Source organism: Salvelinus fontinalis, chromosome 3 (genome assembly GCF_029448725.1).
Source record: "Salvelinus fontinalis isolate EN_2023a chromosome 3, ASM2944872v1, whole genome shotgun sequence".
NCBI lineage: Eukaryota > Metazoa > Chordata > Actinopteri > Salmoniformes > Salmonidae > Salvelinus > Salvelinus fontinalis.
In genome coordinates this window covers 67,972,167-68,044,255 of record NC_074667.1, presented here as the reverse complement: position 1 = coordinate 68,044,255, position 72,089 = coordinate 67,972,167, and the positions used below count along the sequence as shown (strand labels likewise).

The following is a 72,089-nucleotide window of genomic DNA, read 5'->3' as shown; positions in this document are numbered from 1 at the left end:
CTTTCCAGAACAATTACCTTGCCCGTTGAATGTTTGCCTGGCAAACAACATTAGCCTACATCATAACATGAGTATCTGGCAGGCTTGAGTCATGGAAATGCCATTGAAATAGAAAAACCAACCACAGGTGACAGGCCCAGGCCGATAGTGGTCAAGTTCCTGAGGTTCAAGGGGAAAGGTAACTGTTCTGGAAAGAGACAAGAACTTGAGAGGAACATACATCTTCCTCAACGAGGACTATCCTGAAGCTGTGCACCAGAAGAAAAAAGAACTGATCCCAGCCATGAAAGTTACCAGCGCGTGTGGGGACATTGCTTACATCCGCTATGACAGGCTCATTGTCCACCCTCCCTCCCAGAAGCCTGGAAGGGATGAGAGAGCCAAGCCTATTGGTTCATAGCCTCAACCCCGCAGCACACACACCAACTGATTAATGGACTGCTGAATGTTATTTTTAAAATCCTGCAGCGCACGCAAGGTCTCCCTGCTCAAGCCAGCGCATGTCCAGGCCCGTCTGAAGTTTGCCAATGACCATCTGGATGATCCAGAGGAGGAATGGGAGTAGGTCATGTGGTCTGATGAGACAAAAATAGAGCTTTTTGGTCTAAACTCCACTCGCCGTGTTTGGAGGAAGAAGAAGGATGAGTACAACCCCAAGAACACCATCCCAACCGTGAAGCATGGAGGTGGAAACATCATTCTTTTGGGATGCTTTTCTGCATATGGACAGGATGACTGCACCGTATTGAGGGGAGGATGGATGGGGCCATGTATCGCAAGATCTTGGCCAACAACCTCCTTCCCTCAGTAAGAGAATTGAAGATGGGTCGTGGCTGGGTCTTCCAGCATGACAATGACCCGAAACACACAGCCAGGGCATTTAAGGAGTGGCTCCGTAAGAAGCATCTCAAGGTCCTGGAGTGGCCTAGCTAGTCTCCAGACCTGAACCCAATAGAAAATCTTTGGAGGGAGCTGAAAGTCCGTATTGCCCAGCGACAGCCCCGAAACCTGAAGGATCTGGAGAAGGTCTGTATGGAGGAGTGGGCCAAAATCCCTGCTGCAGTGTGTGCAAACCTGGTCAAGAACTACAGGAAACATATGATCTCTGTAATTGCAAACAAAGGTTTCTGTACCAAATATTAAGTTCTGCTTTTCTGATGTATCAAATACTTATGTCATGCAATAAAATGCAAATTAATTACTTATAAATCATACAATGTGATTTTCTGGATTTTTGTTTTAGATTCCGTATCTCACAGTTGAAGTGTATGATAAAAATTACAGACCTCTACATGCTTTGTAAGTAGGAAAACCTGCAAAATCAGCAGTGTATCAAATACTTCTTCTCCCCACTATAGCCTTACGTTCATTTTTGTATTTTGTTGTTTTCGGTGTCATTTTTAATAAAGAAAAATGAATGCTGCACCTTGGTCTCATTCCAACAACTGCCGTAACAGAAGATCCCACCACCAAAGGACCAAGCAGAGTGGCCAGGAGGAGCAGGGATCCTGGGCCCGGGAGAAAAGTGAGTGGAGGACATCAAGGACATGGGAGGAGGTTATGGGACAAGACCCTGCCATGGAAGCAGGCGGAGGCAGCGAGAGAGGAATGGCGACGAAACCAGGAATCAAGGAAACGACGGAAGCCCGAGAGGCAGTCTCAACAACAACAAAAATTGGCGGGGGCACACGGGGTGGCGCGCGGAGCAAAGGTGGGAACAAGAACCAACTCCCTGTAATTACGATGAGGAGTTGATCACGGTTCAGATACCATGTTTTCTGGTTCTGCGCACCGTGCCTCCAGTGCGAACCCTTAGCCCGGTGCGTTCTTTGCCTGCTTTCCGCACGTGTCGGGCTAAAGTGAGCATCCAGACAGGACAGGTTGTGCCGGCTCAGCGCTCCTGGTCTCCAGTACGCCTCCTCGGTCCAGGATATCCTGCGCCGGCTCTACGCACTGTGTCGCCAGTGCGCCTTCACAGCCCAGTGCGTCCTGTGCCAGCACCCCACACTTGCCGGGCTAAAGTGAGCATCCAGCCAGGACGGGTTGTGCCAGCTCTACACTCCAGACCTCCAGTGCGCCTCCACGGTCCAGTATATTTAACATTTAAGACATTTAAGTCATTTAGCAGACGCTCTTATCCAGAGCGACTTACAAATTGGTGCATTCACCTAATGACATCCAGTGGAGCAGCCACTTTACAATAGTGCATCTAAATCTTTTAAGGGGGGGGGGGGGGGGCAGAAGGATTGCTTTATCCTATCCTAGGTATTCCAATATATCCTGTGCCAGCTCCATGCACTAGGCCTCCAGTGCGTGTCTCCAGCATAGTATGTCCTGTGCCTGCTCCACGCACAAAGCTTCCAGTGATAATCCATGGTACGAAGCCTCCAGTGGTGATCCATGGCCCGAAGCCTCCAGTGATGATCCATAGCACAAAGCCTCCAGTGATGATCCATGTCACGAAGCCTCCAGTGATGATTCATGGCACGAAGCCTCCAGTGACGATCCATGGCCCGAAGTCTCCAGTGATGATCCATGGCCTGGATCCTGCAGTGATGATCCATGGCATGAAGCCTGCAGTGATGATCCATGGCACGAAGCCTCCAGGGATGATCCGCAGTCAAGAGTCTCCAGCGACGGTCTGCAGTCCAGAGTCTCCAGCGACGGTCTGCAGTCCAGAGTCTCCAGCGACGGACCGATGGCGCCCAGGCCGGAGCCTCCAGCGAGGGAGCGGAGCTTCCGGCGATGATCGGTGGTTCGGTTCCTCCAGCAGTGTTCTACGGTCCGGAGTCCGCGACAACGATCTACGGTCCAGAGTCCCCGGCGACGATCCCCGCACCAGAGGCGCTACCGAAGTGGGGGAAGGCTCAAGCGGAGCGGGGTCTGCGTCCCGCACCGGAGCCTCCACCGAGATGAAACGCCCACCCGGACCCTCCCCTGTAGGTTCAGGTTTGCGGCCGGAGTTGGGGGGGGTGGGGGGGGTACTGTCACGCCCTGACCTTAGAGAGCCTTTTTTATTCCCTATTTGGTTAGGTCAGGGTGTGACTTGGGTGGGCAAATCTATGTTTCTATTTCTTTGTTGGCCTAGTGTGGTTCCCAATCAGAGGCAGCTGTTTATCGTTGTCTCTGATTGGGGATCATACTTAGGCAGCCCTTTTTCCCACCTTCAGTTGTGGGATCTTGTTTGTGTGTAGTTGCTTTCTGCACTGCATATAGCTTTACGTTCATTTTTGTATTTTGTTGTTTTTCGGTGTCATTTTTAATAAAGAGAAATGTACGCCTACCACGCTGCACCTTGGTCTCATTCCAACAACGTCCGTAACATGTATGCTGATGATTCAACCATATACAGTACATGTCACCAACCACAGCTAATGAAGTCACTAAAACCCTTAACAAAGAGTTGCAGTCTGATTTGGAATGGGTGGCCAGTCATAAACAGGTCCTGAACATCTCTAAAACTAAGAGCATTGTATTTGGTACAAATCATTCCCTAAGTGCTAGACCTCAGCTGAATCTGGTAATGAATGGTGTGGCTGTTGAACAAGTTGAGGAGAATAAATGACTTGGGTGTTAACTTAGATTGTAAACTGTCATGGTTAAAACATACAGTGCCTTGCAAAAGTATTTACCCCCTTGGAATTGTTCCTATTTTGTTGCATTACAACCTGTAATTTAAATGGAATAAAATTGTCCAAATTGGTGAAGTGAAATGAAAAAAATGTATGTTTCTAAAAAAAAAAAATAATGTAAAAACAGAAAAGTGGTGCGTGTATATGTTTCCACCCCCTTTGCTATGAAGCCCCTAAATAAGATCCACCAATTGCAACCAATTACCTTCAGAAGTCACATAATTAGGTAAATAATTCCACCAGTGTGCTATCTAAGTGACACATGATCTGGCACATGATCTCAGTATATATACACCTGTTCTGAAAGGCCCCAGAGTCTGCAACACCACAAAGCAAGGGGCACCACCAAGCAAGTGGCACTATGAAGACCAAGGAGCTCTCCAAACAGGTCAGGGACAAAGTTGTGGAGAAGTACAGATCAGGGTTGGGTTACAAAACAATATCAGAAACTTTGAACATCCCATGGCTCTAAATACAGGGAAATTCTTAAGGGAAACCTAGATATTTGAGACTGGGACGGAGGTTCACCTTCCAGCAGGACAATGACCCTAAGCATACTGCTAAAGCAACACTCGAGTGGTTTAAGGGGAAACATTTAAATGTCTTGGAATGGCCTAGTCAAATCCCAGACCTCAATCCAATTGAGAATCTGTGGTAGGACTTAAAGATTGCTGTACACCAGCGGAACCCATCCAACTTGAAGGACCTGGAGCAGTTTTGCCTTGAAGAATGGGCAAAAATCCCAGTGGCAAGATGTGCCAAGCTTATAGAGACATACTCCAAGAGACTTGCAGCTCTTGGAGTATGTGTCAGCTGTCTGTAATTGCATTCAGCTGTCTGTAATTGCTGCAAAAGGTCGCTCTACAAAGTATTGACTTTGGGGCGGTGAATAGTTTTGCACGCTCAAGTTATTTTTTTGTTGTTGTCTTATTTCTTGTTTGTTTCACAAGTAAAATCTTTTGGATCTTCGAAGTGGTAGGCTTGTTGTGTAAATAAAATGATACAAATCCCCCCAAAAATCTATTTTAATTCCAGGTTGTAAGACAACAAAATAGGAAAAATGCCAAGGGGGGTGAATACTTTCGCAAGCCACTGTATAGATTCAATGGTTGTAAAGATGGGAAGAGATCTGTCTGTAATAAAGAGGCACCACACTCCAAAAGCAAGTCCTGCAGGCTCTAGTTTGGGCTTATCTTGATTATTGTCCAGTCATGTGGTCCAGTGCTGCAAAGAAAGACCTAGTTAAGCTGCAGCTGGTCCAGAACAGAGCACGTCTTGCTCTTCATTGTAATCAAAGGGTTGATATAAATACTATGCATGCCAGTCTCTCTTGGCTGAGAGTTGAGGAGAGAATGACTGCACCACTTCTTCTATTCATAAGAAACAATGTGACAATTCCAAAATGTTTGCATAGTCAACTTACACACAGCTCTGACACAGACACACTTATCCCACCACACATGCCACCAGGGGTCTTTTCACAGTCCCCAAATCCAGAACAAATTCAAGAAAACGTACAGTATTATATAGAGCCATTATTGCATGGGACTTCTTCCATCTCCATCTTCCATTGCTCAAATGAACAGAAAACCTGGTTTCAAAAAACACATAAAGCAACACCTCACCCCTATTTGACCAAGATATGTTGTGTGTATGTTGTAATATGTAGGCTATGTAGTTCTGTCCTTTAGCTGTTTCTGTCTATTAAAGTTCTGTATGATGTCATAAGAGCGTCTGCTAAATGACTTAAATGTAAATGTAAATGTTTTGTGTGGACCCCAGGAAGAGTAACTGCTGCTTTCGCAAACAACTAATGGGGATCCTAATAAAATACCAATAACCAACTTTTACATTTTATTAGTGGTATGTATGGGATACGCAGGGTGTACACCGTCCAACGAAATGCTTACTTGCAGGTTCCTTCTGGACAATGCAACAACAATAATAAATAATCAAATATAACAATACAGACATAAAGTAAATGGCTCAGTAGAAGAGAAAAATACATTTTATCATAAGTATAATTCAGGAATAATAATAATAATAATAACAATAATAATAATTGGCATATGGGTGGACTGGACAGTGCTCTCTCTCTCTCTCACAGGAAAAACAGACATTCGTTGGGAGGGAGAGTACAGGATGCTATATTGTCATCCACCAACAATCCTACTCTGTCTGGCTTCTAAAGATCACGTTAGATTTGAAAGGTCTAGGCTAGGGAGTAGACCAGGAAAACTTTTTAATCAAACAATATTTATTTCCAAGAACTGGAATGCCGGGAGTGTCGAGCTGAGCATCATAAGGTGCATTATATTAACCAATAAACCATATACTATAGTCATATTATTAGCAGCTAATGTCCATGTGGGTGGGCCTACCGTGTGATCTCTACGTAGTATTATTCACATGCATTGTATTACCATTGACTTGCTGTGTAAACACTCCTAGTGGAAACGTATTTGTCCTCACATGACCCAGGCTTAATACACCCTGAGGGAATAAGGAGTGACGCCTAGATCTAGATAGATGAACATTATACACACACACACACACACACACACACACACACACATGGATCCACCTTTGTAATCCGTCAATGCATCATCCTGCACAGTGATTCGATAAACATTTTTTATTATTATTTAACTAGGCACGTCAGTTAAGAACAAATTCTTATTTACAATGACGGCCTACACCGGCGGAACCCGGACGACGTGATACAGCCTGGATTCGAACCAGGGCGTCTGTAGTGACGCCTCTAGCACTGAGATGCAGAGCATTAGAACGCTGTGCCACTCGGGAGCTCCACACTACGGTGTAAAAACCAAAAGGAAAAAGTTGCAAGAAAAACAATGTTGTCCTTACTACCGTGTAATAACTTGTGTACAATATACAATAGTTTACATATTACACTGTACTTACATGGTAATAACTATGGTATTACAAAGGTATTACAACATGGTGCTACTTAATGAACCTGTAGGGCCCAGACACCATCGACACAACATGGTGCCAGTCTGGAACCTGTAGGGCCCAGACACCATCAACATGGTGCCAGTCTGGAACCTGTAGGGCCCAGACACCATCAACATGGTGCTACTTAATGAACCTGTAGGGCCCAGACACCATCAACATGGTGCCAGTCTGGAACCTGTAGGGCCCAGACACCATCAACATGGTGCCACTCAGGAACCTGTAGGGCCCAGACACCATCAACATGGTGCCAGTCTGGAACCTGTAGGGCCCAGACACCATCAACATGGTGCCACTCAGGAACCTGTAGGGCCCAGACACCATCAACATGGTGCCACTCAGGAACCTGTGATCAAGTGGTGGCTTTGTCTTTGTGCACCAGAATGCCCTTTTCATTCCATTGGCCATGTGCACTACACAGCACCACCTTTTCCCTATGTAGTTGCACTACTTTTGAACAGAAGTCTATGGGTCCTGTTTAAAAGGTGTATAAAGAATAGGGTGTCATTTGGGATACAGCCCATGTGTAGTACAGAAGTATTCCTATGTGGGCTTTTCCCATTACTTCCAATTGTTAGTTTGAATGTACCAGCGTACAGGGCTAAATATACTACAGGCTGGCCATCGGTGTCACTGAACACAATACAGTCACCAGTCTATATAAATACCAATGAGAAGCAGTTTCCCCTGCACTGTTATGAGATCGGAGTTTAAGATTATAGGTGATATATATGCCACTTAGCAGAGGCCTTTATCCAAAACAATTTACAGTATGAACCAAGTATAAAAATGTATTCACTCACTACTGTAAATGACTCACTACTGTAAGTCTCTCTGGATAAGAGAGTCTGCTAAATGACTCACTACTGTAAGTCTCTCTGGATCAGAGAGTCTGCTAAATGACTCACTACTGTAGTGGCTCTGGATAAGAGAGTCTGCTAAATGACTCACTACTGTAAGTCTCTCTGGATAAGAGAGTCTGCTAAATGACTCACTACTGTAAGTCTCTCTGCATAAGAGAGTCTGCTAAATGACTCACTACTGTTGTGGCTCTGGATAAGAGAGTCTGCTAAATGACTCACTACTGTAAGTATCTCTGGATAAGAGAGTCAGCTAAATGACTCACTACTGTAAGTGGCTCTGGATAAGAGAGTCTGCTAAATGACTCTCTTCTGTAAGTGGCTCTGGATCAGAGAGTCTGCTAAATGACTCACTACTGTAAGTCTCTCTGGATAAGAGAGTCTACTAAATGACTCACTACTGTAGTGGCTCTGGATAAGAGAGTCTGCTAAATGACTCACTACTGTAAGTCTCTCTGGATAAGAGAGTCTGCTAAATGACTCACTGCTGTAAGTGTCTCCAGATAAGAGAGTATGCTAAATGACTCACTACTGTAAGTATCTCTGGATGAGAGGGTCTGCTAAACGACTCACTACTGTAAGTCTCTCTGGATGAGAGTCTGCTAAATGACTCACTACTGTAAGTCTCTCCAGATAAGAGAGTCTGCTAAATGACTCACTACTGTAAGTCTCTCTGGATAAGAGAGTCTGCTAAATGACTCTCTACTGTAAGTGGCTCTGGATAAGAGAGTCTGCTAAATGACTCACTACTGTAGTGGCTCTGGATAAGAGAGTCTACTAAATGACTCACTACTGTAAGTCTCTCTGGATAAGAGAGTCTGCTAAATGACTCTCTTCTGTAAGTGGCTCTGGATCAGAGAGTCTGCTAAATGACTCACTACTGTAGTGGCTCTGGATAAGAGAGTCTACTAAATGACTCACTACTGAAAGTCTCTCCAGATAAGAGTGTCTGCTAAGTAACTCACTAGTGTAAGTCTCTCTGGATAAGAGAGTCTGCTAAATGACTCACTACTGTAAGTGTCTCTGGATAAGAGAGTCTGCTAAATGACTCACTACTGTAAGTGTCTCCAGATAAGAGAGTCTGCTAAATGACTCACTACTGTAAGTGTCTCCAGATAATAGAGTCTGCTAAATGACTCACTACTGTAAGTCTCTCTGGATCAGAGAGTCTGCTAAATGACTCACTACTGTAGTGTCTCCAGATAAGAGAGTCTGCTAAATGACTCACTACTGTAAGTGTCTCCAGATAATAGAGTCTGCTAAATGACTCACTACTGTAGTAATGTCAATGTAAAATGTACAGTAAGGGCGAAATGGTCATAGGTATTTAGTGTGTGTACGTGTGATCCCTGTGGGAATTGAACCCATGACCTTGGCGTTGCTAACGCCATGCGTTAGGCCTAGATGAACACACTGATAATGGATGGCGGCAGGACAAGCGTGGAAAGTAAAGCTTGATTAGCTTGATTAGCATTCAAACAATGTACCGAGAATACTACTGTACCTACTGTATACAAGGAAAAAGCTGGACCCATACTGCAGCATAAAACCATGCATACTGTATACAAGGAAAAAGCAAAACTAGCTATAACCCACAATTGTATTTATTATTTTAAACCTTTATTTAACTAGGCAAGTCAGTTAACGAACAAATTCTAATAAGTAGCAATCTACTAAAACTACTCAAATCAAATCGAATTTTATTGGTCACATACACATGGTTAGCAGATGTTAATGTGTGAGTGTAGCTAAATGCTTGTGCTTCTAGTTACGACCGTGCAGTAATATCTAACAAATAATCTAACCTAACGATTTCACAACAACTACCTTATACGCACAAGTGTAAAGGAATGAATAAGAATATGTACATAAAGATATATGAATGAGTGATGGTACAGAACGGCATAGGCAAGATGCAGTAGATGGTATAGAGTACAGTCTATACATATGAGATGAGTAATGTATGGTATGTAATCCTTATATAAAGTGGCATTGTTTAAAGTGGCTAGTGATACATTACATCAAGATGGCAAGATGCAGTAGATGGTATAGAGTACAGTATATACATATGTGATGAGTAATGTATGGTATGTAATCATTATATAAAATGGCATTGTTTAATCATTAGGCCTACTAGTGATACATTCCTTTGCCCAGCTCTCATGGCACAGCACTGCTCAATGCTTCTCAATAACAATGGCACAGTACGCAAATAGACTCTACGCTAGTCCTGGAAAGAAAAGAAAGTTTGATTACTGTACCTACAGTGGAGGAACAGCCCCATAGTAGGTGAACAAAATACCAAGTTTATAATAGAACATGGTGAGGTGTGGCATATCCTTTCACTCAAACAAATGGACAAATAAAAAAATAAAAAAACAGAATTGTAAAATGAGTTGATTGATGAGGCTGGATTGAGCAACTAATCTAAAAGCGATACTGTCTGTAGATAAAAGTTAATAAGAGTAACTGTTACGATAAAACAAAAAAATGGTCTGCCTGGAAAAGCAAACACAAAGCACCACGCACCTGTTGATAAGCAAGGCTATACGAGGAGAAGCCCTTGGAGACGTCATTGAAATTCAATTTGGAAACATAATAGCCTACCACTTACTATGCACACAGGCACACATACCTTACTATGCACACAAGCAAACATACCTTACTATGCACACAGGCAAACATACCTTACAATGCACACAGTGTCACGCCCTGGCCGTAGTGTTCTTTGTTTTCTTTATGTTTTTTAGTTAGGTCAAGGTGTGACATGGGGAATGTATGTGTTTTTGTAGTGTCTATGTCTATGTTGCATGTTTGCACTTAGTCTTTGATAGCTTCACGTTTGTTGTTTTGTTTCGTTGTTCTTCTTCTAATAAAGAGAAGATGTATTTTTTCACACGCTGCGCCTTGGTCCTCTCTCTCTCCCATAGAAGTTTGTGACAGAATTACCCACCAGAATCGGACCAAGCGGCGTGTGAAACAGCAACAGGACCCACCTACACAGGATTTCTGGACATGGGAGGACGAATTGGATGGTAAGGGACCTTGGGCTCAACCAGGAGAATATTACCGCCACAAAGCTGAACTGGAGGCAGCGAAAGCAGAGAGGCGGCGATATGAGGAGGCAGCACGGAAGCAAGGCTGGAAGCCCTTGCTAAAAGGGAGTGTGGCGAAGTCAGGTAGGAGACCTGCGCCAACTCCCTGTACTTACCGTGGAGAGCGAGAGTACGGGCAGACACCGTGTTACGCAGTAGAGCGCATGGTGTCTCCTGTACGCGTGCATGTCTTCCAAGACGGCGTAGCAGTGTAGACGTCTTTGTCCTGTCGTGTCCCGTGTCCCTTGTATATATCTTTTTACATCTTTTTCTTCGCATATCTTTTAAAAATACTTTCTTAAACCTCAACTTCTAAATACTCTCCTGCAACCCGCCTCACCCAATGTGGCGTGAATCTGCTTTTTTCTAAAGTATTTCTATTTACTTCTGATCTGGAATCCATCTACTGAAGATAGCCAGCTAACTGCCTACCAGCTATCAGTTAGCAAACCATTGCTAGCGGTCATCAGCTAACCTTTAGCTCGGAAAGCTCTCGCTAGTTCGAACAACGTGACTAAAACCAGAGCATAACGGACCTATTTCTCTCCATATCCCCGGATTCCTACCGCAAACTCTGAACATTTTCATCTGGATCTTCGCAACTAGCTAACCACAATCCCGGGTGACCACTCCTGGCTAGCGTTTCCATCCCGGAGCAGGCACCAATTAGCCTGAAGCTAATTGGCTAGGGCTCCTGTGCTACCACTGAAGCCCACTCCTGGGCTACAAGACCCGGACCCATTTACTGCCGGTACGGAGCACGGAACCCCGCCTATCCTCTACGACTGGAATACCGACATAATCTGCCCGGGGACTCCAACAGGCCCCTCAGGCGTGACGCCCGCTGAAGGCCCATTCTGCTAACCTACTAGGCCTGTTAGCTACCTAGAGCTACCTGGAACCCTACTAATTCCACGACTGGTCTATCGACGTCACCGCACGAAGAGGCAAAAACAGACTTCCCCCCCATCGCGACGTCCCCCAAAGGCTAACTTGCCTGCCCCGGTCTGCTAACTGCTAGCTTATCTTGCAGCTAGCGCAGCCAGGAAGCTAGCACCAGTTAGCAAACACAATTCTACAATTCACAACCTCTCTTTCGCCATCGCTATCCGGCTTGGATTCTCTGTCGACACGACCACGTCTGGTTTGCAGACGTGCCCTCAACCGGCCTCCGTCTGAGCAGACCCCCTCCGTCTGAGCAGACCACCCCCCCGGGCTACTAACTTTAAACGCGTGCTAGCTTAGTGGAGGCCTCACTACTCCATCTACGGCTGCCTCCTGGACACTATGATCACTTGGCTACATAGCTGATGCCTGCTTGACTGTCCATTAATTCACGGTACTCCATTCTGTTTATTTGTGTTTTATCTGTCGGCTCTGTGCCTTAACTCAGGATCTGTGTGTAGTTAATCCGACCCTCTCTGCCCAGTCGTCGCCATTTTTACCTTCTGTTGCTGTGTTAGCTGACTAGCTGCTGTTATCTCACCTGCTGTTTTAGCTAGCTCTCCCAATCATGACCTGCAATCCCTTTATGCCTTATTGTATGTCTCTCTCAAATATCAATATGCCTTGCATACTGTTGTTCAGGCTAGTTATCATTGTTTTGGTTTGAAATGGACCCCGTAGTTCCACTCTCCGTACCTCTGATACCTCCTTTGTCCCACCCCCCACACATGCGGTGACCTCACCCATTGAGACCAGCATGTCTAGAGATACAACCTCTCTTATCATCACCCAGTGCCTGGGCTTGCCTCCGCTGTACCCGTGCCCCACCATACCCTGGTCTGCACATTATGCCCAGAATCTATTCTACCACGCCCATAAATCTGCTCCTTTTATTCCTTGTCCCCAACACTCTAGGCGACCAGTTTTGATAGCCTTTAGCCGCACCCTCATCCTACTACTCCTCTGTTCCTCGGGTGATGTGGAGGTAAACCCAGGCCCTGCATGTCCCCAGTCACCCTCATTTGTTGACTTCTGTGATCGAAAAAGCCTTGGCCTCATGCATGTCAACATCAGAAGCCTCTTCCCTAAGTTTGCCTTACTCACCGCTTTAGCACACTCTGCCAACCCTGATGTCCTTGCCGTGTCTGAATCCTGGCTTAGGAAGGCCACCAAAAACTCTGAGATTTCCATACCCAACTATAACACTTTCCGTCAAGATAGAACTGCCAAAGGGGGAGGAGTTGCAATCTACTGCAGAGATAGCCTGCAAAGTTCTGTCATACTTTCCAAGTCTATGCCCAAACAGTTCGAACTTCTAATTTTAAAAATTAATCTCTCCAGAAATAAGTCTCTCACTGTTGCCGCCTGCTACCGACCCCCCTCAGCTCCCAGCTGTGCCCTGGACACCATCTGTGAATTGATCGCTCCCCATCTAGCTTCAGAGTTTGTTCTGTTAGGTGACCTAAACTGGGATATGCTTAACACCCCGGCAGTCCTACAATCTAAGCTTGATGCCCTCAATCTCACACAAATCATCAAGGAACCCACCAGGTACAACCCTAAATCCGTAAACATGGGCACCCTAATAGACATTATCCTGACCAACTTGCCCTCCAAATACACCTCTGCTGTCTTCAATCAAGATCTCAGCGATCACTGCCTCATTGCCTGTATCCGCCACGGGTCCACGGTCAAACGACCACCTCTCATCACTGTCAAACGCTCCCTGAAACACTTCTGCGAGCAGGCCTTTCTAATCGACCTGGCCCGGGTACCCTGGAAGGATATTGACCTCATCCCGTCAGTTGAGGATGCCTGGTCATTCTTTAAAAGTTACTTCCTCACCATATTAGACAAGCATGCTCCGTTCAAAAAATGCAGAACCAAGAACAGATATAGCCCTTGGTTCACTCCAGACCTGACTGCCCTCGACCAGCACAAAAACATCCTGTGGCGAACTGCAATGGCATCGAAGAGCCCCCGTGATATGCAACTGTTCAGGGAAGTCAGGAACCAATACACGCAGTCAGTCAGGAAAGCAAAGGCCAGCTTTTTCAAGCAGAAATTTGCATCCTGTAGCTCTAACTCCAAAAGGTTCTGGGACACTGTAAAGTCCATGGAAAACAAGAGCACCTCCTCCCAGCTGCCTACTGCACTGAGGCTAGATAACACGGTCACCACTGATAAGTCCGTGATAATCGAAAACTTCAACAAACATTTCTCAATGGCTGGCCATGCCTTCCACCTGAAGACTCCAACCTTGGCCAACAGCCCCGCCCCCCCCCCCCCCCGCTGCTACTCGCCCAAGCCTCCCCAGCTTCTCCTTTACCCATATCCAGATAGCAGATGTTCTGAAAGAGCTGGAAAACCTGGACCCATACAAATTAGCTGGGCTTGACAATCTGGACCCCCTATTTCTGAAACTGTCCGCCGCCATTGTCGCACCCCCTATTACCAGCCTGTTCAACCTCTCCTTCGTATCATCTGAGATCCCCAAGGATTGGAAAGCTGCCGCTGTCATCCCCCTCTTCAAAGGGGGAGACACCCTGGACCCAAACTGTTACAGACCTATATCCATCCTGCCCTGCCTAGCTAAGGTCTTCGAAAGCCAAGTCAACAAACAGATCACTGACCATCTCGAATCCACCGTACCTTCTCCGCTGTGCAATCCGGTTTCCGAGCCGGTCACGGGTGCACCTCAGCCACGCTCAAGGTACTAAACGATATCATAACCGCCATCGATAAAAGACATTACTGTGCAGCCGTCTTCATCGACCTGGCCAAGGCTTTCGACTCTGTCAATCACCATATTCTTATCGGCAGACTCAATAGCCTCGGTTTTTCTAATGACTGCCTTGCCTGGTTCACCAACTACTTTGCAGACAGAGTTCAGTGTGTCAAATCGAAGGGCATGTTGTCCGGTCCTCTGGCAGTCTCTATAGGGGTACCACAGGGTTCAATTCTCGGGCCGACTCTTTTCTCTGTATACATCAATGATGTTGCTCTTGCTGCGGGCGATTCCCTGATCCACCTCTACGCAGACGACACCATTCTGTATACTTCCGGCCCTTCCCTGGACACTGTGCTATCTAACCTCCAAACGAGCTTCAATGCCATACAACACTCCTTCCGTGGCCTCCAACTGCTCTTAAACGCTAGTAAAACCAAATGCATGCTTTTCAACCATTCGCTGCCTGCACCCGCACGCCCGACCAGCATCACCACCCTGGACGGTTCCGACCTAGAATATGTGGACATCTATAAGTACCTAGGTGTCTGGCTAGACTGCAAACTCTCCTTCCAGACTCATATCAAACATCTCCAATCCAAAATCAAATCTAGAGTCGGCTTTCTATTCCGGAACAAAGCCTCCTTCACTCACGCCGCCAAACTTACCCTAGTAAAACTGACTATCCTACCGATCCTCGACTTCGGCGATGTCATCTACAAAATAGCTTCCAATACTCTACTCAGCAAACTGGATGCAGTTTATCACAGTGCCATCCGTTTTGTTACTAAAGCACCTTATACGACCCACCACTGCGACCTGTATGCCCTAGTCGGCGGTCCCTCGCTACATGTTCGTCGTCAGACCCACTGGCTCCAGGTCATCTACAAGGCTATGCTAGGTAAAGTGCCGCCTTATCTCAGTTCACTGGTCACGATGGCTACACCCACCCGTAGCACGCGCTCCAGCAGGTGTATCTCACTGATCATCCCTAAAGCCAAAACCTCATTTGGACGCCTTTCCTTCCAGTTCTCTGCTGCCTGCGACTGGAACGAATTGCAAAAATCTCTGAAGTTGGAGACTTTTATCTCCCTCAACAACTTTAAAAATCTGCTATCCGAGCAGCTAACCGATCGCTGCAGCTGTACATAGTCCATCTGTAAACTACCCACCCAATTTACCTACCTCACCCCCATACTGCTTTTATTTATTTACTTTTCTGCTCTTTTGCACACCAGTATCTCTTCTTGCACATGATCATCTGATGATTTATCACTCCAGTGTTAATCTGCTAAATTGTAATTATTCGATTTATTGCCTACCTCATGCCTTTTGCACACATTGTATATAGATTCTCTTTTTTCTACCATGTTATTGACTTGTCTATTGTTTACTCCATGTGTAACTCTGTGTTGTTGTCTGTTCACACTGCTATGCTTTATCTTGGCCAGGTCGCAGTTGCAAATGAGAACTTGTTCTCAACTAGCCTACCTGGTTAAATAAAGGTGAAATAAAAAAAAATAAAAATAAAAAAATAGCCCGGTTCGGTACATTCCAGCTCCACGTATCGGCCGGGCTAGATTGAGCGTTGAGCCGGATGTCATGAAGCCGGCCCAACGCATCTGGCCACCAGTGCGTCTCCTCGGGCCGGCTTACATGGCACCAGCCTTACGCATGGTGTCCCCGGTTCGCCTACATAGCCCGGTGCGGGTTATTCCACCTCCCCGCACTGGTCGGGCGACGGGGAGCATACAACCAGGTAAGGTTGGGCAGGCTCAGTGCTCAAGGGAGCCAGTATGCCTGCACGGTCCGGTATTTCCGGCGCCACCTCCCCGCTCCAGGCCAGTACCACCTGTGCCTACACCACGCACCAGGCTTCCAGTGCGTCTCCAGAGCCCTGTTCCTCCTCCACGCACTCTCCCTGTGGTGCGTGTCTCCAGCCCAGTGCCTCCAGTTCCGGCACCACGCATCAAGCCTCCTGTGCGTCTCCAGAGCCCTGTACGCACTGTTCCTTCTCCCCGTACTCGCCCTGATGTGCGTGCCCTCAGCCCGGTACCACCAGTGCCGGTACCACGCACCAGGCTTACAGTGCGTCTCAGCCGGCCAGAGTTTGCCGTCTGTCCAGCGGCGCCTGAACTGCCCGTCTGCCCAACGGCGCCTGAACTGCCCGTCTGCCCAACCCCGTCTGAACTGTCCGTCTGTACTGAGCCTTCAAAGCCGCCCGTCTGTACTGAGACTGCAAAGCCGCCCGTGAGCCTTCAGAGCCGTCCGCCAGACAGGAACCGCTAGAGCCGTCCGCCAGACAGGAGCCGCTAGAGCCTTCCGCCAGACAGGATCAGCCAGAGCCGTCCGCCAGCCAGGATCAGCCAAAGCCGTCCGCCAACCAGGACCCGCGAGAGCCAGCCAGCCAGGATCCGCCGGAGCCAGCCAGCCAGGATCCGCCGGAGCCAGCCAGCCAGGATCACCCGGAGCCAGCCAGCCAGGATCCGCCGGAGCCAGCCAGCCAGGATCCGCCGGAGCCAGCCAGCCAGGATCTGCCCCTCAGTCCGGAGCTGCCCCTCAGTCCGGAGCTGCCCCTCAGTCCGGTGTTGCCCCTCAGTCCGGTGCTGCCCCTTAGTCCGGTGCTGCCCCTTAGTCCGGTGCTGCCCCTTAGTCCGGTGCTGCCCCTTAGTCCGGTGCTGCCCCTTAGTCCGGTGCTGCCCCTTAGTCCGGTGCTGCCCCTTAGTCCGGTGCTGCCCCTTAATCCAGTGGGGTTAATTTGGAGGGTGGCCATTTGGAGGAGGCTACCAAAGTGGGTATTGACAATGGTGGAGTGGGGGCCACGTTCCGCACCCGAGCCGCCGCCATGATGGGGCCCACCCCGGACCCTCCCCTTTCTATGTCAGGTTGTGCGGTCGGAGTCCGCACCTTTGGGGGGGGGGGGGATACTGTCACGCCCTGGCCTTAGTGTTCTTTGTTTTCTTTATGTTTTTTAGTTAGGTCAGGGTGTGACATGGGGAATGTATGTGTTTTTGTAGTGTCTATGTCTATGTTGCATGTTTGCACTTAGTCTTTGATAGCTTCACGTTTGTTGTTTTGTTTCGTTGTTCTTCTTCTAATAAAGAGAAGATGTATTTTTCACACGCTGCGCCTTGGTCCTCTCTCTCTCCCATAGAAGTTCGTGACACACAGGCAAACATGCCTTACTATGCACACAGGCAAACATACCTTACTATGCACACAGGCAACATACCTTACTATGCACACAGGCAAACATGCCTTACTATGCACACAGGCAAACATGCCTTACTATGCACACAGGCAAACATACCTTACTATGTACACAGGCAAACATGCCTTACTATGCACACAGGCAAACATACCTTACTATGCACACAGGCAACATACCTTCCTATGCACACAGGCAAACATGCCTTGCTATGCACACAGGCAAACATGCCTTACTATGCACACAGGCAAACATACCTTACTATGCACACAGGCAAACATACCTTACTATGCATTATTTAACTAGGCAAGTCAGTTAAGAACAAATTCTTATTTTCAATGACGGCCTAGGAACGGTGGGTTAACTGCCTTGTTCAGGGGCAGAACGACAGATTTTTACCTTGTCAGCTCGGAGATTCAATCTTGCAACCTTACGGTTAACTAGTCCAACGCTCTAACCACCTGCCTCACGAGGAGCCCGCCTGTTACGCGAATGCAGTAAGGAGCCAAGGTAAGTTACTAGCTAGCATTAAACTTATCTTATAAAAAACAATCAATCAATCCTAATCACTAGTTATAACTACACATGGTTGATGATATTACTAGTTTATCTAGCGTGTCCTGCGTTGCATATAATCGATGCAGTGCGTATTCGCGAGAAAGGACTGTCGTTGCTCCAACGTGTACCTAACCATAAACATCAACGCCTTTCTTAAAATCAATACACAGAAGTATATATTTTTAAACCTGCATATTTAGCTAAAAGAAATCCCGGTTAGCAGGCAATATTAACCAGGTGAAATTGTGTCACTTCTATAGCGTTCATTGCACGCAGAGTCAGGGTATATGCAACAGTTTGGGCCGCCTGGCTCATTGCGAACTAATTTGCCAGAATTTTACGTAATTATGACATAACATTGAAGGTTGTGCAATGTAACAGGAATATTTAGACTTAGGGATGCCACCCGTTAGATAAATTACGGAACACTTCCATATTTCACTGAAAGAATAAACGGAATAAAGTTTCCGGATTCGACCATATTAATGACCTAAGGCTCGCATTTCTGTGTGTTATTATGTTATAATTAAGTCTATGATTTGATAGAGCAGTCTGACTGAGCGATGGTAGGCACCAGCAGGCTCGTAAGCATTCATTCAAACAGCACTTTTGTGCATTTTGCCAGCAGCTCTTCGCAATGCTTCAAGCATTGCGCTGTTTATGACTTCAAGCCTATCAACTCCCGAGATTAGGCTGCTGTAACCGATGTGAAATGGCTAGCTAGTTAGCGGGGTGCGCGCTAATAGCGTTTCAAACGTCACTCGCTCTGAGACTTGGAGTAGTTGTTCCCCTTGCTCTGCATGGGTAACGCTGCTTCGAGGGTGGCTGTTGTCGATGTGTTCCTGGTTCGAGCCCAGGTAGCGGCGAGGAGAGGGAAGCTATACTGTTACACTGGCAATATTAAAGTGCCTATAAGAACATCCAATAGTCAAAGGTATATGACATACAAATCGTATAAATGTAACAGTTTTACCTTTACGTCGTCCCCTCGCCCCGACACGGGCGCGAACCAGGGACCTTCTGCACACATCAACAACTGACACCCACGAAGCAGTGTTACCCATGCAGAGCAAGGGGAACAACTACTCCAAGTCTCAGAGCGAGTGACGTTTGAAACGCTATTAGCGCGCACCCCGCTAACTAGCTAGCCATTTCACATCCGTTACACTCACCCCCCTTTCAACCTCCTCCTTTTCCGCAGCAACCAGTGATCCGGGTCAACAGCATCAATGTAACAGTTTTAACTTTACGTCGTCCCCTCGCCCCGACACGGGCGCGAACCAGGGACCTTCTGCACACATCAACAACTGACACCCACGAAGCAGCGTTACCCATCGCTCCACAAAGGCCCTTGCAGAGCAAGGGGCAACACTACTTAAGTCTCAGAGCAAGTGACGTAACTGATTGAAATGCTACTAGCGCGTACCCGCTAACTAGCTAGCCATTTTCACATCCGTTACATAGAGAGAAATAGTCCTATAATAACTACAACCTAAAACGTCTTACCTGGGAATATTGAAGACTCATGTGGCGGCAGGGTAGGGTACAAAAGGTACAAATCTGTCGTTCTGCCCCTGAACAAGGCAGTTAACCCACTGTTCCTAGGCCGTCATTGAAAATAAGAGTTTGTTCTTAACTGACTTGCCTAGTTCAATAAAAAGATTAAATGTAAGTCGCTCTGGATAAGAGAGTCTGCTAAATGACTTAAATGTAAATGTTAAAAGGAACCACCAGCTTTCATATGTTCTCATGTTCTGAGCAAGGAACTTAAACGTTAGCTTTCTTACATGGCACATATTGCACTTTTACTTTCTTCTCCAACACTTTGTTTTTGCATTATTTAAACCAAATTGAACATGTTCCATTATTTATTTGAGGCTAAATTGATTTTATTGATGTATTATATTAAGTTAAAATAAGTGTTCATTCAGTATTCTTGTAATTATCATTATTACAAATACATTTTAAAAAGCGGCAGATTAATCGGGATCGGCTTTTTTGGGTCCTCCAATAATCTTTAACGGTATCGGCTTTGAAAAATCATAATCGGTCGACCTCTACTCATAGGCACCCTTGACTTTTTAATGTAATTTAAGGGGGGGGGGGGGGGGGGGATTCGCATTAGATCCCAATTTGTCGAGTTTATTCTGGAACGTTCAGCGACACATTATCCGCTTCCATCAGGCATGTTGTGAAATATTCTATCCCACATGTACTTGACTTACATAAATAGGTTGGATTTGAAACTCGGGTGGTACCCACCTTTCCATTCACTGTTTTTATGCGAGTAAAGTCATACCGAATATAAAAACAAAGCAGGACAGCTGTAATGGAAACAAATATTTTCGTTACAATTGTAGAAATTCCGACATAATTTGTTAGTTCGAAATAGTGGGCGCTTTTTTATGTCGGTAAAATTCATTATGCGCAAAATGGCGGTGGATAGAGTACATACAGAGTACATTGTATACATCTGAGATGAGTCATGTAGGATATGTAAACATTATATACATTGGCATTGTTCCGTTTTCTGTTTGGTCGACATTGGAACGTTCAGCGACACAATATCCGTTTCCACCAGGCATGCTGTGAAATGTTTCGAGAGAGTACAAGTTGTGACAAGTTGCGCAAATATTGATATAATAACAATTTTATCGAAGTAAATTTGGAGTCACGCGGTGATATGGTATGTGGTCCTCCCACTACAACTTGGCAAACCATGAAGTCTAATAGGATACATATTAAATAAATGATGATGAATTGCACATGGTCGTGAAAGTATAGGGTGATGAGTTTGACGCTGCTTTCGGATAAATATAGAGGATCAACGCTTGACTGCCGTTTGACAAATTCTAATATTCTCGCTCTTATCCATAATAATCATCGCATCACGTGGACTAGCGCATAATACATTTTTACCGACACAAAAATAACGCGCCATGTCGAACGAACAAATGATCTGTTTATAAAATTGTACCGTAACGTCCTGTTTCCATCAGGGAAGTCATGATTTTTCTTTACAGGGTATGAATTTATCGCATAAAAACTTTGTATGAAAACGCGGTGTTATGAATGATTTGTAGGTTTCACTGCAAATTGACCGCAAGAATCCCAAACAGATACCGAAAAACAGAATATTTTCAAACCTTGATTACATTGGGATACGATCACATATGCCTCTCTGTTGATTGATTTATCGATTTTATTTGTCCGTTGAAAAAAATACATAGGCCTACACACAGTATAAATATGTATTTATGCATGTAAATACTGAATTAAAATACATTTGATATGATTTTCCTGGTGATTTTAAATACTTTTAATTTGGGGGCGTCAGAAAACTTGGGGGGCCAAATAAGGGTTGCCTATTGGGGAACCATGCCCTGGGACCTTGGTTCCCAACCTTTTCCGGATACTGTACCACCAACTGACCCAGAAGTACCCCCTCGTGTACATTTTAACATTAGGCCTATGGTCTCACGAGTCATCTCAAGCTCCCCCAGTTCATATGCCAAGTACCCCCAGAGGTCCTAGTACCACTGGTTGGGAACCACTGCACTGGGAGATGGCCAAATGTCCACTTTAACTTTATTGTCGTAAATTACAAAGAAAACGAAACTCACCAAGCTGTTCGTCATCCTTCTCGTCCATACCCTGGTTTGTTTATTTCAAACTATCTAAACACACTTAGGCAGGCTATACTACATGAGCAGCACGACGGACTTTCTCTAACAGTGACCCTATTCCAGCCAGTGCACTGTTTAAATGAATCCTCGGTCACATGACATATAAGAAGGAATGCTGAATACAAACCACGCCCGGGAAAAAAATAGATTTTGTTTTTACAAAACTGGCATATAATTACTTTGCTCTAACATTCGACGGAGTTCATATAAAAAAAAAACATTTGCTATCTTCCATAGAGTACATTTTCTGAGTTGAAGAGTTTTTAGTTTCTCTATTCTAGCCTCTTCGCAGTGTGCTCTCACGCACGCCGGACGAGCATGTACAGTGTGGTGGTGGGACTGTACTCTACTCCACAGGACTGTACTCTAGATAAGACCGAGGAGAGGCTATATCCTCCACAGCCACAGGAGGTCGACACGACACATTGAGCCTCCGGGCCGTAATCCGAACAGTGATTCAGTTTCACACAACGTCAACGGGTAATAAATACTTAATGGAATCTTTAACCATAGTTTACACTAGATTATAAACTGGGTGGTTTAAGCCCTGAATGCAGTTGTCTGTGTGGTTTGTCCTTCAGCTGCTCGAAATTAGACAAAATCTCCACAGGGAAATGTTGTTTAGGTCTACAGGCTTTTTAAAGCGCTAATAGGTATATGATCCGGTATACCGAGGTAAAATGTGTTTTATATCGTATATTTGGTTCTCTCGTCAATAACTATTGAACCAGGAATGTCATGTCAATAAAACATATATGTATTCTGAATTAGCGGTGAATGGAGAACAATCAACACCCTTTTTTGTGTGCATAAAAAAAAATATTTCAATCTTTTTTTTTTTTTAACAAACTTTAAAGAAAATAAATGTTGATTGTTCTCCAACTTTCCCTGATTCAGAATATAGAATGTTCTAGTAGGCAGGCAGTCAGAAGGCAAAGGATAAGCCTTAGGTGCAGAAACGGGGATTTTATTCACAAAAACAATTGTAGTGATAGACTAGAGGCGAATAATGATGGTGGCAAAAACAATTAAAAACAATTAATTAAAAATAAAAATAAAAACCTTTCACAGAAATTAACAGGTTCTGAAACTAAAGTCTAACCAATCTGAACAGAAGCTACTGAACCTACCTTTACGCTTGTTTACACTGAGCTGCACTGGGGTCAGAACGCAATTATGGTTACATTAAGACACCGCGGCGCCAGAGCGAGATATGGGTCAGAAAACGTACCTCAATACATGGATGGGGTATGCCACTGTACTCAAAATGTGTGTGTGTGTGTGTGTGTGTGTGTGTGTGTGTGTGCGGGGGGGAGGGGGGAGGGGGTTGTGGTCATATAAATGGCCAGTTGTTTTCACTGTTCAACTAAGTAAAAGAAAAATCATAGAACACTCATAGACCACTTTACTGTTTCACAGTAAATCAGCTAAGAACTGAGAACAAAAGTTTTGTCATGCCCTGACCTTATGTAACGGATGTGAAATGGCTAGCTAGTTAGCGGGTGCGCGCTAGTAGCATTTCAATCAGTTACGTCACTTGCTCTGAGACTTAAGTAGTGTTGCCCCTTGCTCTGCAAGGGCCGTGGCCTTTGTGGAGCGATGGGTAACGACCGTGCATCGTGGGCAACCGTTGTTGATGTGTGCAGAGGGTCCCTGGTTCGCGCCCGTGTCGGGGCGAGGGGACGGTTTAAAGTTATACTGTTACATTGATGCTGTTGACCCGGATCACTGGTTGCTGCGGAAAAGGAGGAGGTTGAAAGGGGGGTGAGTGTAACGGATGTGAAATGGCTAGCTAGTTAGCGGGTGCGCGCTAGTAGCATTTCAATCAAGGCGAGGGGACGGTTTAAAGTCATACTGTTACACTTAGAGATCCTTTTTATGTCTCTATTTTGGTTTTGGTCAGGGCGTGAGTTGGGGTGGGTATTCTATGTTCTATGTTGTGTATTTCTTTGTGTTTGGCCGGGTGTGGTTCTCAATCAGGGACATCTGTCTATCGTTGTCTCGGATTGAGAACCATACTTAGGTAGCCCTTTTTCCCACCTGTCTTTGTGGGAAGTTGACTTTGTTTATGGCACATAGCCTTTAGCTTCACGGTTTGTTTTTGTAGTGTTTATTGTTTTGTTCGGCGTCATTTTGATTAAAATAAAGAAAATGTACGCTCACCACGCTGCACCTTGGTCCTCTCCTTTTAACAGCCGTGACAAGTTTACTGTAAGGATATCATTCTGTATCTTCAAATCAGAGGCGGGCCTGTATAATCCTAAAATTACCAGATTGGCCAATAAACACATCTTTACCAAGGAGGCTTGTTTGGACAGTACGGTCAAGGTGAGGCTCTGTTCAATCTGTTAACACATAGGATTAGTGTTTATAGCCCGGTTGACTTTTAAAGTCAATTGATCATGTCTTTAAAAAAAAAAGTGAATGCAACCACAGGATGTTATACTGAACAAAAAATATAAATGTAACATGTAACAATTTCAATGATTTTACTGAGTTACAGTAACAATAAAATTCATTAGGCCTGAAATCTATGGATTTCAAATGACTGGACAGGGGTGCAGCATATGTAACAGTTTAACTTTAGTCCGTCCCCTCGCCCCTGGTGCGAACCAGGGACCCTCTGCACACATCAACAACTGACACCCACGAAGCGTCGTTAACCATCACTCTACAAAGGCCACGGCCCTTGCAGAGCAAGGGGAACCACTACTTCAAGGTCTCAGAGCGAGTGACGTAACCGATTGAAACGCTATTAGCGCGCACCACCGCTAACTAGCTAGCCATTTCACATCCGTTGCATGTTGTATCACGTTGTTGATACAGCTGCTCCGCCCATAACCGTAAGGCTCTCCAGAGGGTAGTGAGGTCTGCACAACGCATCACCCGGGGGCAAACTACCTGCCCTCCAGGACACCTACACCAACCGATGTCACAGGAAGGCCAAAAAGATCATCAAGGACAACAACCACCCGAGCCACTGCCTGTTCACCCCACTATCATCCAGAAGGCGAGGTCAGTACAGGTGCATCAAAGCTGGGACTGAGAAACTGAAAAACAGCTTCTATCTCAAGGCCATCAGACTGTTAAACAGCCACCACTAACATTGAGAGGCTGCTGCCAACATACTGACTCAACTCCAGCCACTATAATAATGAAAAAATGTATGTAATAAATGTATCACCAGCCACTTTAAACAATGCCACTAATGTTTACATACCCTACATTACTCATCTCATATGTATATGTATATACTGTACTCTATACCATCTACTGCATCTTGCCATCTTTATGTAATAAATGTATCACTAGCCACTTTAAACAATGCCACTTTATATAATGTTTACATACCCTACATTACTCATCTCATATGTATATACTGTACTCTATATCATCTACTGCATCTTGCCTATGCCGTTCGGCCATCACTTATTCATATATTTATATGTACATATTCTTATTCATTCCTTTACACTTGTGTGAATAAGGTAGTTGTTGTGAAATTGTTAGGTTAGATTACTTGTTAGATATTACTGCATGGTCGGAACTAGAAGCACAAGCATTTCGCTACACTCGCATTAACATCTGCTAACCATGTGTATGTGACAAATAACATTTTATTTGAGTATTGTCACAAGCCACACCACCGTCTCAGGCCCTAGAGCCTGAGAAGGGACATATGGAGAATTGAAAGAAGGAAGAAGTGGGAGTTTGGTTTTTATTTCGTCTATGTACAATTTTTATTTGGGTGTATTTAAGTTAGTTTTCCCTATCACGAATGGATTTTCGTTTTACCTTGTTTTTTCACCCCGTCCAGTTGGTGGCGGCAATACACGGGTTGTAGTCTGCCATTAAAAACTATAGAAGAAGAAGAAGTTTTGTCACAGATATAACAATGTGACAGATATTTCACTGGATGCATAAATGTGAAGCATCCGCTTGGCGTTTCCACCCACTACCAAATATGGTAGTGAGAGGAAACCATGTGGCCAGCAGTGGAAGATGATGGAAGATGGATTTCGGCTGACAATCTGCACATTTTCTAATCGATGAAACATTTGATCTCAATACAGTTTTTTTTCTCCAAAACCTAGTAATCTGTTATGAACAGAGTGGACTACGTTTTGAAGAATTTACCCTTTGCCAAAGTTATAAAAAATCGCGTTGTTTACAAGGAGTGCGAGGGCGAATTGAGTTATTGCACACGCGCACTTCACAGAGTAGGTGTTCCCTAACGGTAATATGCAAATGATGCTAGAACGAGCCAATAGGATCTCGCTAGCTCGTGTTTGGCTCTGCCCACTATGACTCTTTTGTTTCCATTGGAAACGACAGGCTGTGATCTATCTTGGTTTTGTTATTTTTTTTAAATGCTTAAACGCCACGGAAGAGGAAGAAGAACAGTCTCCACCCTCTTTCCTTCAACTGCCTCTAGGTAGGCATACAAGACCGAACGGTAAGTGAACATGGAAATCGGACAGCATCCTTATAATTGTATCACTCTAATCCATCAAAATCAACGGTATTCATTATATATTCAATCGAACTTGATGTATTTTGTCGTTATTGTAGATGTGTGGCTCTTATAAAGATAGGCACATTGGACACTGGAATGTCCGATCAAAAGATGGTTAAAAGTAGCCGCTAGCGTTATTTACCTCTACTAGCAGCGACGGTCTACTTTTGCAGATCCATATGTGCCCAAATTATATGCTAGTGTAGTCGGTCTATGGATTTGACTACACGTAACTAGGGGAAAAGTTGGGGAACTAGTCGGTTTCGGGGGCTGTTGCACTGTTACGTGTCAGGTGTATGTACTGGTCTTGACAAGAAGAAAAGCCTTGTCCTGTTTAGTTTTTTTTCTGCAGTGTTCAACCAATACAGACAATGTCCAAAAGCTGAATTCGTATCACAGCCTCTTTTCATTTCCCCTGAATACCGGAACATCCGGTCGTTGCAGACTCCCGAAGAGGAGTTATTGTGGGGGGGGGGGGGGGTTGGGGGGGGGGGGGGCAAATTACATCTAGAATTTGATACCAGCAACCCTCTGGTTGCCAGCTCACATCCAGCAAGATTGTTCCTTTCAGACCTGGGATTCAACCTGGCAACCCTCCGGTTACTGACTTGCCTCTTAACGCTAGGCTACCTGATGCCTCAATGAGTAGTAGCTTGTCTCAAACGAGACACTTGGCTAACCCCCCTGTGGGTAGCTAATAAAATCTATATTTTTCAATCCGATGGTGAAATGGACTGCTTCCTCCAGGTTACTGCTAACAGACTGTTTCTGTTCCTCCAGACAACATGGCAGCATTGAGGCCTCTGAAAAGGCCCAAGATCGTCAAGAAGAGGGTGAAGAAGTTCATCAGACATCAGTCAGACCGCTATGTCAAAGTCAAGGTACGGTTGATGTTGGCCGCTATATAATTAATTGTAGCAAACAGCGTTTGAATCTGTGCTACGTTAACGGGTTTGAACCAGGGTTGTATTTATTAGGGTAGGCGGTTTTACAACCTCTCCTCGAATCCCCAGCCGTTCCATGTATTTGAATTATTCCACAGCCGCCACACCTCATTTCAACTTGTCAGATAATCACCAAGCTCTTGATTTAGGTAAATCATTGATCTAGTTCAGGGCTACAACAAAGTCGTGTTTAAAACGTCTGGGGGGGTCCTCCCCGATGGAGAGGTTTGATAACCACTGCATTAGGACACATAGAAAACAAGTGTTTCTTATTGGACCAATTCAGGTAGTTTTTTCCTGTGTCTGTTTTTCTTCTGTTTGGTGTCTAATGAACATGAGCCAGATGTTGGCTATTGCTGAGGTCAGGAACATGACCCAGGTGACTCTGACCTATTGCTGAGGTCAGGAACATGACCCAGGTGACTGACCTATTGCTGAGGTCAGGAACATGACCCAGGTGACTCTGACCTATTGCTGAGGTCAGGAACATGACCCAGGTGACTCTGACCTATTGCTGAGGTCAGGAACATGACCCAGGTGACTCTGACCTATTGCTGAGGTCAGGAACATGACCCAGGTGACTCTGACCTATTGCTGAGGTCAGGAACATGACCCAGGTGACTCTGACCTATTGCTGAGGTCAGGAACATGAGCCAGATGTTGGCTATTGCTGAGGTCAGGAACATGCCTGGTCAAATGAAGAGCAATCTCAAAGTTTACACTTATTAGTGATGCTGCTTCCTTAACCCAATGTGTCCCCGACGACGCCGATGCTATTTGGATTTCTAGTCCCTTTTTAACGTTGTGTGATTTAGTCTTAACAGGGGCGGAAGTAGAGTCCGACTGGTTTGATGTATGGAAAGCTGAGACTCACATGTAACATGTTTTTCTTTATTTCTCTCAAAGCTACACAAGTCGTTAGGAAAGTAAAGGTTTTTTAATATTTATTTATTTATTTAACGAGGCAAGTCAGTTAAGAACAAATCCTTATTTTCAATGACGGCCTAGGAACAGTGGGTTAACTGTTCAGGGGCAGAACGACAGATTTTTTACCTTGTCAGCTCAGGGATTCGATCTAGCAACCTTTCAGCTACTGACCCAATGCTCTAACCACTAGGCTACCTGCCGCCCTACATAGAAGACCATAGGAAATCCCAGAACATGGTGTCTATAATACTGTAATAAGCTCAAATAGTTGCTGTCACAAACACACAACTTCACACAATTGTCACTGACTAGTTTGATATTAATTTCCCACTAAGCAAACAATTTCCGTACTTACCGTATTCATATAAATTCATTTTGATCCGTTTTTTTGATTACATCAAAACGCAGGAATATAACTGATTTGTCAAATCGTTTTGTGTCCTACTTGTTGTCCTGAACAGAACTATAATCACTTCATTGTGTGGTTAAATATAAGGTCTGGAGATGCAGATAAATGAGAAGACCATTTTCTGGGGTCTCGGGACTGATTCTGGGGGTATAATTTCAGCCAATAGTTTTGAAAGTGGCGCTCGAAAGCCAAAAGTAGCCCTTTAAAAAAAAATATATATATATAGTTTACATCCATTTCGTATGATGTTATATCCTACAATTTAGTATTTTACGAATCCAATTTGTGTTAAGATCCTCGAGTGCGTCTTTAAGGAATGGGGCAAGTGAACGGTCTGTCTTAACTGTCCTAAGCCCTTCCCTAACCAGTTTAGTCACCGCATTAGCTGGCTACTGTATTTGCAGGATATCGCTTTACTAATGTTTTATCTTTCGTAGCAAAACTGGCGTAAACCCCGTGGTATCGACAACAGGGTGCGCCGGCGCTTCAAGGGCCAGATGCTGATGCCCAACATCGGCTACGGCAGCAACAAGAAGACCAAACACATGCTGCCCTCCGGCTTCAGGAAGTTCCTGGTCCACAACATCAGAGAGCTGGAGGTCCTCATGATGAGCAACAAGTAAGTCCCGATATTTATTTATTTCTTCCTTTCTCTGAAAGTGTACACTTGCGCACTCCCCGTCATGGATTTAAAAGCATGGGATTGGTGTACGTATTGACTGGAGACTGGAGAGCTTTCCAGCACTGTTAAATCCATGACAAGAAGGGTGGAGAAATGGAATGCAGCCTGTGATCGTTCAGCCGGGCGCCACGTTGTGGAACATTCACCATAGAAAACATGTTATATACAACTGATTATAATAGACATATATAATGAGGAGTCCCGTTGGCTTTATTCATGACGGTTCATGAACAACGTTTGGGTTGCCTACTGAACGTAGCCCAGGGGTAGAAAGTAGACTGGTGGTTCAGCGTGTGGTGCAACGTAATGGTTTAGTTTGTCTGACGTAAGTCTTGGGAGTCTTTCTTAGGAGACTATTTCCATGGCAACCCAAAAGGGAGGGACTAGCTGTGTGGACAGTGGCTGTGGCTACAGAACAGCCAATGGAGCGTTGTTTTTAGAATATGGAGGTGGCGTGGTTTACCCAGTTCGTTGGTTTGAATGTGTTCATTCAAGTGCAATATTTCATTTGGGTGTATGTTTGTGTCCTAGCCTGCTGAAACCAGCCTGATCTCACAATAGCTCACATTTTGACATTTGAATGCGAGAGTAGCGGTCTGTCTGCTTGACCGTGGCTATGTGGGTTAACCCTCGTATGTGTGTCCTGTAGATAATGACCTATAACTCTAGTAGGGTCTGACTCCTCCATCCCTGACTCCTCCTCTGTCATCGTGGCCTGCTGGGTCGTCCATACTCACGCCAGGCGTTTGAACGAGGGAGAGAGAGCACGGCAGAGGAAGTACCCATTCCACCCTTAGCTCACCCTGTAGCCAGGAGGTGGAAGATAACCTGCTACAACATCAGCCGGAAACGTGGCTGTAGTTGCATGTGGCTGAGCTTCATCTATACGTTTTTTTTTTGTGTTAGGAATACAGCGTGTTGTGTTAGATTTAAGTGGTGTATGCATGGCTCTTCAAATTGATTTGTTTTAACTGGTGACATCCAGGGTTGATCATTCCATGTGAATTAAATAAGCAGTGAGAAATTAGAATTTCAGGGTTTACTTCCTGAATTGAATTGACCTTAACCCTGGTGGCATCAGCTGTTTCCGGCAGAAAAACAAATCTCCCCTTTTGCCCTCCGGTGTGTGTTACTGTAACTATTCTCTCCCCTCCTCCTCCTCCTCCACAGGACCCATGCTGCAGAGATAGCCCACAATGTGTCGTCTAAGAACAGGAAGTTGATCGTGGAGAGGGCAGCTCAGCTGGCCATCAAGATCACCAACCCCAATGCCAGGCTTCGCAGCGAGGAACACGAATGATCTGGGACCACGCCTCTTTATTGTTTGATCAATAAATTATATATACACCTGTATTTGCCTGTTTTTATGATATGGTGTGATTATATTAGGGTTGGGGGGGGGGTCATAATGCATTATAGTCATCTATAATGGACACTCTTGAAAAAGAGACTATAAATCTCAATGAGCCCTTCCTGGTTAAATAAAGGTAAAATAATGGCTTCTGGGTGTGATATATTAGGGAGTCATAATGCATTATGACGGCTTTAAGGCAGGGATCATCAACTAGTTTCAGCTGCAGGCCAATTACAAATAATGTTGATCAGATGGTTGGGCCGGGAAACGTAATAATAAAAATTTAGACTGCAAAAAGCCCTAACAGATATATTTAAAATTGTGTCTTTATGCGTGGGAATACTTGGAACAGATTTACAAAATTAAAATCACTTGGAGCTGATGTAAAAAGGGCTTTATAAATTAGATTTTTTTTTTTGTCTTATGTCCAATGAAAATGCTAAATAAAGCCACTAGTTGGGGAATCCTGCTTTAGTGTTACAACCTTATTCTGAAATGGATTACAAAAATAAACTCATCTACACACAATTATACTGCATAATGACAAAGCGAAAACAGGTTTTAGACATTTTTACAAATGTATTGAAAATAAACATACAGACAACTTGCTATGAGATGTGAAATTGAGCTGGGGGGCATCCTGTTTCCATTGATCATCCTTGAGACGTTTCTACAACTTGATTGGAGTCAACGATTTAGAATGGCACATCTGTCTATATAAGGTCCCACAGTTGACAGTGCAAAAACCAAGGCATAAGGTCAACGGGATTGTGTCGTGAAACGGATCCAAAATGTATCTGCAGCATTGAAAGTCCCCAAGAACAGTGGCCTCCGTCATTCATAAAATAAGTTTGGAACCACCAAGACTTCCTAGAGCTGGCCGCCCGTCCAAACTGAGCAATTGGGGAAGAAGGGCCTTGGTCAGGGAGATGACCAAGAACCAGATGGTCACTGACAGCTTCCCTACAGTGGAGCATGGTGGTGGCAGGGACTGGGGAAAGATGAACGGAGCAAAGTACAGAGATCCTTGATGAAAACCTGCTCCAGAGCGCTCCGGACCTCCGACTGGGGCGAAGGTTCACCTTCCAACAAGACAACGACCCTAAGCACACAGCCAAGACAACACAGCAGTGGCTTCAGGACAAGTCTCTAAATGTCCTTGAGTGTCTCAGCCAGAGCCCGGACTTGAACCTGATCTAACATCTCTGGAGAGACCTGAAAATGGCGGTGCAGCGAAGCTCCCCATCCAACCTGACAGAGCTTGAGAGGATCTGCAGAGAAGAATGGGAGAAACTCCCCAAATACAGGTTTGCCAAGCTTGTATCGTCATACCCAAGAAGACTCAAGGCTGTAATCACTGACAAAGGTGCTTCAAAGTGAGTAAAGGGTCTGAATACTTAAGTAAATGTGATATTTAAGATTATTTGTAATTGTTTTGTAAAAATTAATAAAACAACTTTTTGCCTTGTCATTATGTGGTATTGTGTGTAGATTGATGAGGGGGGAACAGCTATTTAATCCATTTTAGAATAAGGCTGTAACGTAACAAAATGTGGAAAAAGTCAAGGGGTCTGAATACTTTTCCGAATGCCCTGTATATTAGTGGGGGGGGGCTGTAATGCATTATGCAAGCCTTACATTTTACACACTAGATGATGCACAGTTAAATGAACAAAACGTTTGTTTATTTGCAATGTATTCATGGAGAATACTGTATCGATGTCACAGCCCTACCAAAATGGCACGGAATACCACTGGCCTTAAAGTCCTTTGAATAAAGTATGACCTCAATGATCAGACGTTTTCATATTAACGTTGATTTTTAAGGCGGAAGAATACTTGGCATTGATTAGGCCCTACGACATCCTGACTAGTGAATAAGGCACGTTTTCAACTCAACTTTCAAGGCAGAATATGAATGATTTCAGTGGCAGTGAATACGGCCCATGACAGTCATACAATTTGCATCTAGCCAAAAATGCTGGGCATTGGCATCGGTTTCTGTTCTATTTTAAAGAATAACTTCAAATTATCCTGGGAGGGTGTCCCCTCCGCATCGTTTAGTTCTAACTGGTGTCCATGCTTTCCACTGTGCTGGAGCGTGTGTCTCCCTGGATGCTCTCTAAGATGGAGGCCATCTCTGCGTTGGTGCGTATCTGGTTGGCGAAGTCGGCCATGGCAGGGCTCTTCTCCACCTCGCTGATAGAGAGCAAGGCTGCCACGGCCCTCATCGCTGAACGACGCAGCTCCTCCTGCTTCTCAAACTCCTGCTTCACTGACCCCGCCTTCACCTGCGACGACGATAGAAGAAGCAAATATCGTGTAAGCACACTCATCTTTTATTGGCGATGTTAACGTAAATACTGTGAGTTCAAAGTGTTGGGACAGTGACACGTCATTTGTTTCTGTACTCCAGCACTTTTGATTTGAAATGATACAATGATTTGTGTCATTTTGGAGTCACTTTTTTTATTGTAAATAACAATAGAATGTCTCTAAACACGTCTACATTAATGTGGATGGTTACCAGGGTTACGGATAACCCTGAATGAATCGTGAATAATGATGAGTGAGAAAGTTACAGACAAACAAATATCGTACCCCCAAGACATGCTAACCTCTCACCATTACAATAACGGGGGGAGGTTAGCAGACCTTACAGATCATTTTATGTGTGGGGTACACAGATGAGGTAGTCATTCAAATATCATGTCAAACACTATTGTACACAGAGCTATGTGTTCGCAGCACTAAACTAACAGGTTAAATTCACTAACGGGTTGTAACTATGTGTTTGCAGCTCTAAACTAACAGGTTAGATGAACTAACGGGTAGTAACTATGTGTTCACAGCACTAAACTAACAGGTTAGATGAACTAACGGGTTGTAACTATGTGTTTGCAGCACTAAACTAACAGGTTAGATGAACTAACGGGTAGTAACTATGTGTTTGCAGCTCTAAACTAACAGGTTAAATTAACTAACGGGTTGTAACTATATGTTCGCAGCACTAAACTAACAGGTTACATTTACTAACGGGTAGTAACTGTAGTGCCTTCAGAATGTATTCACACCTCTTGAATTTTTCCTAATTTTGTTGTGTTACAGCCTACATTTAAAATGAATTCAATTGTGATTTTCTGTCACTGGCCTACACACAATAAATACCTCATAATGTCAAAGTGGAATGACGTTTTTTGACATTTTTACAAATTAACAAAAAAAAGAACGCTGAAATGTCTTGAGTCAAAACCCGCCCGCTTTTAATTATTATTTTTATTAACTTTTTTTACCCCCAATTTCGTGGTATCCAATTGGTTGTTACAGTCTTGTCTCATCGCTGCATCAGACTCGGGAGAGGCGAAGGTCGAGAGCCATGCGTCCTCCGAAACACGACCCAACCAAAGCCGCACTGTTTCTTCACACAATGCCCACTTAACCCGGAAGCCAGACACATCAATATGTCACATCGTACACATCGTACACCTGGCGACCGTGTCAGCGTGCACTGCGCTCGGCCCGCCACAGGAGTCGCTAGTGCGCGATGGGACAAGAACTTCCCTGCCGGCCAAACCCTCCCCTAACCCAGACGACGCTGGGCCAATTGTGCGCCGCCCCATGGATCTCCTGGTCGCGGCCGGCTGCGTCAGAGCCTGGACTCGAACCCAGAATCTCTAGTGACACAGCTAGCACTGCCTTAGACCACTGCGCCACTCGGGTAGGCCCTCGCTTTTAATTATTTGAGGCTTGTGTGGACTGCCATGTCATAAGTCTCCTTACCTTAGTGGTGCAGGTAACCCTGAGAGGTTCGATCAGTCTGTCCAGTCTCTGGACCACAGCATTGGGACACAGAGAGCAGAGTCTGGCCAGCATGATGAATGTTAACATCTGGGGGGGACAGGCAGGAAGACATTTTAGAGAAATAAGATGGGAGAGACATTCTATCTGTGTTCAATGACGAACGTGCATAAAAATGGAGGAATTCAGTTTGAGCACTAGCCACAGAATTTGGAGCGACATGGTTCAATGTGCCTTTTCAAAACAGCACAAACTACTTGTTCATGTTTTCAAATTGCCACCGTCTTGCCGATACAAAACAAGAGTAATGGAGAACACTGTACAATACGGAGAACTTAGCAAATGAGGCGGTAAGTACATCTTTATGCACCTCAGGCATTGGTTGACAAATCTCTCATTGCATCAAAGTTGGTCTCTCATAACAAAACGGAGTTCTGGGTGATTTAAGATTTAGATTTAATCTCCCACAACTTTTCTGACAGACAGCGTGGCCCTCCCCGGGTCCCTAACAACGCACTGCTCTCATCGAAAACCATTGTGTTGGCTGTGTAAGCATCATTTGTCCAGTTTAAGAGTGCCCCAACACACTAGTACCATGTTTTAGGCATTGCAAAGGCCTTGAGGACGTTTGTTTGCGTGCAGTCTTACTCTGATGTCGTAGTGGTCTTTAAGGCCTTCTTCTACGCGGTCGAGGAACTCGAAGATGTCCAAGCAGTCCAGACAGCTGTCCAGTAAGGTATACATGCACTCAAACGCTGCCTTTCTCACGTCCAGACCATCGTCCACTGTGTGCTTGAACGGACCCATCTCCACCTGACATAGACAGAGTGTTACCATCCTCTCGTTTTGCAGCATACACATATTCAACACATAGTCAATACAGGGGATTTATACAAATGCATACAAGTATTCACCCCCCGTGGCATTTTTCCTATTTTGTTGCCATACAACCTGGAATTAAAATAGATTTTTTGGGGGGGGTTTGTATCATTTGATTTACACAACATGCCTACCACTTTGAAGATACAAATATATTTTGTGAAACAAGCAAGAAATAAGACAAAAAAAACGGAACTTGAGCGTGCATAACTATTCACCCCTCAAGTCAATACTTTGTAGAGCCACCTTTTGCAGCAATTACAGCTGGGGTATGTCTCTATAAGCTTGGCACATCTAGCCACTGGGATTTTTGCCCATTCTTCAAGTCAAAATTGCTCCAGCTCTTTCAAGTTGGATGGGTTCCGCTGGTGTACAGCAATCGTTAATTCATACCAGAGATTCTCAATTGGATTGAGGTCTGGGCTTTGACTAGGCCATTCCAAGACATGTAAATGTTTCCCCTTAAACCACTTGTGTGTTGCTTTAGCAGCTTAGGGTCATTCTCCTGCTGGAAGGTGAACATCCGTCCCAGTCTCAAATCTCTGGAAGACGAACAGATTTCCCTCAAGAATTTCCCTGTATTTAGCACCATCCACCATTCCTTCAATTCTGACCAGTTTCCCAGTCCCTGCCAATGAAAAACATCCCCACATCATGATGCTGCCACCATCATGCTTCACTGTGGGGATGGTGTTCTAGGGGTGATGAGTGGTGTTGGGTTTGTGCCAGACATAGCGTTTTCCTTGAGTTCCGTCTTCCATATGTTTGGGGCATCTCCCACATGCCTTTTGGCTAACACCAAAACATGTTTGTTTATTTTTTTCTTTAAGCAATGGCCTTTTTCTGACCACTCTTCCATAAAGCCCAGCTCTGTGGAGTGTACGGCTTAAAGTGGTCCTATGGACAGATACTCCAATCTCTGCTGTGGAGCTTTGCAGCTCCTTCAGGGTTATCTTTGGTCTCTTTGTTGCATCTGATTAATGCCCTCCTTGCCTGGTCTGAGTTTTGGTGGGCGGCCCTCTCTTGGCAGGTTTGTTGTGGTGCCATATTCTTTCTATTTTTTAATAATGGATTTAATGGTGCTGTGTGGGATGTTTAAAGTTTCAGATATTTTTTTAGAACCCAACCCCGATCTGTACTTCTCCAAGAACATTGTCCCTGACCTGTTTGGACAGCTCCTTGGTGGTGCCCCTTGCTTGGTGGTGTTGCAGACTCTGGAGCCTTTCAGCACAGGTGTGTATATATACTGAGATCATGTTTTTTTTTTTTATGTTTAACCTTTATTTAATTAGGCAAGTCAGTTAAGAACAAATACTTATTTAAAATGACAGCCTAGGAACAGTGGGTTAACTGGCTAGTTCAGGGGCAGAACGACAGAGTTTTACCATGTCAGCTGAGGGATTCGATCTAGCAACCTTTCAGTTACTTACCCAACGCTCTAACCACTAGGCTACCTGCTGCCCCGAATGTGACACTTAGATTGCACACAGGTGGACTTTATTTAACTAATTATGTGACTTCTGAAGGTAATTGGTTGCACCAGATCTTATTTAGGGGCTTCATACGTTCACGCAGATGAGCAGGGACACTGGGCATCTTTCTTTTGGTGTTTTTCAGAGTCAGAAGAAAGGCCTCTTTAGTGCCCTAAATTTTCATAACTGTGACCTTAATTGCCTACCATCTGTAAGCTGTTAGTGTATTAACGACCATTCCACAGGTGCATGTTCGTTAATTGTTTATGCTTCATTGAATAAGCATGGGAAACAGTGTTTAAACCCTTTACAATGAAGATCTGCGAAATTATTTGGATTTTTACGAATTATCTTTGAAAGACAGGGTCCTGAAAAAAGGACGTTTATTTTTATGCTGAGTTTAGTAACATGTTTTCACAAGGAAACATATTTCATTAAACTGTTGATAGCCCCTCTACGTGCTCAATAAAGGACTGAAGGAGAGAGAGGAGGAGATGGAAACCCACAGTGGTCAGATATTCTGTAATGTGTCAGCCTATTAACTATGAAAATATAAAATATGACCTATTACGAGGCTATTCAAAATACAAATTCACTATAACTGTAGCCCCACTCTGAATAAGTTTAATTTAGGCTAGATCAATTATGTACCAAAGATATCTTAAATCTGTTTGTTTTTTTACTGTTTTTCGGCCATGTGTAACATGCAGTAGGCTATTGTGATGGACATTGTTCTGTTTGTGCTTTTCTAATAACCAATGTCTGTGTTCATGTATGTGACTGATTGAACAAATCCTCACTATCAGTATCTGCAATTTGACAGTACGCCCAGAAACTTGTTTAGAGAAAGGGATCTCTCAGTTTTAAGGTCTCAGCTTAGAGAGAAGAAGCCTCGTGAGGTATTGGTCTGTCACATGCATGACCCAGTATTGGTCGTCACATGCATGACCCAGTATTGGTCTGTCACATGCATGACCCAGTATTGGTCGTCACATGAATGAAGCAAACATTAACTATGAATAATCATGCAAATATAACTCGTCAGTATATAAGGGAACTAACGGGACTGCCCCGTTAGAGCTCACTTCGTGCATCTAAGTTTGACCTCTCCAGCTCGCTGACAATAAACAGTGATTTATGTAAGATTGACTTCGAGTGTCCCTGTGTAAGAATTTCCAAAACACTATGTATTGTATAATGGCACAATCATTATTTCAATTCAGTTTTTTTATTTTCTGGCTTGGGCTCCTATATAGGCCTATACATAAATTCTAATATGCATATGGTGGTTTTGAATGAATCATGATCTTAGAAAGCAGCTGTCCATTTCATTGTGTTAAGGCTTTGTAACAACATCCACAACGACCACGTTTTTCCACTCAGTTTCAACCTGCTGTTGAACTACTTTCTTCACATCGATCACAGGGGTAGGCCACACGATCACAGGGGTAGGCCACACGATCACAGGGGTAGGCCACACGATCACAGGGGTAGGCCACACGATCACAGGGGTAGGCCACACGATCACAGGGGTAGGCCACACGATCACAGGGGTAGGCCACACGATCACAGGGGTAGACCACACAATCACAGGGGTAGGCCACACGATCACAGGGGTAGACCACACAATCACAGGGGTAGACCACACGATCACAGGGGTAGGCCACACGATCACAGGGGTAGGCCACACGATCACAGTGAAATGAGTTTTAAAAGCAGGATACTGTTTTTGATGATAAGTGTTTTTGATGTGATTTTCCATCTCATTTGCATTGATGTCAGAGTGGTTAGAGGGACGATAGATCCCTGAGTACCAGGATGTCAGAGTGGTTAGAGGGACAATAGATCCCCGAGTACCAGGATGTCAGAGTGGTTAGAGGGACAATAGATCCCTGAGTACCAGGATGTCAGAGTGGTTAGAGGGACAATAGATCCCTGAGTACCAGGATGTCAGAGTGGTTAGAGGGACAATAGATCCCTGAGTACCAGGATGTCAGAGTGGTTAGAGGGACAATAGATCCCTGAGTACCAGGATGTCAGAGTGGTTAGAGGGACAATAGATCCCTGAGTACCAGGATGTCAGAGAGGTTAGAGGGACAATAGATCCCTGAGTACCAGGATGTCAGAGAGATTAGAGGGACAATAGATCCCTGAGTACCAGGATGTCAGAACGGTTAGAGGGACAATAGATCCCTGAGTACCAGGATGTCAGAGAGGTTAGAGGGACGATAGATCCCTGAGTACCAGGATGTCAGAGAGGTTAGAGGGACAATAGATCCCTGAGTACCAGGATGTCAGAGAGGTTAGAGGGACAATAGATCCCTGAGTACCAGGATGTCAGAGTGGTTAGAGGGACAATAGATCCCTGAGTACCAGGATGTCAGAGAGGTTAGAGGGACAATAGAGCCCTGAGTACCAGGATGTCAGAGAGGTTAGAGGGACAATAGATCCCTGAGTACCAGGATGTCAGAGTGGTTAGAGGGACAATAGATCCCCGAGTACCAGGATGTCAGAGAGGTTAGATGGACAATAGAGCCCTGAGTACCAGGATGTCAGAGAGGTTAGAGGGACAATAGAGCCCTGAGTACCAGGATGTCAGAGAGGTTAGAGGGACAATAGATCTCTGAGTACCAGGATGTCAGAGTGGTTAGAGGGACAATAGATCCCTGAGTACCAGGATGTCAGAGAGGTTAGAGGGACGATAGATCCCTGAGTACCAGGATGTCAGAGAGGTTAGATGGACAATAGAGCCCTGAGTACCAGGATGTCAGAGAGGTTAGAGGGACAATAGAGCCCTGAGTACCAGGATGTCAGAGAGGTTAGAGGGACGATAGAGCCCTGACTACCAGGCAGTTAGCGACCCGATGACCGTTATCGAGTTGGGTCCTACTAACGCTCATCCAGAGTGTATAATTGGAGACTACATTGACTTGCGGTTATGACACATGACATCAGGTGTGGCGGGAATACGGTCACGGCAACAGCCCTTCTTGATTTGTTTCTTGTTGTAGAGGTTAGGTGATATTGAGGCTAGCAGGCCACACACACACACACACACACACACACACACACACACACACACACACACACACACACACACACACACACACACACACACACACACACACACACACACACACACACAGTACCTCTCTGATAAGGTCCTTCCTGATCTGTGTCTCGTTGTAGAGGCTAGGCAGTACAGAGGCTAGCAGACCGCGGATCAGAGAAGGTTTGTTGTGGGCCGCTGAGTTGAACATCACCAAGGCCACACGACGTACATTCGGGTCTTTGTCCTGCAGAGTCTTCAGGAAGTCACCTGACATAGAGAACAGGGCGATGATCATTAAGAACCAAATGGAAGAAATCGAACTGAAACTGGGAGGCAAACACTCATTTTTTTCCCGTTGTAATTGATTATTTCTTTCTCCATTGTCCCATTACTTGAATGAATACAACCCTGGACATTTTAGCATGTTGTGGGTGCATTTTAAATGACACCGCATTTCTCCATACAGTTCACTATTTTTAACCAGATGTGGCTTTAACCCAAAGAAGTGCACTACGGTTGAATAAGGCTGTCATATAACCAGTGTAAAAAAAACTAAATGTATATGTTGAGTCACTTTGACATCTTACCTATGCATCCTTTTAGTAGTGAATCTATAGGTACAGGTTGATCAACGATGGTGAACTTAACAGCGGTGACCACAGTACTGCGGGCCACAGGAGACCCTGAGGAAAGCTGTTGTTTGAGCCTGGGCAGGAGCTGAGCCGGGTTGACCATGGTGAGTTTCCCCAGACACTCCGCCACCACATTCCTCGTCCCCTCTTCGGCACACTCGCGGTTCTTAAAGAGAAGAGCCCAGATATCCTCGACGTGGGACAACATGCTCTCCGCCGAGCAGGCGCTGATCACCTCTTTGAGGCTGTGTAACAGCAGGTACCTTCTCTTAGGCTGGCTATCTATCTCCTTCAGCATAAAGGGAAGGTACTCCTCCAGGTTGCCCACACAGATGTTCCCCAGAGCACAGGAAGCGGCTGACTTGACTTCCTCGTTGGGAGAGGAGAAGGCCTCCAGGATCACGGTCTTTAGCTCCTTCTGACCCCCCAGGTTCATGGTACGCCCCACCTCCCCCAGACACAGGAAGGACAGGATTCTGACGGACTCGGAACACTTGGGGTTCTTGACTTCCTGGATGAAGCTGGTGACCATTCCGGATGCTTCTTTAGGGCACACGGAGGATATAGCAGCTACACACCTGGCCAAACATGAGACAATATAAAACAGAAAAAATAAAAACCTAATTTTGTGTTTCCCATGCCTCTACAGGACACTATAGGTATATCACTTATATCAATCCTCTTTATCTGTCCACTTAATCAATCAATCAATCAATCAATCGAACAAACCACTACTCCTACCTGGCCACAGAGTAGTATGACTGTCTGTGCATGGGTGTGGGGTCTGTAGCCTTCCCTGAGCCGTGGAAAGGACCGGTGAGAGCTTTCAAGAGGTCGTTGTATCCCATGTTCCCAGCCTTAGTGACAACCAGGGCCTTGAAGAACTCCAAGATGGCCGACAGAGCCCCTCCTTGTAGCAACGGGGAATGAACCAGATGAAACACACCAGGTAAGACGGTGTTCCCGATCTTGGACAGGGAGGAGGGGCACACCTTAGCTATACAGGTGAGAAGCATCACCGCCACCTGGGATATGTGCATGTCGTTCTCCTCGATCAGGGCTGGTAGCTCGTTGAGCACAGCCTCGATCATGGGCGGCTTCAGGCTGTCGCTGTAGTTCATAACGATCATGTTGAGGGCAGTCAGTGTGCTCAGCTTGAGGGCGCGCTGGTTCTTCCTGAGGAAGGAGCCTAGGATGGGGATGCCCTCAGTGAGTAAAGGTCGGAGGTCGATCCTGAGGGGCGATGTGGCGATGAGAGTCAGGGTCTTCACCGCTGTCAGCCTGTTATGGAGAAGAATTGGACTACTTTGAAACAGAGATAGCCCTCAATGATGCAGCACATGTTGTCACAGAAGCCATTATTGAAGAGATACAAAGATGAACCCTCCAACTCTCTGGATAAGATTGTTGTCATGGAGATACTTTTTGTCTTATCCCCCCAAATATACACATAAACCCACAGGGAGATTGGAGGAGAGAGTCAGCCACAGTGCAGGTTAGGGGGTTGAGTGTCTTGCTCAATGGCACAAGATGGTATTGGGATACTGATGCCAGTAACTGTCCTGTTGCCGGCTCACTTCCCACCCTACACCAGATTTTTTTTACAGTTGGAGCAGGGATGTGAACCTGCAACACACTAGGCTACCTACCTGGTGATCTCGTTCTTCAGTCTCTCCAGGAAGATCTGCAGTGTCGGCTGGAGGTCACCACCCAGCTGGTCTCCTAGGTGACACACGATGTGACCCATACAGGAAATGGCCCTCTCCTTCACTTCCTGGTCAATGTCTGCAGCCTTCAGCCTCTTCAGAGTGGCAGAGAACACATCCTTCACGTAGGGCTTGACGTCGAAGGCGGGTAGTTTGTCTAGAGTAGAATAGATACTTTTATTTGGAACGGAATGTCTTATTCTACCTTTCATCCCAACCCCAGAAACACAATGATCTGACACCAGTAGACAGTTCAGTCCCCACTATTTCATCCTCCTGGCCCAGGACTTGAACCAACAACCTTTTGATTACTGATCCACCTCTCTAACCTCTGGGCTACAGTACCTACCTCCTAACGGGCGTATGATCTTGACCATCTGCTGAGTGACCAGCAGGGCCTCGGAGGTGATCTTATAGAAGGGGTCCTCCACACACTGCACCACCGGAGGCAGAATAACCTTCATGTGAGGCTGGAACACGGCAGGAGGATGGCTGCACAGGAGGACGTTGAGGAAAGACAGGGAATCGATCTTCATGTTGGACGAGGTAGACTTGTCTGTAAGGGAGTGGACTATACCTGGAAAGAGAGATGCCAGAGAAAAGGTGAATATGAATATCAAGATGACTTTTTTGACATTGTAACAATAACCATTCCAACATTATTACCTTTTAAGTTGTAGTACTATACTATTAGGGACAGGAGTTTTCCTGACCACGTGGCTAGAACGGGAAGTAGGCCTGGTCCTTCGACTAACTACATAGAAGAAATGAACACATGTTGTAGCCTATAACTACAGTAGGCCCTGAGCTTTTCCTGGCCAGGTCACATGATCGATACCCTCCTCTTTCCTCAATGTCCTCCTGCCGTTTTCCAGCCTCACATGAAGGTTATTCTACCTCCGGTGGTGCAGTGTGTGGAGGACCCCTTCTATAAGGTCACCTCCGAGGCCCTGCTGGTCACTCAGCAGATGGTCAATATTATTTTAAATGTTATGTAGCTCTGTTATTGAGCTGTTCTTGTCTATTATTGTCCTGTAATCTGTCATGATTTTTGTTTACTGTGGGTCCCAGGAAGAGTAGCTGCTGCTTTTGCACCAACCAACGGGGATTGAAATAAAATCCTATTTGTAATGGAAAAACTACTGGCCCCATAAATGAACAAAGGAATGTAGTAATTTAAATAAGAAGCTCTGGGTAAGTGAATGTGTGAGTGAGGTTACCAGGGATGAGAGATCGTATGTGAGGGTGTGAGTGAGAATACCAGGGATGAGAGATCGTATGTGAGGGTGTGAGTGAGGTTACCATGGTAGGAGAGAAGGTATGTGAGGGTGTGAGTGAGGTTACCAGGGATGAGAGATGGTATGTGAGGGTGTGAGTGAGGTTACCAGGGATGAGAGATCGTATGTGAAGGTGTGAGTGAGAATACCAGGGATGAGAGATCGTATGTGAGGGTGTGAGTGAGGTTACCAGGGATGAGAGATGGTATGTGAGGGTGTGAGTGAGGTTACCAGGGATGTGAGATCGTATGTGAGGGTGTGAGTGAGGTTACCAGGGATGAGAGCTGGTATGTGAGGGTGTGAGTGAGGTTACCAGGGATGTGAGATCGTATGTGAGGGTGTGAGTGAGGTTACCAGGGATGAGAGTTGGTATGTGAGGGTGAGTGAGGTTATCAGGGATGAGAGATCGTATGTGAGGATGTGAGTGAGGTTACCAGGGATGAGAGTTGGTATGTGAGGGTGAGTGAGGTTATCAGGGATGAGAGATGGTATGTGAGTGAGATTACCAGGGATCAGAGATGGTATGTGAGGGTGTGAGTGAGATTACCAGGGATCAGAGATGGTATGTGTTTTCCCAGGGCTCCTGGCAGTACGTTGGCCAGCTCTGTCAGCAAACTGAAACAGCCCTGTCTAGACTTCATGCTCTTCTCCTTCAGCTGCTTGTGGAGAGCCTTCACTACTGTGGGGACCTGGGAAACAACAAATAAAGCACTGAGAAACACCTCAAGCGAATGAAAGCTCACAAAAAAACATACTGAAATATGTCTCCTAATTCACCTTGTGATCTCTGTATTGTGATATACACAATATTGTATTACTGTATGTATTACTGTATGTATTACTGTATGCCCTGCTGCGGTCTTGGATGAGGACCCACTTTAAAAGGCCTTTTATCCCCATGAGACTAACGTGGTTGAATAATGGTTAGAAAAACAACTACAAAAACAACAACAAAAAGCAAAACAAATGACCTGTGTCATAGCTGTCGCTTTCCTCATCCTCAGATGAGGTGAGGAGAGAAGGATCTTCTGACCAAAATGCGGAGTCTGGGAAATATGCCATCTTTATTTTATAACGAACACCGATGACACGAAAACAAACACTTTAACAAACTACAAAATAACAAAACGACGTACAACGGAACCTGAACATAAACTCACATCAACAAACGTAAACTCACGAACAGGAACGTACATCAAAACGAACGAACAGCTAAACAGCTCCAAAAGTGAATACATCGAACAACACGAAGACATCACAGGAGACAATCACCCACAAACACACAGTGATAATGCCCTACCTAAATATGACTCTTGATTAGAGGAAAATGCAAACCACCTGCCTCTAATCAAGAGCCATACCAGGCAAACCGAAACCAACATAGAAACAGGTAACATAGACTGCCCACCCAAAACACATGCCCTGACCAAAAACACATAAAAACTAACATAAATAGGTCAGGACTGTTACAGTACCCCCCCCCCAAGGTGCGAACGCCGGGCGCACCAGCACAAAGTCCAGGGGAGGGTCCGGGTGGGCAGTTGACCACGGTGGTGGTTCCGGTTCCGGACGCTGTCCCCATACCACCATAGTCACTCCCCTCTTCTGTCTACCCCTACCACTGACCACCCAAACATTACCTTCCCCTAAATAATCAGCTAGCACCGGAACAAGGGGCAGCACCGGGACAAGGGGTAGCACCGGGACAAGGGGCAGCACAAAAACAAGGGGCAGCACCAGGATAAGGACCATCACTGGAATAAGGGGCAGCACCGGGACAAGGGGCAGCACCGGGACAAGGGGCAGCACCGGGACAAGGGGCAGCACCGGGACAAGGGGCAGCACCGGGACAAGGGGCAGCACCGGGACAAGGGGCAGCACCGGGACAAGGGGCAGCACCGGGACAAGGGGCAGCACCGGGACAAGGGGCAGCACCGGGACAAGGGGCAGCACCGGGACAAGGGGCAGATCCCGGCTGAAGGACTCTGGCAGGTCCTGTTTGGACGGCTCTGGCAGGTCCATGCTGGCTGACGGCTCTCGACGCTCATGGCAGACTGACGGCTCTCTACGCTCATGGCAGGCTGACGGCTCTCGACGCTCATGGCAGGCTGACGGCTCTCGACGCTCATGGCAGGCTGACGGCTCTCGACGCTCATGGCAGGCTGACGGCTCTCGACGCTCATGGCAGGCTGACGGCTCTCGACGCTCATGGCAGGCTGACGGCTCACGACGCTCATGGCGCTCTGACGGCTCTGGCTGCTCATGGCTCTCTGACGGCTCTGGCTGCTCATGGCTCACTGACGGCTCTGGCTGCTCATGGCTCTTTGACGGCTCTGGCTGCTCATGGCTCACTGACGGCTCTGGCTGCTCATGGCTCACTGACGGCTCTGGCAGATCCTGTCTGGTTAGCGGCTCTGGCAGATCCTGTCTGGTTGGCGGCTCTGGCAGATCCTGTCTGGTTGGCGGCTCTGGCAGATCCTGTCTGGTTGGCGGCTCTGGCAGATCCTGTCTGGTTGGCGGCTCTGGCAGATCCTGTCTGGCTGACGGCTCTAGCGGCTCCTGTCTGGCTGATGGCTCTAGCGGCTCCTGTCTGGCTGACGGCTCTGTAGGCTCATGGCAGACGGGCGGCTTTGCAGGCTCATGGCAGACGGGCGGCTTTGCAGGCTCCTGGCAGACGGATGGCTCAGATGGCGCTGGGAAGACGGATGGCTCAGATGGCGCTGGGAAGACAGATGGCTCAGATGGCGCTGGGGAGACGGATGGCTCAGATGGCGCTGGGGAGACGGATGGCTCAGATGGCGCTGGGGAGACGGATGGCTCTGGCCGGATATGGCGCACTGTAGACCTGGTGCGTGGTGCCGGAACTGGAGGCACCGTGCTAATGATAAGCACCTTCCTACTAGTGCGGGGAGCAGAGACAGGGCACACTGAACTCTCAAAGCGTACTCTATACCTGGTGCGTGGTACCGGCACTGGTGGCACCTGGCTGAGGGCACGCACCTCAGGACTAGTACGGGGAGAAGTGACAGTGTGTACAGGACTTGGGAGACGCACAGGTGGCTTAGTGCGTGGGGCCGGAACTGGAGGCACCGAACTGGATACACGCACTATAAGGAGAGTGCGTGGAGGAGGAACAGGGCTCTGGAAATGCACTGGTAGCCTAGTGCGTAATATAGGCACTGTAGGTACTAGGCTGGGGCGGGGAGGTGGTGCCGGAAATACCGGACCGTGCAGGCGTACTGGCTCTCTTGAGCATTGAGCCTGCCCAACCTTACCTGGTTGAATGCTCCCGGTCGCCCTGCCAGTGCGGCGAGGTGGAATAGCCCGCACTGGGCTATGCAGGCGAACCGGGGAAACCATGCGTAAGGCAGGTGCCATGTATGCCGGCCCGAGGAGACGCACTGGAGACCAGACGCGTTGAGCCGGCCTCATGACACCTGGCTCAATGCCCAATCTAGCCCTACCAGTGCGGGGAGGTGGAATAACCCGCACTGGGCTATGCACACGTACAGGAGACACCGTGCGCTCTACTGCGTAACACGGTGTCTGCCCGTACTCCCGCTCTCCACGGTTAGCCTGGGAAGTGGGCGCAGGTCTCCTACCTGCCCTTGGCCCACAACCCCTTAGCCCCCCCCCAAGAAATTTTTGGGAGTTACTCACGGGCTTTTCGGGCTTCCGTGCAAGACGTGTCCCCTCATAATTCCGGTTACGAGCTTGAATCTCCGGCTTCCATCCACGTCTCCTAGCTGCCTCCTCATACCAGCGCTCCTGGGCTGTGGCTGCCTCCCTCTTCTCACGAGAGCAGCGATTTCCTCCAGTTTGCGCCCAGGGTCCTCTACCAGACAGGATCTCCTCCCAAGTCCAAAAGTCCTTGTTGCTCCGTCGAGCATTTTTCCCATACCGCTTGGTCTCTGTATTTTGGTGGGTGATTCTGTTATAGCTGTCGCTTTCCTCATCCTCAGATGAGGTGAGGAGAGAAGGATCTTCTGACCAAAATGCGGAGTCTGGGAAATATGCCATCTTTATTTTATAACGAACACCGATGACACGAAAACAAACACTTTAACAAACTACAAAATAACAAAACGACGTACAACGGAACCTGAACATAAACTCACATCAACAAACGTAAACTCACGAACAGGAACGTACATCAAAACGAACGAACAGCTAAACAGCTCCAAAAGTGAATACATCGAACAACACGAAGACATCACAGGAGACAATCACCCACAAACACACAGTGATAATGCCCTACCTAAATATGACTCTTGATTAGAGGAAAATGCAAACCACCTGCCTCTAATCAAGAGCCATACCAGGCAAACCGAAACCAACATAGAAACAGGTAACATAGACTGCCCACCCAAAACACATGCCCTGACCAAAAACACATAAAAACTAACATAAATAGGTCAGGACTGTTACAACCTGTTTCTTGAGCAGAGTGATGGCTGGGTCTTCTTTGACTCCAGGCTCTGCTGCTGTGGTGATGGGGCCCTGAGAAGGCCTGGTCTGTTTGAGTAAGGCAACGAAGGCCACAAAGATGTCTGTCTTGACGTTCTCCTCCCTCTCTTTAAACCGAGCCAGCAGGGTTGGAGCTACTGACCCATACAGCTCCACGAGCAGGTCTCTCCTGGTGCTGATCACAGCCTCCAGACACTTCACAGACGACCTCCGTACCTTCCAGCTCATGTCGTCATCGTCACTGTACTCGTCATCTGACTCTGCAAGGGAAAAGAACGTTGACTTTGTTCCAATGTCCATACAAGCATACCATATTACAATTAATGTCCAATAGATTGCATTTCAATTCCCTAAATTCCCTTACCCTAACCCTTACCTTAACTCTTACCTTAACCCTATCCCTTACCTTACCCTAACCCTTACCTTAACCCTAACCCTTACCTTAACCCTAACCCTTACCTTAACCCTAACCCTTACCCTAACCCTAACCCCAAACCTGACCCTAACCCCAAACCTGACCCTAACCCCAAACCTGACTCTAACCCCAAACCTGACCCAAACTCTAACCCTGATCCCAAACCTGACCCAAACTCTAACCCTGATCCCAAACCTGACCCTAACCCCAAACCTGACCCTAACCCCAAACCTGACCCTAACCCCAAACCTGACCCTAATCCCAAACCTGACCCTAACTCTAACCCCAAACCTGACCCAAACTCTAACCCTGATCCCAAACCTGACCCAAACTCTAACCCTGATCCCAAACCTGACCCTAACCCCAAACCTGACCCTAACCCCAAACCTGACCCTAATCCCAAACCTGACCCTAATCCCAAACCTGACCCTAACCCCAAAACCTGACCCTAACCCCAAACCTGAACCTGACCCTAACCCCAAACCTGAACCTGACCCTAACCCCAAACCTGACCCTAACCCCAAACCTGACCCTAATCCCAAACCTGACCCTAACCCCAAACCTGACCCTAATCCCAAACCTGACCCTGACCCTAACCCCAAACCTGACCCTAACCCCAAACCTGACCCTAATCCCAAACCTGACCCTAACCCCAAACCTGACCCTAACCCCAAAACCTGACCCTAACCCCAAACCTGACCCTAATCCCAAACCTGACCCTAATCCCAAACCTGACCCTGACCCCAAACCTGACCCTAACCCCAAACCTGACCCTAATCCAAAACCTGACCCTAACCCAAAACCTGACCCTAACCCCAAACCTGACCCTAACCCAAAACCTGACCCTAACCCAAAACCTGACCCTAACTCTAACTCCAAACCTGACCCTAATCCCAAACCTGACCCTAATCCCAAACCTGACCCTAATCCCAAACCTGACCCTAATCCCAAACCTGACCCTAATCCCAAACCTGACCCTGACCCCAAACCTGACCCTGACCCCAAACCTGACCCTAACCCCAAACCTGACCCTAATCCCAAAACCTGACCCTAACCCCAAACCTGACCCTGACCCAAAACCTGACCCTGACCCTAACTCTATTTAATAATTGCATATCAGCATAGTTGCTGTTGATAGGTTTGTTGATAGTTTGAGTACCTTGGTCCTCATCCTCTCCGTCCTCTGTGTCCATCGACTCATCCCCGTCCTCATCCCCGTCCTCATCCACATCATAGTTGTAGTTGGGGTCATAGGTGATGTACCTCAGACACAGCTTGATCACCGTGGATATATGAGGGGACATCTCCTTGGGGCATCTTATATAGAAATAACAGATCAAGTATTGAACTTATTTAGTAGTTATGGGTCTGTTTTTCATCTGTCCAATCTTGTTTGAGCACTGGGCTCTGGTCAGCGAGTAATGGGTGGAATAAATCTCAAGAGAAACGTCAAGAAGAGAGGGAGATTCACTAGAGAGTTTTTTTTACCTGCGGACGAAGGCTTCAAAGGCCTGGAAGCAGTACTCTCTGAGTTCATCATCCTCCACACTGCAGAACGTCATCACCATGGGGATGATCTTCTCTAGGTGATCACCTGGAACAGGAGCAATGCCACAACCACTTACCAGACTGTCCAATACAATGCTGCTCTCTGGTGACTAAAAGTTCATCAATCTCTATTTGCAACCACGGGACAGATATCAAGATGGTTTAGTAAAAACAATGACTTGGATGTCATTTCATTTCCAGAACTCAAATAAAAAACTATACATTCAACAATCAAGCTTAAAGAAACTGATCCTCAGCCCACCTCACCCTACCCTCTACCCTGTTGAACATCACCTCATCCTACCCTGTTGAACAGCACCTCACCCTACCCTCTACCCTGTTGAACAGCACCTCACCCTACCCTCTACCCTGTTGAACAGCACCTCATCCTACCCTGTTGAACAGCACCTCACCCTACCCTGTACCCTGTTGAACAGCACCTCACCCTACCCTGTACCCTGTTGAACAGCACCTCAACCTACCCTGTACCCTGTTGAACAGCACCTCACCCTACCCTGTACCCTGTTGAACAGCACCTCACCCTACCCTCTACCCTGTTGAACAGCACCTCACCCTACCCTCTACCCTGTTGAACAGCACCTCACCCTACCCTCTACCCTGTTGAACAGCACCTCATCCTACCCTCTACCCTGTTGAACAGCACCTCACCCTACCCTCTACCCTGTTGAACAGCACCTCATCCTACCCTGTTGAACAGCACCTCACCCTACCCTCTACCCTGTTGAACAGCACCTCATCCTACCCTGTTGAACAGCACCTCACCCTACCCTCTACCCTGTTGAACAGCACCTCACCCTACCCTGTACCCTGTTGAACAGCACCTCACCCTACCCTCTACCCTGTTGAACAGCACCTCATCCTACCCTGTTGAACAGCACCTCACCCTACCCTCTACCCTGTTGAACAGCACCTCACCCTACCCTCTACCCTGTTGAACAGCACCTCACCCTACCCTCTACCCTGTTGAACAGCACCTCATCCTACCCTGTTGAACAGCACCTCACCCTACCCTCTACCCTGTTGAACAGCACCTCACCCTACCCTGTTGAACAGCACCTCACCCTACCCTCTACCCTGTTGAACAGCACCTCATCCTACCCTGTTGAACAGCACCTCATCCTACCCTGTTGAACAGCACCTCACCCTACCCTGTACCCTGTTGAACAGCACCTCATCCTACCCTGTTGAACAGCACCTCACCCTACCCTCTACCCTGTTGAACAGCACCTCACCCTACCCTGTACCCTGTTGAACAGCACCTCACCCTACCCTCTACCCTGTTGAACAGCACCTCACCCTACCCTCTACCCTGTTGAACAGCACCTCATCCTACCCTGTTGAACAGCACCTCACCCTACCCTCTACCCTGTTGAACAGCACCTCACCCTACCCTGTACCCTGTTGAACAGCACCTCACCCTACCCTCTACCCTGTTGAACAGCACCTCATCCTACCCTGTTGAACAGCACCTCACCCTACCCTCTACCCTGTTGAACAGCACCTCATCCTACCCTGTTGAACAGCACCTCACCCTACCCTCTACCCTGTTGAACAGCACCTCACCCTACCCTCTACCCTGTTGAACAGCACCTCATCCTACCCTGTTGAACAGCACCTCACCCTACCCTCTACCCTGTTGAACAGCACCTCACCCTACCCTGTACCCTGTTGAACAGCACCTCAACCTACCCTCTACCCTGTTGAACAGCACCTCATCCTACCCTCTACCCTGTTGAACAGCACCTCACCCTACCCGATCCTGCCTGTTGAACAGCACCTCACCCTACCCTCTCCTGCCTGTTGAACATCACCCCACCCTACCCGATCCTGCCTGTTGAACATCACCCCACCCTACCCTCTACCCTGTTGAACATCACCTCACCCTACCCGATCCTGCCTCACCGACTCGATGCCCTCTCCTGCCTGTTGAACATCACCTCACCCCATGCTAAGGCTAGCTAGCTGCCTCACCGACTCCATGCCCTTTCCTGCCTGTTGAACATCACCTCACCCCATGCTAAGGCTAGCTAGCTGCCTCACCGACTCCATGCCCTCTCCTGCCTGTTGAACATCACCTCACCCCATGCTAAGGCTAGCTAGCTGCCTCACCGACTCCATGCCCTCTCCTGCCTGTTGAACATCACCTCACCCCATGCTAAGGCTAGCTAGCTGCCTCACCGACTCGATGCCCTCCCTGGCGGCTGACGGTGGCCAGACACTGGATGTAGGTGCGTGTGGTGGAGGTCTGCTGTCCTCGGCCTAGCTCAGCCAGCAGGTGCTCAGTGAGCTGGGTGAAGAGAGTCGTGCTGCAGCTGGGCACCAGGTGACCCAGGGCCATGATAGCCCTCTTCCTCACAGCCATACGGGGGCTGGTCAGCTGGGGGAGCAGGCTGGTCAGGATGGAGGCATGGAAGCTGATCAACGTACCACTCAACCTATAAGGTTGAACAGAGAGGGTACAGGATCAGATTTGAGTCAACAACATTATGTAACATTCTTTCAAATATCTGAGCTGTGCTTGATTTCTCAAGTACAATGGAACCAATGGCATAGTCCCAAAACTCTAAATGTAATTAAAAACACTTCAATACTAGAATTGACCTGTATTTGACCCAGATCTGTATAGGATAATTACTGGTCATTATGGAGTCTTCTGCTTAAAAAAATCCTGTTTTATAACACTCTAGAAAAGCAGTACTTACCTTCCCAACATGTCCGACAGGATGTCCAAGGCCTCTAGCTGAACAGAAACATCTTCCTGTTTCCCCATGGCTCCTATCAGCTGAGATGTGATCTTCTTACACACGTTGGCAGTCAGGCTCTGACCTGGTCATTCAAAGCAAAAAGAGGAATTCTAGAACTGTATAGTTTTCTGCCTTCAGATTCTCTACCCTTCTACTGAAGTGTGCACGTGTAGGCTACACTACCTGGCCCAATCCCAAATGGACCACTAAGCCCTAAAACCTAAGGTTTAAGGGTGCATTTCGGGATTGGGCACCTGTCATGGATTTAACAATGGTGAACACTTCCTCCAGTCATTGCTTTCACCAATCCAATTCGCTACATGGTTAGCTGACATAACATAATAAACTCTCAATGTACAGTTTCCATTTCAGAGTTCCTCCAAGGAGGAGAACCATACTGTGTGGTGTAGCTTGTACAACAACAACAAAAAGAGACTGTTACCTGCGGAGCATGGAGGCAGCTCAGCGATGACTGTCTTCAGACCCATACTGGAGATGTCTCTGAGTTGTTCCTTGTCTGACATCATGTTAGCGCAGAGAATATCCACCATGATCTCCACCTGGTACTCTTTCACCTTGCTCACCAAGGGACCCAGACTGCAGCAGAGACACACAAATTATTACCCAACTAACTGTTAAAAAAATAAATAAAAAGATGTTATATCTGCAAGTGCTCCCTGACAAAGACTTAACTATCAACATGTCGATGACTTTAACAAAAATCTGAAATACCTTGTGACACACAGGAGATTTTATTTCACCTTAATTTAAACTAAGCAAGTCAGTTAAAGAACGAATTCTTATTTACAATGACGGCCAAACCCCAACCCGGATGACACTGGGCCAATTGTGCGCCACCCCATCACGGCCAGTTGTGATACAGCCTGGAATCGAACCAGGGTCTGTAGTGACACCTCTAGCACTGAGATGCAGTGCCTTAGACCGCTGCGCCACTCAGAAGCCCGAGTGGTGATGCCTTGTGTATTTTAACACTTTACAAACAGAATGGTTATTATAAAGAGAGACATGCCAGCATTAGCCTACCACTTGACAGCCAGATTCTGCACCTCTCCATTCTTATCTTCCAGTAGCTTCAGAAGCATGGTGACCACCTTCTTCTCGCTGTCTTCATCCAACTTAATAGAGTCCTTCTGAAGCTCCATCATCAGGTCATTGGTGGCCATGAAGCTGGAGGAAAATATGAGTCGAACATGACCGTTATTCTAGTAATAAAGTTATCTTTGTATTGTAATGTATTTTAGACAGTATTACTATATTATTATTATTATTATTATTATTATTATTATTATTTTACCTTTATTTAACTAGGCAAGTCAGTTAAGAACAAATTCTTATTTACAATGACGGTCTAGGAACAGTGGGTTAACTGCCTTGTTCAGGGGCAGAACGACAGATTTGTACCTTGTCAGCTTGGGGATTCTATCTTGTAACCTGTCGGTTACTAGTTCAATTATGGCCATGAACGTGGAGGAAATGAGTCCACTATCTGTTTTGGATCTCACAAAATGAACAATATACAGTATATATACAGTTGAAGTCAGAAGTTTACATACACCTTAGCCAAATACATTTAAACTCAGTTTTTCACAATTCCTGACATTTAATCCTAGTAAAAATTCCCTGTCTTAGGTCAGTTAGGATCTCCACTTTATTTTAAGAATGTGAAATGTCAGAAAAATACTAGAGAGAATGATTTAATTCAGGTTTTATTTCTTTCATCACATTCCCAGTGGATCAGAAGTTTACATATACTCAATTAGTATTACATAGCATTGCCTTTAAATTCTTTAACTTGGGTCAAACGTTTTGGGTAGCCTTCCACAAGCTTTCCACAATAAGTTGGGTGAATTTTGGCCCAAATCCGTCCTGGCAGAGCTAGCTTTTTCAGTTCTGCCCACACATTTTCTATAGGATTGAGGTCAGGGCATTGTGATGGCCACTCCAACACCTTGACTTTGTTGTCCTTAAGCCATTTTGACACAACTTTGGAAGTATGCTTGGGGTCAATATCCATTTGGAAGACCCATTTGCGACCAAGCATTAACTTCCTGATTGATGTCTTGAGATGTGGCTTCAATATATCAAAAACATTTATTCCTCATGATTCCATCTATTTAGGTTAAGTGCACCACTCCCTCCTGCACCACCACAACATGATGGTCATCATGGCCAAACAGTTCAATTTTTGTTTCATCAGACCAGAGGATATTTCTCCAAAAAGTACGATCTTTGTCCCCATGTGCAGTTGCAAACCGTAGTCTGGCTTTTTTATGGCAGTTTTGGAGCAGTGGTTTCTTCCTTGCTGAGCGGCCTTTCAGGTTATGTCGATATAGGACTTGTTTTACTGTGGATATAGATACTTTTGTACCTGTTTCCTCCAGCATCTTCACAAGGCCCTTTGCTGTTGTTCTGGGATTGATTTCCACTTTTCGCACCAAAGTACGTTCATCTCTAGGAGACAGAACGCGTCTCCTTCCTGAGCAGTATGACGGCTGCGTGGTCCCATGGTGTTTATACTTGCATACTATTGTTTGTACAAATGAACGTGGCACCTTCAGGCATTTGGAAATTGCTCCCAAGGATGAACCAGACTTGTGGAGGTCTACAATTTCTTCTGAGGTCTTGGCTGATTTCTTTTGATTTTCCCATGATGTCAAGCAAAGAGGCACTGAGTTTGAAGGTAGGCCTTGAAATACATCCACAGGTACACCTCCAATTGACTCAACTGATGTCAATTAGCCTATCAGAAGCTTCTAAAGCCATGACATCATTTTTCGGGAATTTTCCAAGCTGTTTAAAGGCACAGTCAATTTAGTGTATGTCAACTTCTGACCCACTGGAATTTTGATACAGTGACTTATAAGTGAGATAATCTGTCTGTAAACAATTGTTGGAAAAATGACTTGTGTCATGCACGAAGTAGATGTCCTAACCGACTTACCAAAACTATAGTTTGATAACAAGAAATTTGTGGAGTGGTTGAAAAACGAGTTTTAATGACTCCAACCTAAGTGTATGTAAACTTCTGACTTCAACTGTATATTATATTCTACCTCTTATTTTCATGGCTCTCCCTATAACACCTGTCATTCAATTATCATAATTATTATTGTTGGACCAACTTTAGTGAAAGGAGTAAGAATTTATTTTATCATAACCTTGACGTTATTATTGGTATGCATTTAATTTGTAATAATAGCCTAATCCACACTAAGCATATAATTTGAATAGGTGAGATACGTTATAGGCCAGTTTTAAAGTCATTAGTAATAAACGTAGGCAAAAATACTTAGTGGCAGACTGACACACACAAAAAATGACAGTCATTGTTGATAGCGTACATTATTACTGTCATCCCACACGCAAACATGCATTGCAAATCACTCGGGTCTTCTTACCGAAAGTCTTTGTCAGTAGATGTCATTTTCTCCAACAGATTGGAGATATGGTAGGAGATATTCGACATCTTGACAACCAATTACAGTTAATTTATATATGATAAAAGTTGAATGAATAACTTTGAAAGAGTGTAGCAGAAGTTTCAGCCGGAGAACATGGCGAGAGACAGGGTGGCAATAGTGACGAGCTAACTTTGGACAAGAACAAACTGGGAAACATGACACTTTCAGGGTTCGTTATAAATAGGCACGACCGTGTTATGAGTGAGTCGAGAATGAATTCGTAGTTTATACTGACACCTGGTGGAACCAATCAGGAACCAGCGCACGGAAAGGTTTTTCTTCCTTATATTGTACATTTTCTCGAAATCTAATGGCACAATCTATATTCGAGCCAGTGTCTTAAGTAGTTGAACATGGTATTACTCCAACCTCATGAAAGTGACAAACTGACACGTTTTCATTTTCGTCAAAAACAACTTTATATCGAAAGACGCGCGATTCGTAGCGAGACGACCGTTAGACCCGATGACTTGATTCTACGCATGAGTTTAGCTAGCCAACGTCGCTACGCAACCCAGTCTCTCGTTATTAATACATAAAAACATTGTGCTAATTTGTAAATATAGTACATAATTAATGAGCGACTGGGTTGCGCCATGACATCGCCTACAAGTGTGATCGGAGAAGCAGTTCAATTCAATGGCCTTTATTGGCATGGGAAGCATATGTTACATTTCCAAAGCTAGTAAAATAGATAATAACAATAAGTTTCAAAATAATAGAGGAATTTAAAATATCATATTATGGCTATGTACAGTGTTATAACAATGTGCAAATAGTTGAAGTAGAAACGTTCATGCCTATCTTCATATTGTACTGTCTTTGAGCTGGATCCTATCCAAATTAAGACTTCCGGTTTTTCAGATTTTTACCTTCAAAAATAAAAGTCCACAGTGAACGCTATGTGTATGATAGGAATTAATCCATCTGGACATCATGCTTAAGACATAACAGACCGCGTCAATACAGATCAAAGGTCGCAGTCATATCAAATCAGTCAAGGTACAGTTAGTAGTAGACTAAGTATAGCTAGATACAGTTTTACAGGGCAATGGAATTAAGATAATAAACGACCCGTTCAAATCAAATCAACGACACTCAGTCAACTATAGTAATTAGAGGCTGGCTATCAAATCAAATCGTATTAGTCACATGCGCCGAATACAACAGGAGTAGTAGACCTTACAGTGAAATGCCGAATACAACAGGAGTAGTAGACCTTACAGTGACATGCTGAATACAACAGGTGTAGTAGGCCTTACAGTGAAATGCTGAATACAACAGGTGTAGTAGACTTTACAGTGAAATGCTGAATACAACAGGAGTAGTAGACCTTACAGTGAAATGCTGAATACAACAGGTGTAGTAGACTTTACAGTGAAATGCTGAATACAACAGGAGTAGTAGACCTTACAGTGAAATGCTGAATACAACAGGTGTAGTAGACTTTACAGTGAAATGCTGAATACAACAGGTGTAGTAGACTTTACAGTGAAATGCTGAATACAACAGGTGTAGTAGGCCTTACAGTGAAATGCTGAATACAACAGGTGTAGTAGACCTTACAGTGAAATGCCGAATACAACAGGAGTAGTAGACCTTACAGTGAAATGCTGAATACAACAGGTTTAGTAGACCTTACAGTGAAATGCTGATTACAACAGGTTTAGTAGACCTCACAGTGAAATGCTTACTGACGAGCCCTTAACCAACAATGCATTTAAAAAAAAAATACGGATAAGAAATAAAAGGAACAGTAAAGAAAGAGCAGCAGTAAAATAACAATAGCGAGACTATATACAGGGGGGTACCGGTACAGTCAATGTGCAGGGGCGCCGGTTAGTTGAGGTAATATGTAGGTAAAGTTATTAAAGTGACTATGCACAGATGATAACAACAGAGAGTAGCAGCTGTGTAAAAGACGGGGTTGGGGGGCAATGCAAATAGTCTGGGTGGCCATTTGACTAGATGTCACAGTAGCGTTCACAGTTCATTGATGAGGACCTTGACTCACGATGATGTCGTCATAAGAGGTGTCCACGGTGTTGATGACGGAAACCTATATGCGCTGTACAGGAGACACAGGAGATAAGGAGATAAGGCGCTGTACAGGAGATACAGGAGATAAGGCGCTGTACAGGAGACACAGGAGATAAGGAGATAAGGCGCTGTACAGGAGATACAGGAGATAAGGCACTGTACAGGAGATACAGCGCCATCAAAAAGTTCACACCCCCTTTCCACATTTTGTTGTGTTACATTTTAAATTGATTAAATTGAGATTTTGTGTCACTGGCCTACACACAATACCCCATAATGTCAAAGTGGAATTACGTTTTCAGACATTTTAACAAATTCATTAAAAATGAAAAGCTGAAATATCTTGAGTCAATAAGTTTTCAACCCCTCTGTTATGGTAAGCTTAAATAAGTTCAGGGTCGAGTTTACTCACTAGAGTACCTAGAATACAGAACAGGTGAGTTTGTTTATGTTTAGAGAAGTATTTGTCATACAGCAATGAATAAATAAAGGTTAATTAGATGTTTTTTTTACTAAAACGTGGGGGGCATTTATTTTGAACATTTACGAAACTCCGTGAACCGGAAGTCATTCTTTAGTGTTGCTGGGAAGATGCTAATATTTGTTGCCACGTCGGATCAGTAAACAATTCTTGATGATATATCGTAAAACCGAGATCAATTGTTAACAGGGTTACATGATTTGGAGTGCTATCCTCTGTTTAGAGACAACAACAAAAGTATTACAATACTAATCAATTATGGTAAGTAGCGGTACATTTCTGGTTCATTCAAACATCAGTTAACAGTAGTGAGATAGCCAGTCACCGGTTGGTAACTAACGCTAACTTGTCAAGTTGCAAAAGTTTACAAGTGTCTTTTTCACAGATTTATGTTGTTTACTAGTATTTCGTTAGCTGGATCACTAAATATACGGTTATATCTGTTCCAATCTTTCGTAAACTATTGTATGCGTTCTCTGTAATTTAGTTAGCAGCTCATGTAACACTGAAAAATGTGGCGTTCCAGCTATCTGATCATCCCTTCTGTTTGTCTTACATATAGGTTTCCGTCATCAACACGGTGGACACCTCCCATGAGGACATGATCGTGAGTCAAGTTCCTCGTCAATGAACTGTGAACTCTGTGACAGCCAGCAATATTAGCTAACTACACTGAACAGTTACAGTTCATATAAGGAAATCAGTCAGTAGTCTATGGATTTCACATGACTGGGAATCAGTGGAGGCTGGTGGGGGGAGCTATACGAGGATAGGCTAATTAATGGCCGAAATGGAACGGTATCAAACATGGAAATCACATCTTTGACTCTGTTCTATTAATGCCATTACAACGAGTCCAGCCTCCCATAGCTCCTCCCAACACTGCTGGGAACAGAGACCTTAAATAAAAAGGCATGGGCATGTGTAACAGTATAACTTTAAACCGTCCCCTCGCCCCGACACGGGCGCGAACCAGGGACCCTCTGCACACATCAACAATGGTTGCCCACGAAGCATCGTTACCCATCGCTCCACAAAGGCCACGGCCCTTGCAAAGCAAGGGGCAACACTACTTAAGTCTCAGAGCAAGTGACTTAACTGATTGAAATGCTACTAGCGAGCACCCGCTAACTAGCTAGCCATTTCACATCCGTTACACATGGATCAGAAACCCAGTCACTGTCTGTTGTGCCCATTATTTGCCTCATGCGGCACGACATCTCCTTTGCATAGAGTTTATCAGGCTGTTGATTGTGGCCTGTGGAATGTTGTCCCACTCCTCTTCAATGGCTGTGCGAAGTTGCTGGATATCGTCAGGAACTGGAACACGCTGTCGTACACGTCAATCCAGAGCATCCCAAACATGCTCAATGGGTGACATGTCTGGTGAGTATGCAGGCCATGGAATTGTGTAAAGATCCTTGTGCCATGGGGCCCAGCATTTGTCATGCTGAAACATGAGATGATGGCAACAGATGAATGCCACAACAATGGACCTCAGTATCTCGTCACGGTATCTCTGTGCATTCAAATTACCATAGATAAAATTTAAATGTGTTTCGTTGTTAGTAGATTATTCCTGCCCATACCATAACCCCACCGCCACCATGGGGCACTCTGTTCACAACGTTGACATCCGCAAACCGCTGGCCCACACGACGCCAAACACACTGTCTACCTTCTGCCCGGTTGAAACCGGAATTCATCTGTGAAGAGCACACATCTCCAGCGTTCCAGTGGCCATCGAAGGTGAGCATTTTCCCACTAAAGTCGGTTATGACTGTAGTCAAGTCAAGACCCTTGTGAGGACGACGGGTAAGGAAGATGAGCTTCCTTGAGACTGTTTCTGACAGTTCGGCCAGAAATTCTTCGGTTGTGCAAACCCACAGTTTCATCAGCTGTCCGGGTGGCTGGTCTCAGATGATCCTGCAGGTGAAGAAGCCGGATGTGGAGGTCCTGAGCTGGTGTGGTTACACGTGGTCTGCGGTTGTGAGGCCGGTTGGCCGTACTGCCAAATTCTCTAAAACGATGTATAGAAATGAACATTTAATTCTCTGGCAACAGCTCTGGTGGACAATCCTGCAGTCAGCATGCCAATTGCACATTCATTCAAAACATGAGACATCTGTAGCATTGTGTTGTGTGACAAAACTGCACTTTTTAGAGTGGCCTTTTATTGTCCATCCAGCACAAGGTGCACCTGTGTAATGATCACATTGTTTAATCGGGCTTCTTGATATGACACATTTGTCAGGTGGAAGGATTGTCTTGGCAAATGAGAAATGCTCATTAACAGGGATGTCAACAAAATTTGTGAACACAATTTGAGAGAAATAAGCTTTTTGTGCCGGTGGAATAACTAGCACTTTACATGTTGCGTTTTATATTTTGGTTCAGTGTAGCTAAGATAGTTGACTGAGTGTCATTGATTTGATTTTGAATGAGTTGTGTATTAAGTTAATTCCATTGCCCTGTAAGTCTTTATCAAGTGTTCATCACTCGACTGTTATGCAACAAACTATCCTCTGAATTGATTGTGTCTAGCTATGCCTTGTCTACTACTCACTATACCTTGACTGATTTGATATGACTGCGACCTTTGATCTGTCTTGATGTGGTCTGTTGTGTGTAAAGCATGATGCCCGGATGGATTACTACGGCAACAGACTGGCCACCTGCTCTTCTGACAGGTCTGTCAAGATCTTCCATGGGAAAAATGGAGGACAGATCCTTGTGGCGGATTTGAGAGGGTAAGTGTGACCTAAATTAGTTCAGATCCATTGTAGTTCTTTGATCACAGTTCTTATCTTTGATTAGTTATTTAACCTAGTTATATATATTAATTTTTCACCGGTGTTTGGATTGAGGAGACGATTTCTACCAATTGTCAGCTTAGTAGGAAAACATGTGGTTTTGATGTTGGAACTTTTTTTTCACATTTTCAAACTCACAGGGACGTATAATGTGGTTGTTTTATAATTGTGTCTCTCTCTCTCCACAGTCACGAGGGTCCTGTGTGGCAGGTGGCCTGGGCTCACCCCATGTACGGCAACATCCTGGCCTCGTGTTCCTACGACAGGAAGGTGATCATCTGGGAGGAGGAGAACGCTACTTGGGACAAAATGTACGAGTACACTGGACACGACTCCTCAGGTGAGAACCTCGCCTGTAACCACTTAACCCTTAATTGCTCCAAGGGGCACGAAACCTTGGCTGACCCCTGACCCTGTGCTTACAACTCCTTCTGGGGTTTGTAGATCTCAGGGGATTAGGTTAAAAGGCAAGCAAAATATGCATTTCTGTGGACTGTAAAGAAAATGGACAATAATGTATTCTACTGGGAAATATACCAGTTGAGTTCACATGCTAAAGATTTTTTTCAATTTTGTTGTATTTTATTGGTTGTTATAAACCGGGTGGTACGAGCCCTGAATGCTGATTGGCTGAATGCCGTGGTATATCAGACCGTATACCAAGGTTATGACAAAAAAAAGTACTATTTACTGGTATAATTACATTGGTAACCAGTTTATAATAGCAATAAGACACCTCAGGGGGTTTATGATATATGGCCAATATACTACGGCTAAAGGTTGTATCCAGGCACTCCACGTTGCGTCGTGTATAAAGACCAGCACATAACCGTGTTATATTGGTCATATACCACATCTCCTCAGGTCTTATTACTAAATTATCCCATTTATGTGTCTCCAGTGAATTCAGTATGCTGGGGTCCATATGACTTTGGTCTGATCCTGGCCTGTGGCAGCTCAGACGGAGCCATCTCATTGGTCACCTGCTGTGGGGATCAACAGTGGAACATAAAGAAGATCAGCAGTGCACACACACAGTGAGAACAAGGTTTACGGGTTTAAATGAATGTACTTTTTCACTGTGTGGTCTGACGTTAAAACCCTACAGCTTTCTTTTCTCGTGACCGTATCCTGTGTTTGTATGAATAAACCTGAATGCTTCAGACTGAAGTAGTTGACATTTTAATTGTTAGACATGTTGTAGTCGTATGAACAGGCTTTTTAAGCAGTCTGTCAATGTGACTGTGTGTTGTAACAACCCAATCGTCTGTCCTGTCAGATTGGCTGTAATGCAGTGAGCCGGGCTCCAGCGGTGGGGCCAGGTAGTCCGATAGACCAGCCGTCAGGTCTGAAAACCCAACTGCATCAAGAGGTTTGTCTCAGGAGGCTGTGACAACCTGGTCAAGCTCTGGACGTAAGTCAAGGGGTCTTATGCACAACACCACTATAGTTCTATAAAATCACAGAAAATTTTCACTTACCTGCCGGAACATCTCTTATAGCCATAATTGTGTGAGCGACTTCATGGAAAGTGTTCCCAAATAGGTTCCTATGGTAAGTGAAGAATTGTAATATTAAATGGCTGCTAGACAGGTTTTGTATGTCTTCTCTCTTAGAGAGGAGGATGGCCAATGGAAGGAAGACCAGAAGCTGGAGGCTCACAGTGATTGGGTCAGAGATGTAGGCTGTGCTCCCTCCATAGGACTACCCAGCAGCACCATTGCTAGCTGCTCTCAGGTACGCCTCTACTGTTATCAGAGAAAAACAGTGTTGTGTTTGATTCAGGCTCATCTCATATGACCAACAAACTGCTGAAGGTCAATTCCAGTTTAGTTCATTCCGTTAATTCCAACAATTTGAAAAAGTGGCCGTTTTTATTTAGAATAGAGATGTTTTCCACCTCAAATAAATGTCACTTCCTGAATTTAAATGGAGTTGAATACACGACAGCGTTCTATGATCTTGTAAGGTCTGTTGGGACCCTCGTGAACCGCAGTTTAAAATAAAACCATTTTTGTTGTGGTCTTGTTTGCTAGTGTGGCTAAGACATTTATCTCATAACAAAAACTCTCTCTCGCTGTCTGTGTGCAGGACGGCAGGGTCTTCACCTGGACGTGTGACGGCCCTTCAGGTAACACGTGTGACGGCCCTTCAGGTAACACGTGTGACGGCCCTTCAGGTAACACGTGTGACGGCCCTTCAGGTAACACGTGTGACGGCCCTTCAGGTAACACGTGTGACGGCCCTTCAGGTAACACGCGTGGCATGTCAGCTGGTCCATCACTGGAAACATCCTGGCTGTGTCCGGAGGGGACAACAAGGTCAGCACACACACACACACACACACACACACACACACACACACACACACACACACACACACACGCACACATGCACACACACACACACACACACCAAGGTCAGTACACCAAGACACCAAGGTCAGTACACACACACACCAAGATACTAAGGTCAGTACACACACACACCAAGATACTAAGGTCAGTACACACACACACACCAAGGTCAGAGGTGAATTGTTTACTCGTTCACTAGTGGGCCGAATAAATAAATCTTTTTCAATTTTCTGTCACAAATGTTGAAGGCGAAAATATGAAAGCAACTCTTTGTTCCCAGCAGTAATTTTGTTGGTGAAATGCCAGAAATGGGTAACATTTTGATCTGCAGCTATATGTATAATTCACGCCCACTTAGCAGAAGCTTTTATCCACAGCGACTCAGTGCTGTCACAAATGATCCCCTTGTTTGTCTTTAATTGTGACTGTCGTTGCCTGTCTCTAGGTGACTCTGTGGAAGGAGTCTGCGGGCGGCCAGTGGGCCTGCATCAGCGACGTCAACATGGGCCAGGGAGCCGTATCAACCATCACAGATGGAGCGGCGAGGGAACAGTGATCCAGGAGGACATTCTACTCCTCCTACTACCCTCACAGAGAATGAATGGGCTACTACTCCAGAGACTACTACAATCTAGCCTAGTCCCAGATCTGGGCTAACTACCACCTAGCCTAGTCCCAGATCTGGGCTAACTACCACCTAGCCTAGTCCCAGATCTGGGCTAACTACCACCTAGCCTAGTCCCAGATCTGGGCTAACTACCACCTAGCCTAGTCCCAGATCTGGGCAAACTACCACATAGCCTAGTCCCAGATCTGGGCAAACTACCACATAGCCTAGTCCCAGATCTGGGCTAACTACCGCCTAGCCTAGTCCCAGATCTGGGCTAACTACCGCCTAACCTAGTCCCAGATCTGGGCAAACTACCACATAGCCTAGTCCCAGATCTGGGCTAACTACCACATAGCCTAGTCCCAGATCTGGGCTAACTACCACATAGCCTAGTCCCAGATCTGGGCTAACTACCACATAGCCTAGTCCCAGATCTGGGCTAACTACCACCTAGTCCCAGATCTGGGCTAACTACCACCTAGTCCCAGATCTGGGCTAACTACCACCTAGCCTAGTCCCAGATCTGGGCTAACTACCTCCTAGCCTGGTCCCAGATCTGGGCTAACTACCTCCTAGCCTAGTCCCAGATCTGGGCTAACTACCTCCTAGCCAAGTCCCAGTTCTGGGCTAACTACCTCCTAGCCTAGTCCCAGATCTGGGCTAACTACCTCCTAGCCTAGTCCCAGATCTGGGCTAACTACCTGCTAGCCTAGTCCCAGATCTGGGCTAACTACCACCTAGCCTTGTCCCAGATCAGGGCTAACTACCGCTTGTTAAACTCAGGAGCAGAGCTTCTCACTCTTTGTAACGGACCATATTTTATGACATTTTCTTACAGACTGTTTAAGGTGTCATCGTCTCCGATGATCCAGCTTAAATAGTTCTTCTATAACATGATCCAATTTATTTGTTGGCTCAGTAAAACACTGGGTTAAGTCACAAATGGCACCCTATTCCCTATATAGTGCACTACTTTAGACCAGAGCCCTATTCCCTATATAGTGCACTACTTTTGGCCATGTTTTGCAAATAGGTTTTGGCCTTTTATATAGGGAATCGTATGCCATTTGAGATGTGGTCCATGCATGGTTGTCATGAAACTCCACTTTCCACAGCTCCTGAACTTCAAGTGTTAGTAAATTATTAAATAATGAAGTGTTATTTTTACTAGTTTGTTTTAATGATACTCGTTTAATGCAAAATTATGCAAATGGAGGTTGAAATTAGAATATTAAATGGTGAACATTGCAGGAAACAGCTTTAAACCTGCTCAGACAAAGATTTATACTTGCTTGTCAAATATGAAACTGTTGAGATTTTCCAATTGATTGTTAAAAGCGAGAATGTTACATTTTCATCTTTTCAAATGATTAAAAAAATAACTTCAAAGGGAAAATCTGTATAGCTCAGCGGAAGATGTTGGATAAATTTAACGTAGTTCACTCAGGCCGTTTACCATTGGGGAATAAAATTGCCAGTTCCTGTCAGCTTAACAGGTTGGCTCTCTGGCTTTGGTCTGCTTAGTTCATTTGACTACAATTGAACCAGAAAATAACAGCGAGTGGATTGTCTCGCTTCTGGCTCGGCTATTTACGCCGCGCCAAAGGCCATATTTGTCTATAACAGATCCTAACAGGGATGGGAAAACTCCAGTGTTCAGGGGCTTGATTGGTGACACGCTATTACCCCAGCTCATACACACCTGACTCCAGTAATCAACTAATCATGGCCTCCAGTTTACAGTACAATTAGTTTTGTCAGGTGTGTTAGCTAGCGCTGAGAACCTGTGATACCAATCAGGCCCTCTAAGACCTGGAGTTCCCCGTCCCTGCATCAGATGGTCAGACACTGTGGGAGTTTGATTATGCTGAAACCTGGGTGCACCGAGTTATGGCCCGTGTCGTGACTGGGGGGGAGGAAATGGTGAGGGAGGAGCGCCCTCGACAAAACCCGAACATTAATCTGCTCCTCCTGGTGGTTTTCAACAAGGCAGCATGGTGTATTGTTCAGGAACATGTCTTTTCCATAAAATATGTTTGAATTTTCAAACTAGTTTTCATGGGCAAGGCAGGTAACGCACATTTTTGGGATTTTTATCAAGAGCAAACCCTTAAACGTGAAAACTCTGAATCTTAAATCATAACTCCACGTGCCCGACATATGTCACTTTGTTTTGAGACTGATTCACCATCAGCTTTTGAGTGAGGCACACGGCTCATACCCGGGAGACAGCTAGGTGAAAACTGGCCGGGTAACCAGGCCACCGTAATTGAATCCCCTCATTGGTCGTGGTCCCATTACATTGCATCAACCAATGGTTGCGTGCCACGTCAAAGACTGTGCCGTCAGGCACCAGATTTCTATAACATGATGTGGTTAGCTGATATGTAAAATACCTATCCAGGCGTTGTAAGATCTGGGATGCGTCAGCAATGTAGTCGGGCAGGAAGGCACTCAAGGTCAGCAATATGGACCTGTGGGAGTGCACCAACAAGGTTTCTGTGGATGAGGAGATCCGGAGCTGATGATGGAGATTAGCCACATCCTCCGAAAGGCACTCCACCAGGAAAGTTCTCTGCTAAAACCACCAAAGGCAAAAGGAAAAGAGGGCACCAAAGAAACACCAAGAGAGGCGCCAAAGAAACACCAAGAGAGGCGCCAAAGAAACACCAAGAGAGGCGCCAAAGAAACACCAAGAGAGGCGCCAAAGAAACACCAAGAGAGGCGCCAAAGAAACACCAAGAGAGGCGCCAAAGAAACACCAAGAGAGGCGCCAAAGAAACACCAAGGAGCACCTAGAGAGGTGCCATTTGGCAAATCTGACCATAACTCTATCCTCCTGATTCCTGCTTACAAGCAAAAATTAAAGCAGGAAGCACCAGTGACTCGGTCTATAATAAAGTGGTCAGATGAAGCAGATGCTAAGTTACAGGACTGTTTTGCTAGCACAGACTGTAATATGTTCTGGGATTTTTCCTATGGCGTTGAGGACACCACATCAGCAACTGGCTTTATCAATAAGTGCATTGAGTACGTCGTCTCAACAGTGACTGTACGTACATACCCAAACCAGAAGCCATAGATTACAGGCAACATTTGCAAACAAGCAAAGCATCAATACAGGACTAGGATCGAATCGTACTACACCGGCTCCAACGCTTGTCGGATGTGGCAGGGCTTGCAAACTATTACAGACTACAAAGGGAAGCACAGCCGAGAGCTGTCCAGTGACACAAACCTACCAGTCGAGCTAAATAGCATCAGCTGTTCCGGACGACTGTGTGATCACGCTCTCCGCAGCCGATGTAAGACCTTTAAACAGGTCAACATTCACAACATTCACACTCACATCTGTAGCCATGAAATGCTTTGAAAGGCTGGTCATGGCTCACATCAACACCATTATCCTAGAAACCCTAGACCCACTCTAATCTGCATACTGCACCAACAGATCCACTGATGATGCAATCTCTATTGCACTCCACACATTTCCCACCTGACAAAAGGAACACCTATGTGAGAATGCTATTCATTGACTACAGCTCAGCGTTCAACACCATAGTGCCCTCAAAGCTCATCACTAAGCTAAGGACCCTGGGACTAAACACCTCAATCTGCAACTGGATCCTGGACTTCCTGACGGGCCACCCACAGGTGGTAAGAGTAGGTAACAACACATCCGCCACGCTGATCCTTAACACGGGGGCCCCTCAGGGGTGCGTGCTCAGTCCTCTCCTGTACTCCCTGTTCACTCATGACTGCACGGTCAGGCACGACTCCAACACCATCATTAAGTTTGCCGATGACACAAAGACAACGATGAGCCAGCCTATAGGGAGGAGGTCAGAGACCTGACCGTGTGGTGCCAGGACAACAACCTCTCCCTCAACGTGATCAAGACAAAGGAGATGATTGTGGACCACAAGAAAAAGGATGACTGAGCACGGCCCCATTCTCATCGACGGGGCTGTAGTGGAGCAGGTTGAGAGCTTCAAGTTCCTTGGCGTCCACAACAAGCTAACATTGTCCAAGCACACCATGACAGTTATGAAGAGGGCATGACTAAACCTATTTCCCCTCAGGAGACTGAAAAGATTTGGCATGGGTCCTCAGATCCTCAAAAGGTTTTACAGCTGCACCATCGAGAGCATCCTGACTGGTTGCATCACCGCCTGGTATGCCAACTGCTCGGCCTCCGACCGCAAGGCAGTACAGAGGGTAGTGCGTACGGCCCAGTACATCACTGGGGCGAGGCTTCCTGCCATCCAGGACCTCTATACTAGGCGGTGTCAGAGGAAGGCCCTAAAAATTGTCAGAGACTCCAGCCACCCTAGTCATAGACTGTTCTCTCTGCTACCGCACGGCAAGCGGTACCGGAGCGCCAAGTCTTGGTCCAAAAGGCTTCTCAACCGCTTCTACCCCCAAGCCATAAGACTCCTGAACAGCTAATCAAATGGCTACCCAGACTATTTGCATTGCCCCACCCCCTTCTCTCTGTTATTATCTATGCATAGCCACTTTAATAACTCTACCTACATGTACATATTACCTCAATTACCTTGACACCGGTGCCCCCGCACATTGACTCTGTACCGGTACCCCCTGTATATAGCCTCCACATTGACTCTGTACCGGTACCCCCTGTATATAGCCTCCACATTGACTCTGTACCGGTACCCCCTGTATATAGCCTCCACATTGACTCTGTACCGGTACCCCCTGTATATAGCCTCCACATTGACTCTGTACCGGTACCCCCTGTATATAGCCTCCACATTGACTCTGTACCATAACACCCTGTATATAGCCTCCACATTGACTCTGTACCATAACACCCTGTATATAGCCTCCACATTGACTCTGTACCGGTACCCCCTGTATATAGCCTCCACATTGACTCTGTACCATAACACCCTGTATATAGCCTCCACATTGACTCTGTACCATAACACCCTGTATATAGCCTCCACATTGACTCTGTACCGTAACACCCTGTATATAGCCTCCACATTGACTCTGTACCGGTACCCCCTGTATATAGCCTCCACATTGACTCTGTACCGTAACACCCTGTATATAGCCTCCACATTGACTCTGTACCGGTACCTCCTGTATATAGCCTCCACATTGACTCTGTACCGGTACCTCCTGTATATAGCCTCCACATTGACTCTGTACCGTAACTCCCTGTATATAGCCTCCACATTGAATCTGTACCGGGACCCCCTGTATATAGCCTCCACATTGACTCTGTACCGGTACCCCCTGTATATAGCCTCCACATTGACTCTGTACCATAACACCCTGTATATAGCCTCCACATTGACTCTGTACCATAACACCCTGTATATAGCCTCCACATTGACTCTGTACCGGTACCCCCTGTATATAGCCTCCACATTGACTCTGTACCATAACACCCTGTATATAGCCTCCACATTGACTCTGTACCGGTACCCCCTGTATATAGCCTCCACATTGACTCTGTACCATAACACCCTGTATATAGCCTCCACATTGACTCTGTACCGTAACACCCTGTATATAGCCTCCACATTGACTCTGTACCATAACACCCTGTATATAGCCTCCACATTGACTCTGTACCGTAACACCCTGTATATAGCCTCCACATTGACTCTGTACCGGTACCCCCTGTATATAGCCTCCACATTGACTCTGTACCGTAACACCCTGTATATAGCCTCCACATTGACTCTGTACCGGTACCTCCTGTATATAGCCTCCACATTGACTCTGTACCGGTACCTCCTGTATATAGCCTCCACATTGACTCTGTACCGTAACTCCCTGTATATAGCCTCCACATTGAATCTGTACCGGGACCCCCTGTATATAGCCTCCACATTGACTCTGTACCGGTACCCCCTGTATATAGCCTCCACATTGACTCTGTACCATAACACCCTGTATATAGCCTCCACATTGACTCTGTACCATAACACCCTGTATATAGCCTCCACATTGACTCTGTACCGGTACCCCCTGTATATAGCCTCCACATTGACTCTGTACCATAACACCCTGTATATAGCCTCCACATTGACTCTGTACCATAACACCCTGTATATAGCCTCCACATTGACTCTGTACCGTAACACCCTGTATATAGCCTCCACATTGACTCTGTACCGGTACCCCCTGTATATAGCCTCCACATTGACTCTGTACCGTAACACCCTGTATATAGCCTCCACATTGACTCTGTACCGGTACCTCCTGTATATAGCCTCCACATTGACTCTGTACCGGTACCTCCTGTATATAGCCTCCACATTGACTCTGTACCGGTACCTCCTGTATATAGCCTCCACATTGACTCTGTACCGGTACCCCCTGTATATAGCCTCCACATTGACTCTGTACCGGTACCCCCTGTATATAGCCTCCACATTGACTCTGTACCGTAACACCCTGTATATAGCCTCCACATTGACTCTGTACCGGTACCCCCTGTATATAGCCTCCACATTGACTCTGTACCGGTACCCCCTGTATATAGCCTCCACATTGACTCTGTACCATAACACCCTGTATATAGCCTCCACATTGACTCTGTACCATAACACCCTGTATATAGCCTCCACATTGACTCTGTACCGGTACCCCCTGTATATAGCCTCCACATTGACTCTGTACCATAACACCCTGTATATAGCCTCCACATTGACTCTGTACCGTAACACCCTGTATATAGCCTCCACATTGACTCTGTACCGTAACACCCTGTATATAGCCTCCACATTGACTCTGTACCATAACACCCTGTATATAGCCTCCACATTGACTCTGTACCGTAACACCCTGTATATAGCCTCCACATTGACTCTGTACCGGTATCCCCTGTATATAGCCTCCACATTGACTCTGTACCATAACACCCTGTATATAGCCTCCACATTGACTCTGTACCATAACACCCTGTATATAGCCTCCACATTGACTCTGTACCATAACACCCTGTATATAGCCTCCACATTGACTCTGTACCGTAACACCCTGTATATAGCCTCCACATTGACTCTGTACCATAACACCCTGTATATAGCCTCCACATTGACTCTGTACCGTAACACCCTGTATATAGCCTCCACATTGACTCTGTACCGGTACCCCCTGTATATAGCCTCCACATTGACTCTGTACCGGTACCCCCTGTATATAGCCTCCACATTGACTCTGTACCGTAACACCCTGTATATAGCCTCCACATTGACTCTGTACCGGTACCTCCTGTATATAGCCTCCACATTGACTCTGTACCGTAAAACCCTGTATATAGCCTCCACATTGACTCTGTACCGTAACACCCTGTATATAGCCCCGCTATTGTTATTTACTGCAGCTCTTTAATTATTGGTTATTCTTATCTCTTACCTTTTTTTAGGTATTTTCTTAAAACGACATTGTTGTTTAAGGGCTTGTAAGTAAGCATTTCACTGTAAGGTCTATCTACACCTGTTGTATTCGGCGCATGTGACAAATAAAATTTGATTTGATCATCATCACTACCATCCTCATCAATACGACCACCATCATCATCACTACCATCATCCTCATCACTACCACCATCATCATCATCACCACTACCATCATCATCCCCATCACTATCATCATCCTCATCACTGCAAACATCACCATCTTCATCACCACTACCATCATCATCATCACTACCATCATCCCCATCACTATCACCATCATCATCATCATTCAGCTCCCTGAGGAGGAATGGAACTGCAACTGAGGTAACATGT

At 45.8% G+C, this 72,089-nt stretch overlaps 3 protein-coding genes and 1 pseudogene across 3 annotated transcripts in view; 2 read left to right on the top strand and 2 right to left on the bottom strand.

The window, feature by feature from the left end:
* ssuh2.1 (ssu-2 homolog, tandem duplicate 1) overlaps positions 1-22,052 on the bottom strand; it is a 67,172-nt gene extending 45,120 nt beyond the window's left edge. Inside the window, exon 1 of the mRNA XM_055917860.1 lies at positions 21,626-22,052. Within this exon, the coding sequence (XP_055773835.1) occupies positions 21,626-21,653 (28 nt within the window). The 5' untranslated portion in view covers positions 21,654-22,052. The remainder of the gene's footprint in view (positions 1-21,625) is intronic.
* Positions 22,053-26,036: 3,984 nt separating this feature from the next.
* Positions 26,037-30,519, top strand: LOC129851365 (60S ribosomal protein L32-like). Its single transcript, XM_055917856.1, has 4 exons — positions 26,037-26,144; positions 26,985-27,085; positions 28,922-29,103; positions 30,337-30,519. Exons 2-4 carry the CDS (start codon positions 26,990-26,992, stop codon positions 30,464-30,466), a joined length of 408 nt encoding a protein of 135 aa, XP_055773831.1. The 5' UTR covers positions 26,037-26,144; positions 26,985-26,989; the 3' UTR covers positions 30,467-30,519.
* Positions 30,520-32,184: 1,665 nt separating this feature from the next.
* On the bottom strand, positions 32,185-56,116 carry cand2 (cullin-associated and neddylation-dissociated 2 (putative)). Its single transcript, XM_055917855.1, has 17 exons — positions 55,951-56,116; positions 53,576-53,719; positions 52,974-53,128; positions 52,490-52,613; positions 51,966-52,222; positions 49,707-49,812; positions 49,378-49,535; positions 47,768-48,063; positions 43,884-44,025; positions 42,409-42,636; positions 42,003-42,216; positions 41,095-41,634; positions 40,309-40,931; positions 39,819-39,988; positions 34,967-35,131; positions 34,301-34,408; positions 32,185-32,811 (listed from the first exon to the last, which is right to left on the bottom strand). The coding sequence occupies exons 1-17, from the start codon at positions 56,016-56,018 to the stop codon at positions 32,587-32,589; spliced, it is 3,723 nt and encodes a 1,240-aa protein (XP_055773830.1). The 5' UTR covers positions 56,019-56,116; the 3' UTR covers positions 32,185-32,586.
* A 2,515-nt stretch (positions 56,117-58,631) lies between these two features.
* On the top strand, positions 58,632-65,823 carry LOC129851363 (protein SEC13 homolog; annotated as a pseudogene).
* The last annotated feature ends 6,266 nt before the right edge of the window (positions 65,824-72,089 follow it).

Coding starts and splice junctions, on each gene's coding strand:
- LOC129851365 (XM_055917856.1), top strand. CDS start 26,990: ATGGCAGCATTGAGGCCTCTGAAAAGGCCCAAGATCGTCAAGAAGAGG. Junction 27,086..28,921: donor ACCGCTATGTCAAAGTCAAG/GTACGGTTGATG, acceptor TATCTTTCGTAG/CAAAACTGGCGTAAACCCCG. Junction 29,104..30,336: donor GTCCTCATGATGAGCAACAA/GTAAGTCCCGAT, acceptor CCTCCTCCACAG/GACCCATGCTGCAGAGATAG.
- cand2 (XM_055917855.1), bottom strand. CDS start 56,018: ATGTCGAATATCTCCTACCATATCTCCAATCTGTTGGAGAAAATGACA. Junction 52,223..52,489: donor CTGTCGGACATGTTGGGAAG/GTAAGTACTGCT, acceptor TCAACCTTATAG/GTTGAGTGGTACGTTGATCA. Junction 41,635..42,002: donor CTGAAGAACGAGATCACCAG/GTAGGTAGCCTA, acceptor TCTCCATAACAG/GCTGACAGCGGTGAAGACCC.